At 40.4% G+C, this 60,948-nt stretch overlaps 3 protein-coding genes across 6 annotated transcripts in view; 1 reads left to right on the top strand and 2 right to left on the bottom strand.

Annotated features, from left to right (window-relative positions):
- Positions 1 to 1,048: 1,048 nt before the first annotated feature.
- Positions 1,049 to 36,218, bottom strand: phldb2b (pleckstrin homology-like domain, family B, member 2b). Of its 4 annotated transcripts, XM_054622862.1 has the most exons (23): positions 36,172 to 36,218; positions 35,837 to 35,960; positions 34,118 to 34,216; positions 33,316 to 33,399; positions 25,804 to 25,923; positions 23,466 to 23,650; positions 21,624 to 22,868; positions 17,687 to 18,067; positions 16,420 to 16,581; positions 16,040 to 16,177; positions 14,680 to 14,808; positions 12,704 to 12,859; positions 12,318 to 12,428; positions 12,093 to 12,167; positions 11,193 to 11,345; positions 10,168 to 10,311; positions 9,838 to 9,937; positions 8,298 to 8,448; positions 4,726 to 4,816; positions 4,365 to 4,511; positions 3,644 to 3,863; positions 3,336 to 3,421; positions 1,049 to 3,132 (listed from the first exon to the last, which is right to left on the bottom strand). In XM_054622862.1, exons 1-23 carry the CDS (start codon positions 36,214 to 36,216, stop codon positions 2,992 to 2,994), a joined length of 4,287 nt encoding a protein of 1,428 aa, XP_054478837.1. In that variant the 5' UTR covers positions 36,217 to 36,218; the 3' UTR covers positions 1,049 to 2,991. The 4 variants fall into 4 exon arrangements, with proteins under 4 accessions (XP_054478837.1, XP_054478833.1, XP_054478836.1 ...); XM_054622858.1 differs by lacking the exons at positions 33,316 to 33,399; positions 34,118 to 34,216; positions 35,837 to 35,960; positions 36,172 to 36,218 and adding an exon at positions 30,945 to 31,101; XM_054622861.1 differs by lacking the exons at positions 11,193 to 11,345; positions 33,316 to 33,399; positions 34,118 to 34,216; positions 35,837 to 35,960; positions 36,172 to 36,218 and adding an exon at positions 30,945 to 31,101.
- Positions 36,219 to 49,346: 13,128 nt separating this feature from the next.
- On the bottom strand, positions 49,347 to 54,767 carry plcxd2 (phosphatidylinositol-specific phospholipase C, X domain containing 2). Its single transcript, XM_054623269.1, has 8 exons — positions 54,587 to 54,767; positions 53,714 to 53,850; positions 53,410 to 53,529; positions 52,878 to 52,931; positions 52,598 to 52,753; positions 51,800 to 51,910; positions 51,402 to 51,532; positions 49,347 to 49,540 (listed from the first exon to the last, which is right to left on the bottom strand). Exons 1-8 carry the CDS (start codon positions 54,687 to 54,689, stop codon positions 49,381 to 49,383), a joined length of 972 nt encoding a protein of 323 aa, XP_054479244.1. The 5' UTR covers positions 54,690 to 54,767; the 3' UTR covers positions 49,347 to 49,380.
- A 3,655-nt stretch (positions 54,768 to 58,422) lies between these two features.
- Positions 58,423 to 60,948, top strand: part of mak (male germ cell-associated kinase) — a 10,388-nt gene continuing 7,862 nt past the window's right edge. Inside the window, exons 1-3 of the mRNA XM_054623294.1 lie at positions 58,423 to 58,526; positions 60,087 to 60,141; positions 60,585 to 60,706. Coding sequence (XP_054479269.1) covers positions 58,423 to 58,526; positions 60,087 to 60,141; positions 60,585 to 60,706 — 281 coding nt within the window. The remainder of the gene's footprint in view (positions 58,527 to 60,086; positions 60,142 to 60,584; positions 60,707 to 60,948) is intronic.

The raw sequence follows: 60,948 nt of genomic DNA, 5'->3' as shown, positions 1-60,948 counted from the left end.
TTAACGTGGAGGTTTGTCAGGTCTTGCAGCTGTGATGAGCACATTTCAGGATCAAATACAGACTCCTTATCATTTGTGCCTCTTTGCTAAGGACAATATCCTCAGCGTTGAGGTGGAACAATTCCAAATGGCTGCTTTCTGAGAATGAATTTCTTAAGCTGCGTTTCAGTCAGGCAAGAACTATACCAGGCACTAGAAATTTTTATTACATTCAAACCCATTTCCAGGACAATGTCATGCCTATGGATCTGAAGCAGCATTCACATGCTGAGAGCCCTTTTACATGACTTACTTTCCCAGGACATCCGGATCAACTCGGGGGTTTATGTGGACAATGTGCGGGCCAATTTTTCCAATCTTAAACTACAGGGCCAGTTACAGTAATCATGCTTCTACTTTGACAGGAGTTTTGTCTTGGTAAGCTATTGATTGTTGGTTAATACTGATCACGCCCGGAGGCGTCACCTAAAGGTTATAAAAGAGGAGTGCACGTGGGTGTTCAGCCTGGCAAATCGATGATAAACATAAACATTAACATTAAGGATAATACAATGATATTTTCTTGTGTAACCTGGTCATGATTCCTGGAAAGATACATTGGTGTGGAACTTATACTCAAATGTATTTTTTGGCGCTTATATTTGAAACACGGTAGACATTTTAACAGGTAATCTCTCCAAAAGATGCCAACTCACACTAAAACAATCTAGATTGATAAATAGCGCTACAGGTTATTGGAAAAATATTTTTAAAAATTGTCTGGGGTAAACTGTAAAATGCAACAAGCACCTCACATGGAGGTTTGTGGTTCAAGTATGTGGCAGCAAGCAGCGCTCAACAAGTCATTTTGGCATGTTTTCTTAATCTCCCATGTCATTCCTGCAATTGCCAATTACCATTTTGTTGCTGATGGCAACCTGATGTTGTCAAAGCTATAGTTTCATTCCTGCAAAAGTGGCATTGTAGTTTATTTTGGGGCACACTGGGCAGTGTGCTCTCAGAAACTAACATCTTAAAACTCATAAAAAAGGTAAAATATATAGTTTTTATTATTCATATGGAAATACAAAATTAAGAAACATGCATTGGTAATGGTATAAATACAGTAGGATCAACATAAAAAATAGTCATTAAAAAAAAAAAAAAAAAAAAAACAGCTCATGGAAGCCTCCACTGTAACAGTTCCTCTAGTTGGTGGAAAACAACCATGTGCTTGTATTGTAAAAACATAAATCATTTTGATCTTATTCTACTGAACAAAGAGAAGTCAAAGCAAAGTAACCACATATACATTATACCACATAAACATGTACTTTGGTCAATAGACAAAAAGAAATGGCAAGATGACAAATGCATCAAATCAGTGGACTGAATCATTCAGACATAGTATGGAGTATGATGTGAAATGTAAAAGCAGCTTTAGTAATCCATGTGGAATAGTCAATTTAACTTAAACATTGAAATAGTGGTAATAAAAGCAGTGTAATGAAAGCTAGTGGACCAAAGCAGCACAATAAACAATCAGTTTGGTTAACTCTTAAGTGTGTGTACCATAGATTCTTTAGATATACTTTCCTCCCCAGAGACAGGTTGGTGTTGAATATAGATACTTGTATCTCTTAAAAATATAGATAATATGCATGTAAAAAATACTGTTGCACAAAAATATGATTGAATGTTCTGAGTTGATAATGGTTCATTTCCTCACTATTGTCAACCAACTACAACTTAGAAACAAAATGTACAAATATCACAATTTTGTGGCTTAATAAAAGTAATTGTTCCTCATGCTCATTTACCCAACGCTTTACAATATAAAATAACAAGCTTGATCCTAACTATGGTTTAATAGAGCTTCTTTTCTGAGCCTGTGGTGAAAATATTGTAAACCCGGCACAACAATCCATTTAAAAAATGACTAACAATCACCATGTTGAATGCATAATTACACTCCAATTGAAATATTTTAATATGCTGGTGGTGGCTTGTAATATTAGTGTCATTCACCAGGTAAGAATAGCACCTTGGAGCTACACTAGAAGCTCGCAGTAAATATAAGCGTATGTAGAGTATGCACAAAAAACAGGCACTTCTTAGCATATATGTGTATAAATTCACACATGATCATGTGATGCATAAATGCACATCCAAGCACACAGTGAAGACCTGAGAATGCCACAGTAAGGATACATGAAATAAGATCTCAAGATGAAAAAACTTGAATATTTAAATACATTTCCTTAACTACTTTTACTAAATGAACATGCATTATCTATTCTGTAGACATGAAATTGTCTTAAATCGATTAAACCCATCTCAAAAGAACACAAGTTCTTCCATGACATGTTAAAATGGTTTAGGCTTTGTATGGCACTTAGCGTTTCCTAACCCATCTCCTGTTATGTAGTCCTAGCTCCAACTGGCTGACTCAGCATCACTTTTTCCAATAGTGTATCCACATTAAAAATATTTTATATATTTTAAGCTTCATCTAACTAAAAAGGAGCTGCTGAGTCACAGTGTGCTGTTCTCTGAAGGAAATGTGTTGTACAAATCTCATATATTTTTTATTTTTAACATGTATATCCTTCACGCTTAGGCAGAACCTTGAGGTACACCTGAACTAACTCTAAGGCACATTGGTGCACCAGAGCATATTTTAGATCTCCTGAAGTTTATAACATCTCTGGGATTGAACGCGACTGCAGGAAATTGTTCAAATTATTATCTTGTATCTGCTACAATTTCACATGAATGCTCAACATATTAATTTTAATCCCGCAAATGAGGCGGATAAAGCACAGCGAAATTATCTTGAGTAACTCAAGCCTGTTGTCTCTGCACAACAGAGACTGTGTTTATTCTTCAACAAATGATGAAATTAACGTCCATCTGAAAATTGAAAAAGGTCCAAGGTTAAAAAAAGGAATAGAAAACGTAGGCTTAAAAGCCACTAAGAGTCCTAGCCCATTGGCATAGCCCGCTCCTTCACTACACCATGAACTGGGTGTAACCCTCAGCGCCTGTGACGATCACATCCATCCAGATCCTCATGGCCTCAGGAGAGGGAGCGACCATGTAGTAGACTCTGTCATGGGTCTTTACACTGAAGGTCAGGGAGGGATTTGGGCTCTAAAAGGAGAGGATGAAACGAGGAACAGTGTCAGGAATAATGAGGGAGCGGAATTGGGGAGATGGGGAATGATGAATGGTAAGTGGGTGACAGATAGAGGAAGATGGAGACAAGAATTTTACAAGTAAAGATAATAAATAATACTTTTCAGGAGAGAAGTAATTTTCACGCATTGCTTCTGTAGCATTATATATTTACATACCTTATGTGCATTCTTCAAGTGGTCGTAATACACCTCTTCAATAGCTTGGAAGTAGATGACTCCTTTTAGTTTGGCTTCATGTTTGTCTGCAGAAACCAAAATGTGTGTTAATGTACTGAAGCGTGTTCACTTTTATTCATTCATTATTGGTCAATATTTCAAATGCATGTACAATATAAGAAATACAAAATATTAAATACATTCAAATATATCTGTAAATAACCTGTGTGTGTGCACCTATATCTATCTGGCTGCGCTGTACACACTTCTATGTGGTAGTGTTTGTGTACACTTCTGACCTACAGTACCTGAGTAGTAGGAGAGCGTGCGTCGGTTGCGGTCAAAGACGAACCAGCGCTTCTTCCAGGTTTTGATTTTGCCTCCCATTTTGATCAAGTAGCCACGGCAGGTCTTTTCAGAGATGGATAAGTGGAAGCATGTGTCTGGGCTGTGGCCCGCCGACTCAATGTGAGCCCGCAGGTCAAAATCGTCCTTACGCACCGGCAGGTACCGCGTGAGTGGCCTGGACTGGAGAGAAAAGAGGGAACGGGTTCATTGAAAAGGAGAGGGATTTGGTTCAAGTCCATATATAGCTTCTTTTGTGTTTATATAAATTATACAAGGCATGCAGGTGTATATCATGTGTTGGATGGATTAAAGTATAAGATTCTTTCTTCTGCTGCCAACAGTCGATGGTCCAGGCGAGAGAAAAAAAAAAAGATGATGGATGAGGCTTATGCTAAGAACTGTCAGCACAGACATGACTGAAGCCATAAAAGGAGACATCAAGATCAAAATGATCTTTTGTATAAAATTACAGCATTAAAAATATTTTGTACTGTTTAGAGAAAGCTTTAAATCATTTCCTTTTTCATAACGCTTCACTGGTTGCAATCAGGGTCATACAGTTACAGATGTGGGTCTACACGTGATTAAACACATCCAGTACCAAAGAATAAATCACATGTTGAGAAATATTTTCTCAAATGAACACATCTTAAACGCTCCGGTCTAGTTTCTCTTTCCTACCTGTGCCCTCTGTTTTTCTCGCAGTTTCACCTCCCGGTCGATGAGTTTCTGGCGTCTGCTGGTCTCCTCCTGTAGTCTTTTCTCCAGGTCCTCCCGTCTTTTCCTCTCCTCATCCAGTGCCTGCTTCCGCACTTCCATCTCTTGCTCCTGAGGAATAATTGAAATGTTAAATGGTATAAAGGCCAATTATGTCATTTCTGAAGAATTTTCTAGTTAAAGTACTGCCACTGTGTCTTTAAGTTTGGGTATTTATCACAAAGCCAAATAAAGTGACAACATGCATGCTTATATATACACATGGCCTGTCTCTACCAATAACAAACTGTATAACAGTGAAAGGATGATTTTATCTCGTAGTGACCTTGTATTCAATTAGGCGGCTCTTCTCTGCCTGGGCTTCTCTCAGCAGACGCTCCATCTCCTCTAGTTTGGCCATATTTGAAGTACTGGCACTGCAGCAAACAAGCACATACAACAAACATCAGGAAAGAAAGCAGGGGAAAAAAGTGTTCTTTTCCCCGTGTTATTCTCACCCTTTACCAAAGGAATTTATGATCAATGAGAAATATTTTAGATGATAGATGATAGATGCTGATATGCAGAAAACAGAACCATAAGGTCAAGCTTCCTATCTTGTCCACACGAGGGCCCTTCAAAACGCATTAGCCAGTTTGAATCCAATGTGGCAAAAACAAGAGAAGAATTATCTGCACAAAACAAGATCTAAACACAGAGACAGTTTCACTTGATGGCGAACATGTTGAAACATATTGAGACGCTCACAGAAAATGTATCTTCTTAGGAAACTAGGATGCCTTGGTGTTAGTCACCAGATTTTAGAACTATTGTACAAAACTTCACCTTCCTGCTTGGTAAGGACCACCAAACTGTAAGTCTAAGAATAAACTTTTTAGGAGTCTGTCAGCAGCGTGCAAAATAGTTGGCTAACCCCAGAAGTCTTTTTAAAGATAGGATGAGGAAGAAACCATTCTCCTTTAAGCCAGTTTGAGCCCCCAGAGGCACTATAGAGCACCTATACTCAATCACTGGGCCGGGGCTGACTGGTGGGCCTAAGAGCTCCATCTAGTGGGCTGCAGAGGAACTGCAGTGTGGTTAGATTAAACTAAAACATTTGGGGGGAATTTACAAAGCTATTGTTATTGTCCCAAGTTTTGTTTTGAATGCCAACACGAAACATCATCTGGTAGAGATGGGGTTTTTCCCCGTGTCTATGATGCTGCTTTTTATTATCTTGTTGTTTCTTACGTTGGGCTGAGCCAAAGAAAGATTTCCACCCAGATTGACAATAAATATGTATTCTATTCTTAAATAATCTTGTGAACGGCTCATTGCATGACTGGAATATGGACTCAAAAATATGAAGTGCAAATCTCCTTCATAAAAATAATCCAAGATAAAGTGTAGGGTTTGTGCCAATTTAAAATGGCTTTATAAAATATTTTAAATTACGTGTTTACCTCTGATGAAGACCTGTGTCGGTTCATCCCTGATAAAGCCCTGTGTTGGTCATTTTAAATTATTTTATCCATGTAGAATAAAGGCATTTTATTTTTACACAAACCAACACTCTGCCTTGGATTACTTTTTTGTATTTAAAGAGACTTGCATTCTATATTCCACCCACGCAATGAGCTGTTCACAAGATTGATTAAGCACAATACAACTGAAGGATCCAAAGAGCACCTGTATGTGATTACCACAAAGACCCACATATGTTCTATTCTATTCTGACTGCTTTCTGACTTTTCCATGTTTTCAAGGAGTTACATTTACAATTAGTCTGAAAAAAAGGCTACACTCCCCTGAGAATACTCTTGATTAGTCACTGTTTGTGTGAGCTGAATCAAAGAGGAAATCAATTAAGAAAGGAAGCTTGGATGTCAAGGCAGTCTAAGGATCTCTTTTTTCCCTCTCTTCGTCTCTGGAAGACGTTTTGACTCTGCTGTGACTCGGTCTTCGCTTTAGAGTCATATCTCTCAGACTGCAGATGGTCTACACATGACATGCATCCTTGACTGACATCACATGGAAGGGATTTGTGTATAGGTTTGTCAAGTTAGAAATTATTTTTCCCTCTCTAACCTTGATGCAAACACACATACACACTTTCTCTCTTATCCGGAGCCAGAATGAAAATGGATACCCAGTGTTGATCTGTGATGATGTCACAACATTGTTAAGATGAATGGTACACATTAGATTCAGTCTAAACAAATCAGGAAGGAAGGGAGGGTTAGAGAGAGAGGTAGGGTACCCCAAGTAACCCAAAAGAGAAAAAAAAAAGGATTTGGAGGGAAGGTATGAGAAACAATAAGAGAAAGCGGGGAAAAGAAAATGCTTTCCCTCTCTCATTTATATTTCAGATGCCAGTTTTACATAAAATTACCACAGCACTAGATTTTGCCATAATTTTAACTGAATACCACCAATATACATTCTAGTGAATGTTGGATTTGAACATTTCCCTATGTCTGTTGATTGTTAAACACTTTGCAGGTAGATAGCGTGTTCATTATGAATCACTTTCATTACAAAAACTACCTAGGCAGAGATGTACGTAAGAAAAGATAAGAAAAATATGACGGGTAGACTTAATAAAATCAGTATCTGTGATGCATTTAAATCAGTATCTGTGATGCATTTAAAATCAGTATCTGTGATGCATTTAAAATCAGTATCTGTGATGCATTTCGTGCCATATTTTAGGTTACTAATTGCATTTAGAAACAAACTAATCTTCCAGCACTTATCCCGTTTCCTTGTACTCACTTAAACATTAATCCAACCTCCCTGTAACATCCATCCTTTCCTCTCCTCCTCCCATCCCCTTGCCATTTTCTTACCTCAATCGATGAGAGGTAATCACACTCATAGTCATTATAGACCAGCTCGGTTCTATCTGTTCAAGTATTTGGATTACTTGAGAATAATTTTATTTCTCTTGCTCCAACAGTTGTATCTCCAGAAAACGGAACACATCACTGATTCCGGTTCTTCATAAAACTACTTTTTTTGTCCAGCACTGATCCAGGTTTCGACACATGCGTCTTCCAATCCAAACTAATCCTGTACAACACAATCCAACTGGAACCTCACTGAGGATATCAGAGGCAGCCTGTTCCAGGAAAAACTTGCAGAGAGGTCAATCTGCAAATGGTTTGGGGCTGTGCAAATTCTATCTACAGAAACAAGACCATACCATTCAGAGAAACAAGAGGAGGGGAGACAAAAGACAGATGCAACCACTGTAAAATGGCAAGAAGGAAAGCAAGCACACATGGTTTTAGTCCAGACGGGGGGTGGACCCCTAAATCTACCACACTCATACTGGTTTGCTCAGTTCATCTGGACCTGAGGGGGTTGACTGTGAACACACACACACACACACACCTCATGTTTTCCGTCTTCCGTAACCTGACCCAAAAAACACTAATCAAAAGTCGTCCTTAACTCATACAACACACTTAGTTCTACACATCTTATTCTCCAAGGAGGGACCATGAAAGGCGGGAAACCTTTGCAAAGCAGCTCCACACAATTTTTACATTAACTCCCTTTCTGCTCTCTTTGTTGCCCCCCCCCAGCCCATTCCAACAGTCAATGTTTCATATTATGAACACAAAGGGAACATTTTTGTGTTGTCAAATTTTAAATTGTTCGTTTGTCTCTTGTCATATTTCAACTTTCACTTCTATCTTTGTCTGTCAGATTTTTCAAATAATTTTAGGAGCAAAGAAAGTAGCAGTGAGCAATGTTCATCGGCACACACTTAACATAGAAATATCCAAGTACAAACACCTTAGTGAAGCTACTAAACCCTGACAGGCTTCATTGTTTAGTTTCTGTTCCATCTATTGATAGCCACAGACATACAAACACGTTTGTTCATACGCACAAGCTGAAGTCACCTACCTGGAGACATTATCAGGTGAGCAAGCAGAGATGCTGGTTTCAATGGAATCCGTGCTATCGACACTCATTGTGTCAAAGGCCTGGTTTTCGCGGAAGCCAAAGGCATCGAGGTAGACGTTGGTCTGGGAAGCTGCTCGTGAGCCAGGCTGACCTGGAGACACACACATAACACACACAGAGAAAGAGAAATAAACAACGTTATTAACATTAACAGTGACCAACGTTATTTGTTCTTCTTATGCACGTGTGCACTCTTCTGTTGTACCTGTCTCTGTCACTCCATCTGGGACAACCGTTTGCCCAGATGGCTTCAATTTTGGATCACAATCCCCCTCCACTGTGAAATGCTCTTATACGTTCAGTGAAAAATAAATCCACACCTTATTGGTGTAACTAATCTTGATAAAATGTGTCCAAAAGTGAAGTACAGCAGAGTCCTAAAAGTACTTAAGGCAGTCCAAAGATGTCTGGAAAGAAAATAAGATGTCCTCAGAAGTAGAAGGAGGAATGACGACCAAAATGATTGTGCAGATACTTTAAAAGATAGACTAACTCAGCCTCTGGGTACAGGAAGAAACACACAAAAAACCTGATACCATCTGCGCCATGCAGCAGACCCACCCCTCTGATGAGCCAGATCAAGGGACCAAAGGGACTCAGGGGCCACATAGACACGTAGCAGTGTTCGGGAAAAACTGCAGTACTCTAAAAATATTTCACAATACATTTATTTTTCCTGCATATCTGTCGTATAAAAGTGCGACGATGGAAGAGCTAACTAATACAAGATCAAAATTGGTTGATGCACTGAAGTAATTATTATTTCATTCAAAATAGAAAGACCATATTAACATCAAACTTGACATGGAAAAAAAGGCACAGGGTCATGGAGGTAGCAGACCATCCTTCTATCTTTCAGCAGTTTAATCTGCGTTCCAAACAACATGTCAGCATACATCCAAACAGAGGGCAAAGGGATTAGACTCTGTGGTAAATGAACAGCACATTTTCTTAATGATGGGAAATGGCTGGTTGACGTTTGTGGCAGGAAGTTGACTGAGAAGAAAATCTACTTCTATACAGTTTGTTTTGTAACAACCCTTTGACTAACTAATGCAATAACTATCAAAGTATTTTACTCAAACCGGTACCTCTGTTCTTCTCACTCACACACACAAAACAATACTCGAAACCACTTGATGGAGCAGCCCTCCTCTACTTACATTCCTGCACTATCTCCACTGACACATAAACAAATGAGAAACTTTGTGATCCAACTAAACAAAACGACATGCGCACACACATAAACATAACACACAACAAGGGTGGATGTTACCATATTAGGTGTGTTCTCATGTGACAACCCGGAGATGAGTGTTTGTTTGTGCGAGTGAAGGAGACACGAATATGAGAGGAAACTAACAGATAGTCTTTGTAAGAGAAGTTACATGTATTCTAATGTATCTGTACACTTACAAGTACTCTCTTTATCCTTATATATGGTTTTTCTAAGTAAGTGTGTATGCATATGTTTGTATACCTTTTTGCAGACGGCGAGATTCAGTTTCCTTGTTGGATAAGGAGAAAATTCTTGGGAGAATGCTGCCACAACTTGTGCTCTGTACCAAGGGATGATGGGCCTAAAAAAAAAAGAAAAAGAGACCAATCCTTTTTTACTAAAATGTTAATAACAGTAATTTTAAAAATACGGGTTTGCATCTTTAAATGACACAATACTTAACTATAATTATAATATACACAACACAACGAAATGGTGAATTTGTGAAAATAAGCAACAGATACACCAAGCAAATAATTTGTTTGAATTTATGTCATTTATGCGTACATGAACATCTATATTTATGTGTACCTTGGTTGGGTAGCTGCGTCCCAGTGTTGCACACATAAACTGGGGGGTCATGATGGGTGTGGTTTTCTTCCTGGGTAAGGTGTCACTTAGATGGGAACCCCCTTCTCTCTCAGACCTCTTCTTCTCTTCCAGAAAACGGAAATGCTGAACACACACACACACACACACACACACCATAAGAGAGGGGAAGGTATGTACACAGTTAATTGACAATCCATTGTTTGTCATTGTCGTTCAACCCAATTAAAATGAGTGAACAAAATGGATCAATTTAATTTTAGGTCATAGAACATTGTCCCACTGCTTCAAGGAAAAGAAAGTTGCCAAGTGTGGGATTTGAAATGTTGTACTTACACTTTTTTATTAAGAATATAAAAAAACACACCGTGGCAAACAACAATGCATACTCCAATTCTTAAATCCAGATTTATTCATTTCAGCCATATAAATACATTCTAATTTATTCATACGAGTATAAGATGGGATGGTGTAAGAAGATTAACTTTATTAATTGAGCACTATAACCAAAATTTTGAACTTGAACAATTATCAATTATTTACTATAATCTACAGCAATCAATCAAAGCAACTGTGTACACTGTGCTTCTGGTTTTGACACATTGTGTTTGTCAGGTAAAAACAGACAAATGTAAAGTTACTGATACTCTAACACACACACACGCATTACCTGCCTGTGTCGGTGGTGGTGTTTTTTGACAGGGAGGGGAGGTGGGGGAGAGTCAGGGAGGGGAGAGGGGTCTCTATATGACACCATGTTTTCTGGCCAATGCACAGAGGGCGTTTTGGGGAGGGGACGGGGATAAAGATGGGAAGAGGAAGAAGAGGAGGAAGAGGAGTGACAGTCGGCAGGTGAGGATGAAGGGTAGAGCTTCGAGAAGAAGAAAATAAATATTGTCAGAAAACTGAAATAGGGCAAAAGAATTGGGGAAAACACTTTCACTCACACTCACACACACTTTGTAAGCGTCTGTTTACTTAACTACCCTTAACACCACGACACACACCTCATCCTCCGGTGGTTTGGGAGTGTCCTCGTCGGGGGAGGAGTTTGCCTCGGACTCAGGGGAGGCATTGGCCAGAGTGCGCGCAAGGGTGGGTTTAGGGTCCGCCCCAAGATGTGAGTAAAGCTCATTGATTTCACTGACTGTGACATAGCCCTGGAAAGTGTCATGTGGAGAAAGGGGGGAGAAAGAAGGGGTGAGGCATAGCATGACGGGAATCAGCCATATTAATGACAAACTTTTATTAGTTTATTAGTTGTTAACATGATGCAGAATTTGGTGGCAATTTTAGTCATTTCAACTCAAAATAGGAACAAGTCTTGTCACTTGGAAGTAAGTTTCTTTGACAGTTAAGGGTAACATTCATTCAGTGGTTTATACAAGGCAATATGCATTATAAAAAGGTTACCTCGGTATTAATACATGTGTGTATAAGAAATGCATAGAATTAATGAAATAAGTCTCTGCTCAATTTCCTGTAACCTCTTTCCTCCCTACATTGAAGGGACTGGCTGTTACACCAAGAAACTGAATAAAGGACCAAAGGATAGGAAGGAAGGATGCGATTGATTAAAACTGACTGATCTAGACAGAGAGGATAAGAGAAAGGAAAATATTAATGAAACAAGACAAAAGTACCTCCGCATTCTTGAGAGAAGTAGCGGAGAGGAGGGAAGCGAGGGAGCACGGGTTTAGCAGAGGAGGAGAAATTGCGACAGAGGTGGTGTCACGGTAGGCATCACTCAAAGACTGACACACTTTAGCCAGAGAGGCTATATCCTAGCAGAGAAGGAAATCCCAACGATTAAAAAATGATGGAAGTCCTGCCCACCTAAAAAGTTGAGAGTTCAAAAAGGAGGAAAGTGTCAAATTTCTTGTCTGACGGCTATCTATCAATCTTACCTCCCTTAGAGTCAATCCTCTGCCACCAGTGAGGTCAGCATATTTCCTTTCCAGCATGTTGAGGTTTTCTTTCTCCTAATAGACAGAACAAGGAAACAAAGGAAATGAAAAAAAAATGTTAAAAACAAAATTAACCTCTTCTTGATTGCTTTTGCTTCTCATTCATACACAGAGGCCAGAAGGAGGGCCACACGCATACACATGCAAAGATAGATATCTTTGTACCCTTTGCAGCATTGCTTCAAGGGTGATCCTCTCCTTCAAGAAGCTCTCCTTCTCACGCTGAGCCTGCTGGGTAATCTGCGTTGCCTGCTTCTTCAGAGTTAACAGTCGTTCCTGAAAGAAAAAACGAAACCTGCTTGTTACTTGTTTTTATCTCACTTTTAAAGCATTACACTAACACAAGAGCCAAAGCTACAAAATGAAAGAAGTTTATATGCTTTTCAAACCAGTTCAGTCAGAGATTCAACTTGAGTAGTAGATCAAATCTTAGATACAACTTAGAAAATTTGAAAAAGGCTACACGTCAGTTAAAATGTTTATTTTTTTAATGTATTTGAACCCATGGATTTTCAAATCAAATCATAACATTATACACAGACAGCTGTTACCTTGCGAGTGACACTGCTCCGCTGGTAGTTTGCTATGTCGCGGAGATGTTGCTGCGTATGGGTCTCTTTCTCGTCGTCCTGCCTGCTCTCTCTCTCCAGTTGTTGAAACTCCAGGTCCTCAAAACGCTTCGACTCTGCATCGAGCACCTCGCAGTCCTGACACACAAACACACACAAGAAATAAAATAATGCACAGGTAAACAGACAAAGGCAAGACAAAGGAAAACATGTGTACAGGACAGACTTAACTAGATATTGCTTTATAGCACAAACACTTGATAAAACATGCGAGACGCAGGTTAACAAAAGGATACCAGTACACAAGACCAAATCACTTTTACTCACACATTCACAAGGGATGCATGGCAGTTAAATGCATGCAATACATCGACAACATGTAAAAACCTGAAACCCTTGTGCTAATTTTGACATTTGAAAGTTTTAGTGATGAGAATCAGGAATTCCCTGTATGAGTGACATGTGAATCATATTAACTATAAAAACTGTGTAAGATGAAACTGCTTTGATACAAACAGAAATATGCAGGCATTCATGAATCAGAAAGCACTTACTCTCGCAACAATAAACTGACACAGACAAAAGCAAACCAGACACAGATCCCATCAACACTAAACAGTCATGCAGAGTAATCCAAAGCATAACCGTTGTCTGAGTAAACATGCATCGTGTTACGTACAGTAAGCATTCCTACAAAAATACAGATGATTTCAAAGGATTGTGTCTTCAAGAAATCTTTTAACACAACATGTGGGAGGAAACTGCAGCCCCCCCGAGTAAACTGATCTAGTCAGGTAGAGTGGGAACTGTAAAATGCCCGTCAGTGTGAATGTGAGCATGATCTTTTTGTCTGTCTCCATGTGTCAGCAATGTGATTGACTGGAAGCCTGTGAAGGGTGAACCCTGCCTCTCACCCAATAAGAGCTGGGATGGATGAATGAAGGATGGGTGGATGTAGGTCTGCACAACTATGGCCAAAATGATAATCAAAGTTATTTTTTATCAATATTGAGATCATGATTTTTGGTACAAAATATTTATTTTGCTCTTTCACATTTAAATAAACAGAGCACTGCTTTCACTTACGTGTTGTACTACTATTCTACTAATTGCATATTTTTTTGCATTTAAATATAACTTAAAGGAAGTCAGGTCTTTGCCTGAATTAAGTGCATCTATATTTTGCTCATCAGCTCTCTGAAAGACAAAACAAGTAATATACTATACTAAATCATCACTCTTCTACTCTGAACTGAAGCTGCAACAGTCAAGGCTGCAGCTGTAGGGTTGCGCGCACAGCGTCATGTTGGATCCCCAATTGTGAAGCTATATATAAAAACATTGCATTGCCCCCCCTGGTGGATGGCTGTCTAGAAAGCACTTGATTTGATATGAGTTTATATGAGCACATTTAAAAAACACCCATACGGCAATTGATTATGTACATTTAATTGCGGAAAGCCAAATTGTAATCTGGATCAATATTAAATGAATTATGCAGCCTTGGATGGATTTTGTTATGCGTCAAACACTAAAGGGTGAAGCCTTAGACCGTATGCCCAAATGTAAGTGTATTTCTATAATAGCCAAACAGATCTTAAAGCTGTTGAGATAGTATATACACTAACAGGATCAACTCTTCTGGTGAAATGAGGAGATGTGTAGACATAGAAACCTGAAGAGTTAGATCGTGAGAAGCGAACAAGAACAAGCACATGCAGCAGGTAAAGATCAAAGGTGGCCGTGGGTTGGAGAGCAAGTTGGCTCGGGAAAGAAAAAGTGTGCTTATTCACATCCAAGTTCAAGTACGGGAGCATCACGTGTCTCTTTCTAGAATATGTTCATGTGAACACCTGTCTACAGATACTGTATGTTGTGAGTGTCAATATGCATATGCATACATACATTTGCCTTTGCCTTGTTAGGTGTGTGTGTATGTGTGTGTGTTTTGTACTGACCCTGGCCAGCTGCTCCTGCAGGGGCTCCTTGGTTGCCTCAGGGCAGCTGTCCAGCTGGGAGCGCTGCTCACACACAATCTGAGCCAACCTCTCTACTCTGCCCCTTTCTGCCTGTAGCAACTCGCACGCCTGGCATACACACATGTACATGACACATAGACGCACATACACGCCCGCACCAACACACAAGTACACATTTGTTTATGCGTACAAACAAACGAAGAAACAGAGACACATATGCACACGCGCACGCACACGCACACGCACACAGGACAGAGAGAGGATGGCAGCGTTAGTGGGACTGGGGAGCCACGGTTAGTCACTACGGCGACCAGGTCAGCAAGGTTAGCCTAGAGGGAGGGAGGGGAGGGAAAGCTGGAGAAAAAAAATCATCTACCAAAGAGATGGAGAACTGGGGAGGTATTGAGTAGAAATGAAGGTAACATGAATGGTGTCATGATCTCTTTCTCCTGCCTTTGTTTGAATGGAAAGGATTGATGGAATGAATGAGAAGGAATGGCTCAGTAGATTAACAGTCCTCTCTATAAATAACACAACATATACACACGCCCCAAAATCTGTACAAGCACTCAACTTAACCTGCCCTTCAACACTCATGTATCTGATCATTTTGTTTTTTTTTCATATAAAGTATTAACCAGCTGTGGGGTCCGAGGAAATTTGCCAATCAGGCCAGGACTCAATCTAACAGAGGAGAACATCTGTATGCTAAACCGAAGCATGTACTCAGAACACCGACATATAGACAACAAACTCTATCTTTATGCACTTACACTCCCCACCCTGTCAATGATACCATATACTGGTAAAAAAAAAAAAAAAAGACACACACACACACAGACAAAAAGACACACACACACACACACACACACACACATACGCCCACCCACACCCACGGTCGTCCCGCAGGAGTGTGTGTAAGACAGGATCACTGGGTGACAGCTATACCCTGGGCAGTATTAGCATGATATATATTTGGACCGGAGACAGCATGATAGGGATTAACGCCTACCAGTTGGACACATGACCCCTAAATGTATGAGAGTCTCAGAGTAGTGGGTGTATTTTTCATAACCAAACGCAGACAAACATCATAGGAAGGGAAATGTTGCTTGTTCCAAACCACGCTGTGTGTACAAAACTTATGTTTCTCCCCTTGGCACAATAATACAAAAATATCACTTTCCAGCCCTTCAGCAAAGAAATACAAACAATTTGCAGAAGATGCCTCATCAAACGCCTAGTCTGTTGATTAATGCTCTCTTCACTTGGTCTCTGTGTCAGCCATTGTGAATCGTGTCTCTTATTGTTTTACAATTAAGAATAGCCTGTTAAATACCTTTTCTTTTTCCTGCTGGGACTTGGTCTCGAGGTCAGCAATCTTGTTGTGAAGTGATTCCAGAGCTTCTTTCTCCTGCTGGAGAGCAGCTACCTCCGACTCCTGCTCAGCCTCCACCAGAGCTCGCTCCAGCTCCACCTTGGATAAATACACACCAGTAAGTAAGCCATTTGTAGTGACATTGGGTTAATCCTTACTTTTATTAAAACCTGTATGTAACACTACCTAATAATGTGTGAACATGTTACTGATTATGTGTTACTCATTTGAAAATAAAAAAAGGACTTTTAGACTTATTATTAAGCCATGAATTGTTAAGATGTTGCTGCTGAGGATGTCTACCCAGATTGCCATCACCCTTCACTCTGTCTTCTCTTTACCTCTTGGGCAGATTCATCGATTTGGTTGTCCAGCTCTTTGATCTTTTGCTCCAGCTCCTCCGTGTTGTTCAGCACCTGGATCCTCTCCTCTTCCACACGCCTCACTTCCTCCTCTGAAGGCCTCAGTTCCTGTCCGCGGCGACGAGCTGCATCATCTAGAGCCTGGTAACAACATCATAAACAGATTAAAAACTTGATGAGAGCCAATGTTGGGGTTTCATGGTAATTGGTTGTAATAATGATCGCTGACACCACCAATTAAATAATGTGTTGACATCAAGTGGAAATAGGGGTACCAACAGTATTTGTAACTTCAAGACAGAAATAATCTATATCTTATATTAAAGCTTTATAATGTTTGCATTTTGAGTACTGAACACTGGTTTGCCGTGGCGGAGCAGTACCTCCTTTGGGCCCTGAAAATGTCTGTTCTTGTGAAGCAAAAAACTGTGGGAAGACACAATCACACATACACCCACACATACAAACACCAGCTGTCAATTCTACATTGTAGCACTTAGCCTGCTCTAATCTAATAAATGGTCTGTAAATATCTCCCATCTGTGTAAGTGAAGGATGTGTATATTGATAGAGTCTCCAACTGTAAATCCATATGCTTTACTGCTTAACCACAGAATGACACCGAGCAACTATATAAAAATCGTATTCACCAACTTGTGCACTCCCACTCTCTTTTTTATTTACACTGTGCAGCATACAGGGGGAGCTATTGGCAGAAATGGAATACAATATTAAGAAGTAGTTTTCTGAAAAACTTGACAAAAAGAAACGCCGAAAGGGCCTGTGTTTCTTCAGTGGCCCAGAATGGACAAACCAAACTCTGGCTCTAGATAGGGCCCTTTGCATTTTTTTGTCAGTTGGTTTCTATCGGCAACGTCACTGCCTACACACTTAACCTATTGATGAGTCAGGTTGTCTGTTAAATTATTTAAATCACCAATGACATTAAATTACATTCCTAACCCCTAAAAAATGCCTGTTTGCCAGTGCTGTCCAGCATACAACCCATGTTCAGCCAAGGACAGGAGGAGGGTCATAAGGTTAGATTACCTTGTTTGAAAGTCTCATTGTTGAAGGTAGGTGGCGAGTGCTCTGCTCTAGACTTCAAATTCTTACTAAAATCAAGAGGGCACTGAATACATCTCTGTGCTTTTTAAAAAGTCAAGGTAATGGAGTCTGAAAATAATAAACCTGTTGTTATATTTGTATGAGAGCATGTAAATGTGTATAAACAAATCACTTGTACCTCATTGGTCCTGTGTGCACGTGGAGAAGGTGAGGGGGCGAAGCTTCGCAGACTGACAGAGGGGGATTCGGCCCTGTTGTCTCGGTGACCGCTGCTGCGCCTCCGTCGTACCGGTAGATCATCATCATAGTAACCATTCTCTGAACCAGGGGAGGCCATGTGTCCATTCCCCGTCGTTCCATTAACAGCTGAAGAGTCTGAAAAGACCGATGGCGTGTCGTCATCGTCGTCGTCGTTCAGTTGAAGCTTCTCAAGCTCCTGGTTGATCTTCTGGAGATCCGCCACAGCTGAAGTGGGACTTGTAGCTGTGCCTCCTTCATCCCTCGCAGACCGGCCCAGCTCCGTACAAAGAGACAAGATGGTCTCTAGCCGCTGTCGCTCCTGAGATGAGCACACATACACACACACAGACGTGTTAGTTACAGTACGTGTAAATTTAGCAAAGCATTACACTTGTTCTGTATGATGTTGTCTAGGGCAGGTTATTCAAAAAAGTGTAGTTATAAGTTTATAGGCCTGAATTTAAGGTGTGTGGTTATTTTATTTTTTTCAGGTTATGATAATTTTACTTCAAAAAGGGGTAAACCTTCATGTCAGCTAACTTCAGTAACAAACCCAAAAGGCCCCCACCATTTATTTATTTATTTTTTAATAAATCGACCGCATCTTAGAAACAAAGTTTTGTGGTGCTTTAAAAAAAACAAACACATTTTATATTAAGCCCTAATGGGTGCTTGATTACGAGGTGAGATATATCAAAGTAGAGCATACATTATTTCAGATCATAACTAAATTTAAGTTACATGTCTATTAGTCAGATGTTAACTCAATGCCAGTAAACAACACCTTGTTATATAGATTCTGACATTGTAACTCTTCATAAACATGCAAGTGTGTTTGCAAATTGGTTAAAAGAAAAAGCACAAATTGAACGTTCTGTTATGTTCCAAACTATAGAGAAGTCACAACAGCTCAGCTGGTATTATTTCTTTCCATCGTAAAAAACAGTTTACCTGTGGAAGCATCGCAGAAGTGTTTTGCTTCAATTAAAAAGTCCCTGTGAAGTCCAAAATACACTCAGAACCATCCTGTTTCGTTTGTAATTTACATGCTCTACTTTAGTATATAATTTGTACAGTCTAGAAAGAATATTTCCTCTCAATGTGAATCTCTGGAGCAAGAGATCCCTTTTCAACAGTTCTGTCTGCCCGACCACAGCTATATGGGGAGCTACGGAGGCTGCAGAGAGTCAAAATATACCCTCATAGGTTCAGCAGTAGCTTCTCTTGAGTGAGAAATATAAACCAACACAGCAAGCCTGTGGAAGTAATACTAGAGCCGGAAAGAGAAGAGACAGAGGTGTGTGAATGTGTTTGCATGTGTGAGTGAGCGATATAGAGAGAGAGAGAGAGAGAGAAGGCTAATGAGAAGGTGGACAGCTGTCAACTATGAACGGAAGTATGCACGAGAACAGGCCATGACTCCAAACACAGGAATGTGTCTGTGTGTACTGGCACGGAGGAAACAGAACACTTTCTAGGTTCTAGGGAAATGTGCTCTAGGAAGGAATCTGAACCAGGTGAAGCTTGGACCATTTTCTCTATTGAGACAGTCAGTCTGATTAGAAGGCTTGAAGAGAGACATCCTATTTAGAAAAAAAAACATACACTCTACACATACATTATACTGCTTATCATTTATCCCATTATTTTAGAAATTAAATATATAAAAAGTAATTTACTCTTAACAATAGAAATATGAATAATATGAATAAGTGATCACAGTACAAATTGTTTACCAGTGGAATAATCTTTTGTTTATACGTGTGTGTGTGTGTGTGTGTGTGTGTGTGTGTGTGTGTGTGTGTGTGTGTGTGTGTGTGTGTGTGTGTGTGTGTGTGAGTGGATACAAACAAACAAACATACACACCCCATATATAGTGTATAATGTGAACCAGGAGCTGAGGCAAAACAAGCCTGTGTCAGTTTGTCACCTTGTTCTATACTAATGGACTCAAGCCTCTGTGAAGCCCTTATTGTAATCAGCTGTCAACTAGAGAGACAGATGGAGAGGGAGACAAAGAGCAGGAGAGGAAGACAGACTGAAAGAGCAGTGTAGAGAAAAAGATGGAGAGAGAGTGTGAGGAAATAGAACAAGTGGAAACAAGTGGGTAAATAATAGCTGGTGCTTTGGCCTGACACATAGTGGACAAAAAGAGGAATGCTGGAATTTAAGTTTTCTGAGCTGGAATTTAAATTTTCTGGAATTAAAGATTAAAGAAAAATAAGACAGTTATCTCAGCATAGCCCTTAATCTCGCTTTCTCCTTTTCCCATTCTTCGTTTATTCCTCATGGTCACCTACCAGTGCTCTCTTATTAGAAGCATCCATTACAGTTCTGCACTTATTAATTCTGTCAATTCCAAACCTTTTACACTGACAAGAAAAGCCACTTTGTTAAATGCCAACTTGTAAATAAGGGCTGATGGAATATTATAATCTAATCTTACCTAAACCTAACCACATTTCTCACCAGCCATTTATGCACGCAACCTAATGACATATCATAATGGAAAGAACGCAGGTTTCCTGTTCTACCACTAGAGGGCAGACACGATTAAGAGCAGGCTTTCCTGAGCTCAGCATTGAACTCAAGAGATACTGCTATTGGCTTTCTTTCAATGCCTACTAGCAATTCTGATGAAAACTGCAAAAAAGTGCATTGTTTTATTATCAATTATTCAGTTATATTATTCAAAACATATATTAAAGTTACAGTGAGGAACTTTTAACTGATTATGAAACCGTCTCAGATTAATACTGTTCCCTCTGTATTGGCTAATTTCTATAAAGTTATTCAGCATACTCGTCATCGGGCCTGCTGGAGGGAAGAGAGCCAATGGTGAACCAGAACCAGGACTGAGTGGAGCAGACTGTAAAACCCCTGCTGTGGCAAAATAAGATCTTTTCTAAAAGGTTCTCTGGTGCTCAGAAACACTACCACTTTTGTCCACAGGGACCGCCAAAATCGACACAAAATGAAAGTCCCTTCTAGTAACTTTTAAATAACAATAATTGTGACACTAAAATATAGAAACTCATACCACTCTTGATTAAGAAAGTTTGAATGCATCATTTAACATGCCTAACAGGAGGCTGCTATCCATTACACTGGGGCACAAACAGCGCTGCTGGGTTTAATGTTCTATGTTGCAAATTTGGGTAGGTTAAAGCCACTGAGAAGCTTGTGCAACACAGTTTGGTTTGTACAGCATCCAGAAAACTATTTCTTACAGCTTAATGGACACCAGATCACTTAGCAGAATATGGCCATGTGAAAGAGAAAGACATTTAAGGAGGGAATGATAGTGGGATATGACATTGGTTGTCATTATATGTTGAGCATCTGTGTATTTATCCACCTGCTGCACTACAACTCTGCTCTCTAATCTTCTTGGTTTCTCTAACCAACATCTGACTGATGTGCTCTGTGGCTCTTCAGTGGTCCGACCGACCCAAGCACGAGGTTAAGAATAGTCCTGTTAGTGTGGGCTAACTGCCAGAGGCATCTGTGGAGTGGTGAACCTCACGCTCACGGTGTGTGTGCGTGTGTGTGTGTGTGTATGTGTGTGTTAAGCTCCCTGGGAGAGTATGTTAGAGCGGACAAGGAGGAGTTTGGTGTAAAGGCATGCATTTTCCTCGTTCCATTTGTTTGATTGCATGTTGTATGCAAAAAAAATAGCAACCTTACACTGCAAATTTAAACTTGATATCCCCATCTTCTTTCAGTGTCCGCAAGTGCAACAAACTGTTCACCTGTCAAAGCTCTGTAAGTCTGTTAGCAAATTTACACATTATGCCAGACACGGTCTGTATAAAAGGTTATAGCCACATATCTAGACAGTGTCATCTGCTCTCAATGACAACATGAGACTCACCAGTCTTTCCACCTCCTGCTCACGGAGCCTCTCCTCTTTTTGGTGCTGGTGGTAGTCGGTCAGTTCCTCCTTCCCGCTCAGTGAGCTGATACTCCCCCTTCTTTCCCTGAAACCTCCTGGTGGGGTCACTCCTGCCTTTCCAAACGACTGCCTCCTCTCACCCAGCCCCATCCCAGGTTCCAGCCCTGCCTTTCCAAATGAAGACCTCCTCTCTCCAAATCCAAGCCCCGGGGAACCAGTATGCTCTAGGCCTACCCCTCTCCTCTCCCTCTCCCCGAAAGACAGGCCCACTCCTGCGGAGACTCCACGGCTTGCCAGCCGTTCCAGTTCTGGAGGGCTGGAACTCGTGCAGCCTATGGAGCCCACAGAGCTAGTAGAAGTCAGGCTGAGTTTTTTGGCCACGCGAGGAGAAGAGGAGCCCCCTGTTTTGGATGGGATGGTCACATCAGGTGGGGTCGGTGGGGAAGAGATAGTGGCTGTTGTGGAGGGCAAGTTCTTCGGGGAGGAGAGGGAGATGGACACAACACTTTCTCCATGATTTGTGTTCTGAATTTGATTCCTGTTGGAGGAAAGCTGGCTGGAGTTACTAGAGTTGTGGTTGAGGTCAGGGCTGGCATTCTGACTGTTGTTGTAGTGGTCTTTGCTATATTTGTAACCGCCAGCAACATCGGATCGACGAGGGGGCAGCGTTGACAAGGTCATAGCTCCGTTGTTGTTGTCACGGGGAGATTGGGACGGGCAGAGGCGTGGCAGCGAGCGACTGTGCCCTCCTCCCATCAGCCCATTCAGTGAGCCAGCTGAGTATTTCCTGGTTCTACTGCTGGGCACTGGCTCTTGGTTGCCATAGCTACGGCGGCCAAGACGGGGGCTCGAGGGCATGCTGGCTGCACCTCCTGTTGATGGAGTGCGGGATGAGGAGGAGGAGGGGGGAGGAAGAGACAGGAGGAAGCTATTGCTAGCATCAACAGAGGTGGAGGAGCCTCCGCCATTCCATGTGGACAGTGAAGAAGAGGAGCCCGGGTTGTGCAGCCGTCGGCTTTCGCTAATGACGAGGTTGTCCTGGTTGCGATTGGCCGAGGTGCGGGAGGACAGAGAAGAAGAAGGGTCGGATCGTCGTCCAGGGGAAAAAGAGGGAGGAGACTTCAAAGACATGGGCGCACGGTCCGAGCCATAGAACCGCCTTGCCTGGTCCTGATATGCTGATGAGGATGTGGTAGGACTGGTGATAGGTGAGGTGGGGGGAGACTAAGAGACAGAATGGAGAAAATATATATTATAACTTAAAACACTTATCACATCAAAAGATCTAATGCATAGAAAATATGACAAGTGGTAAGATAATGGTGAGGCTTATGTACAGTACCAGTCAAAAGTTTGGACACACCTTCTCATTCAACTACTTTGAAGAATCTAAAATATAAAACATATTCTGGTTTGTTGAGCATTTGTTTGTTTACCACATAATTCCATAATGTGTTCCTTCATAGTTTGGATGTCTTCAATATTAATCTACAATGTAGAAAAGAATAAAAATAAAAATAAAGAAAAGCCATTGAATGAGAAGGTGTGTCCAAACTTTTGACTGGTACTGTATATAACAGACTTCCACTTTTCCTTTAGCTGTAACGTAATGAATGAATCTTGTTTTGCCAATTGAACAGTATAGTAAAGCCCAGGATAAAGCCCTGGTTATCCATGTTTGGTCTTGTAGATAATGAGTAAACCCTGGTTAGACCTGTTTAGTCCAAGACAAACATTCAGGTCCCACCATATAAACTCAACAAGCCTTGTTGGAGCATGACGGCATAATAAATCCTGGAGTGGAGCTAAATGATGTCTGACCTGTGTCACGCTGAAGTAGGAGGGGTTCGCATTCCCGTTGGCTCTCAGGCTGTTCTCCAGGGCAATCTTCTTGCGCTGCAGGGTGTCCATCAAGTCCCGGAGCTCGGAGGCTGATCGCATGCCCCGAGCACTGTTGGTGCCGCCCACAACCGCATGGCTATAGTCGCTGCTAAACTTCAAATAGTCTGAAGGTGGGAAAGAGATATAATGCAAAATAAATTGAATGAATAATAAGGGGAAGCATAGATACACAAGTACAGGTGAACATTCAGGAGTATGAGAAACAGAGATTTAAATAAATATATAAATGGGGAACCAGAGAGGAGCTGGAGAGAAATTGAGTTAAGGGAGAAAGAAAAACAAGAGTACAAATACAAAACAAGAGAAAAGCACTATGGCTGGGATAAGAAATAGGGAGTAACAGAAAAACAAGACGAGAGTAGAAGGAAAATGATGACAGAAAGAGAGAGAGAGAGAGAGAGGCTGTATAATGTACCTGAAGCTAAATCTATTCATAGGAGGGTGCTGACTGCAGAACAAACCCAACCAAAAACAATCTGCAACTGGCAGCGATTCCTCCAGAATAGGAGTCAACTCTCTCTCACACACACACACACACTCTTGCACAAAACCATCCATTAGATCCAAGACAAACATTTGAAATCTAACTCCACTTCTGTTCCCTAGAGTAGGATTTTGTGAAATGAAAAAGACCACAAAATATTCTGGAGTACCCTCAAGAGGCCCCCGCCCTTCCTAAAGCCTTTTATTTAAAGCAGCTTCAGCAGTGAGGGGGTCTTTTTTCCAAACCTCAACTGAGTCAGTGAAATTTTGCAGGAAGGTAGTAGTATTGCAGATTAATAGCACTATTTCTACTTTTCTGTGCAGACTTTAAAACCAAAGTACCTTCTTAGATATCATCAGAAATGCAGGTGAAACAATAGGAAGAGGGTAGTAGAAAGTAGCTCGTGAGAAACCTGCCGAGTGTTTTTAATTTATCTGTGGCTTTATGTGGAAAAGGAGCCGTTATAATGTTCAAGCTCAGACCACCCACTGTTTAACTGTCCCAAACACACACACACACAAAAAAGCTTTCCTACAACTCACAACTGTGGTTCCGCCTGACAGAAACGCACACATGTGTACTTCCCATGTGTACGTATGCTAAGAGTGTACATATGTGTTGAAGAATTTAGGCACAGTTGGGAATATTCAACTACTACGCCTACTCCTCTGTGAGAAAATGTCAAACCCTAAATGGTGGAGAGAAATGAGGCAGAAAATGAAAGGCATCATAAGATCTAGAGACACACACACGCAGGGTGTTTGTGTCCATACATGGTCAGATTTATACTGGAGGCCTGGCGTGCATCAAGTCCGTTCTATCGTGACTATTCTCCTCAGTGCCCAGCTCGTTTTGTGAGAGCCTTCGCTTTAGGTGCATGCGCAGAGTGTGAGTTTTGGCAATCATGAGGATAAAAGGTCAAGATTTTTTAGCTGCCTGTAAAAACAAGTTTCCAAAGTGTGTGTGTGAGAGATGTAAGTCATATCTACAAAAACATCAGAGAAGCAGGGGAGACAGGAGTGCATTCCTTATATCTAGGAGTTTAAAGAGCAAGGATTCCACTGATTACGGCACGCACACACACACACACCTTGCTCAAAGCCCGATCAATCACTAAGGAGACAGCGGAGTCCAGCTGTATCACCATGGAAATGGAGAGGCACCAGATGACAATAACATTCCTATATGCTTTGAATTTAAGTTTGAGCATGTGTGTGACAGTGAGAGTATATGTTTAGGAAACACTGGTAAGAGGGCTGAAAGAAGTAACTGCCCCCCCCCACTTTACCCTTTAGTCTGACTGACACACACACTCAAGATTAACATGCCAATGTCACACACACACACACACACACACACACACACACACACACACACACACACACACACACACACACACACACACACACACACACACACACACACACACACACACACACACACACACACACACACACACACACCTGTCTAGGTCGTGTGTACCTGTAACTTCACCCTGAGATCCTGGTCAGGAAATTGGAGCAAATATATTTGTGGGGACAGATGTTGCATGAGAAGAATAAGCTGATGAAGAGCTACAAGGGAAGAACAGGTGAAAAGCAGATGGAATAGATGAGTGATGTGAGGAAGGAGGAAGGGAGGTAGAAGAGGAGATGGTGATGTGGCAGAAAAAAGAGGGAGGAGAAACAAAGGGAAAGAACAGGGATCAAGTGCAGGTCATGGGTCAGTGAAGAGGTTTAGCCGCCCTCTGTGTGTGTTTGTGTTTGTGTGTACCTGTGTTATAGGCTAAAGCTGACACAGGGCTCTTTTGTGGAAGCATGCTCTTCATTCTGCTCGCCTCCTCTGGATGGTTGAACCGGAAGAAATAAGACTTACCCAGACACAGGGAATAGCCTGGAGATAAAAACACAGACACGTAAGTTAAAAATAGAGATACAACTCATATTTACAGAGACAGAAGTTGAGTACGCTACACTCAGAGTGTAGTATAAAGAAAGTAGTACAGACTTACTCCAGGATCAAAAAAACTAATTGTAAGCATGTGATTCATGGCATTTGTGTAAGTGTGGCACAAACATCCGAAACAAAGACTCTTGCGGAGCACAAAACTTACTAGACCATGGTGACATACAGTATATGAGGAATACATTAAAAGCTATTGTATGTATGAAGAGGCAGTTGAAAGTACAGTTTTTATTTTTTTGTATTCACAGCCAGAAACACACTTGCACACTTTCGTGCACAGCCAGCCATTCCGGACCACAGTGTTTGCTCTGGCAATCAATTAGCCGGAGAGGGCCAGGTATTAAACAAGATGTCAGGGTCACAACCTCTGTAATACACACAGACAGCCACAGCTGTCCAAATACCTCAGAACGGAAAGGGAGAGAGCCGACACACACACACACACACACACATACACACACACACACACACACACACACACACACACACACACACAAAAGATCCGATGCAGGACAAGTGAAAAAGTAGAAAGACAGCAAAGAGGAGAGAAGATCACAAGACTGGCTCGTAAACAAAGAGTTCCCCCTCTTTTGTCTTCTCACACACACACACACACTCTCTTTGCTCTCTCCATTCTTTCACCCTCCACCCCCGGGGGTAGAAGCTTCAGATAAGCATTACAGTAAACCCCCACAATGTTAGCATGTGTGTAAAAGGCTAAAAAAGCACCTCCTTAATAGCTCCATTACAGTTACATCAGATTCCTTGGACCTGAAGTCAGACACAGCCACTGAGGCGAGAAGGGGGGATAGCGAGAGGGCGAATGGAAAAAGACTGAATGGAAAAATGTCAATGTTGTTTTTACTTTTCTTTTCCCCTTCTCTCATTCTCATCTCTTTTTCATCTTGTTCTTTCTCACTCTCAGTCTTATGTCCAGTTTCACAAACACCTCCACTGAAAACTTGTGCTAATGGTCAAATTCGCGATTACAGGTTAGCTAGGTCATGTCTGTCTAGACGTTGCCTTAGCAGATTTTGCTGCCTTCAAAGCTGTAATTCCTCCACACAGGGGGGGACATGAGTGCTGTGGTGAGGTGGCGTTAACACACACACACACACACACACACACACACACACACACACACACACACACACACACACACACACACACACACACACACACACACACACACACACACACACACACACACACACAAAACAGTGTAAGAAATGTTTTAGTCTACACAGCTGGACTGTGAACTTCTCAAATACATACCCATGTAAACACAGTCTTGCAGGTCTGGGCGCAAACTGTGAAACTGTGGCTTCACAAAAGATGTGTGTTTTGTAAGTAAGATGAGAGAAAAACAGACACACACGTGTCATGTGTGGGAATGATCTAATGATATGCGTTTCTCATTACTGGACATGAGTAATGTTTGTGCATGTCTTCTTCAAAATGTTGTGCATGCTCATGTATCTGTGTGTGGAGACATGTCTCTTAACAGTGTCTGCCTAATGACTCACAGTAACTCTCAGTATTTAGCAGAGAAGCCACCAAACAGGAATACACACACACACACACACACACACACACACACACACACACACACACACACACACACACACACACACACACACACACACACACACACACACTGCCAGCTCTTGTAAAAATCTAATTTCCTAACCTCAATAGCCTCACCATGTTCCACCTTTAAAGTGGAGGATAAAGTGTGTCGCCATGATTTGTTCACAGCCCCCACTCCTCCCGTCTATCTAATTTCCTCTCAGTACTTCTTAGCTAACAAATAACAACTAGCTAATCCCGTCCTCCTTCAGCATAAACAAATACAAGCAGTATGTGTGCGTTTGAAAAAACAAAAACAAAGAATGGATTAGAAATTCAATAATTGTACATATATCTATATATAAACCCTGATGATTCAACCTTTTTATATCACTTCTTGCTTCTTTTTTTTTTAGACACAGAAAACTGGATTAGTATGAAAAAAAAAACCCCAACCTTTTCCTAACCCTTACTCCTAAAATCCATCTGTGGTAAGATTACAAGGGAACACAGAGCATCCGCCACATTCAATCAAAAAATGCTTATTTTAACTGCTTGCACACAAACTAAATTTAAGTCTGCTGTCCTAAATAAGTTGCACATGAACCCATGCAAAGTCCCTTTTACACACACACACACACACACACACACACACACACACACACACACACACACAGACACACACACACACACACACACACACACACAGACACACACACAGACACACACACACACACACACACACAGACACACACACAGACACACACGTTTAATCTCATTTACACGTTCACTTGTTTACCAGCAAATTGAGTTTGCCTCCCACAACAAAGCATTCATCCCCCGACACAAACATATGGACAGACCCTCTCCAACAACAAGAAAACTGGAAATTAGTCTGTACATACATTTATAGGATAATTTAAAGTTTGTGATCTACAAAGGGAGACCTCAGAGTCTTTGAGGGCACAGATGTAGGAGCAGTATCAAATCTGGAGCCAATTTTTGTTTCCATGTAGATCTGAGGGACCCAAACTACACTCTCACCACAGTGTTATGGAAGGGGAAACTCAAAGCTGTTTCTCTATTTGGTTAACATAAGTGGAAGAAATGCCAAATTGAGACCATTAGGTTAGAATGAAAGATAAACCAATGACAGAGAACCCAATGTAAAAACAACTTCTTGGATGAAACTCTCTTACCTTACCTACCTGCTAATTGGTTGTGGTTTGAAATGCAAAGTAATCACCAAAATCTAAAGTAATCATTGAAAATGTCCAAATGCACTCAATACATTTTTTTGAAAAACTGGTTGCCTTCAAAGTGTTGCTTTTGTCACTTAAATCTTAATGGAACTGAGCTTAAAACTTACTTTACTCATTCATGAAAAGATGCATACACACACACTACGTCCCAGTAGGAGTGATAATTGGCCTCAAAACCACAAATGAACCCTCTCTGGGGCACAAGGGTCCAGCAGTACCATCGTAAAAGAAACAGACTGGTCTTTCTCAGGGGAGTCGGTCTAGATTAGTTTAGACACTCAGTCACACTGCAGTCAGTCACACACACACACACACACACACACACACACACACACACACACACACACACACACACACACACACACACACACACACACACACACACAAACACACATATCTAGCTCTTCACCACAGGCTCAGTAGATATCTGAAATCAATCCATCGACCCACCCCACTTCTCCCAAGCAAAGGGAACAACAACAACCATAGAATATAATCTATAAACATACCTCTAATCTACCAGAAAGAAAAGGTAAACACAAACACCATGCAAACTGATAACAGATCATTTATTTCTTACTCATCTTGTTTATAGGTTACTATTTGTTTTATAAAAGTCCCCCAAAAATGTGCTGAAGGCAGGCAGTTGAAAGACCTGTGAACACAATACCATCCATGACAATGAGGCAGGTTTTGTTTTCAGGTGTCAGGTATCCTGACCACTGAGCCTGCCCTCACAGCCCCATGGGCTGCTTCTCTTTGTCACATACACTCAAACCACACCAAGTCTGTGAACTTGCCAGCTCATTTATGATCATTCAAAAGCTGCGGACAATATGCTCCAACCAACAGGTCGTGATGAAATGCCTCGGAAAGATGGTGAAAAGTTGTGAAAATAATTGTCTTCTTAAACAACACCATGTGAAGCTGGCTTTACAGTCTTATACCCTTTTTTAAAAAGCAAAAAGCAGTAGTAGTATTACCATTGCTCAATGGTGACAGATGGGACTCAACTTGTATCTGTGATGGCTTCTACTGCAGCCAATCAGAAGGGAGGAAGGAACATCAATAATATCAGCTGTTGAGCCCATGCATGGCCGGTAAAATGAGCCAACTCCGCTCATACGACAAGGTTCAAATAAACAAATGTATCGACTGATCGGGATAACAGAACCTTGCCTAACCTTTTCAGAGAGCACGAGAGGCTATATTTCAAAACACTGTGTTCATAAAACCCATGAGCGCGGTCAGCATTGCTGGTTTGTATATGAATGAGCCATCCTTTGCATAACTCTGTGCGTAGGAGAGTATAAGCCAAACCCAAGTCAAACACACTCACCAGACAGACAGACAGATGGATGGATAGCCTGCAACACACTAACCATTACATTACATTACATTACAGTCATTTAGCAGACGCTTTTATCCAAAGCGACTTACAGGAAGTGTATTCAACATAGGTATTCAAGAGAACTACTAGTCACCAGAAGTCATAAGTGCATCTCCTTTCTTAAACAAGCATCTTAAAGCATAAACCAGAGCAAAAGTACAGTGCAGAGGCAAATTACTACGAAAACAATAATTGCAACAGACTAATACGAATATAATAAGTGCTACAAACTACTACGAATAGGATAAGTGCAGTAAACTAATAGGAACAACCTTAGTCCGTTCATGAAAACATAGTGGGGGTATAGCCATAGACTGTATAGAAGGGCTTATAGCCTTAGTATGAAATAAGCCTAACTCAAAAAGATGCAGTGCACTGAAGTAGAGTAAATGCATTTACATGTCACATGATTGTGTTACATAAATAAAATAAAATAGATTTAAATAAAATAAAATAGTTTTTTTCTGTCTGTAAATATTATATTTCAGTTATTTTGTTTTTCTACTGTTTTTATTGCTTATTTATAATACTTGTTTTTTTATTTTTATTTTTTATTTTTTATTTTTATCTTGTCTTTCTTTACTATGTCTCTTGTGTGCACTTTAACTCTATGCTGCTGTAAGCCTGCAAATGTCCCCGCTGCGGGACTAATAAAGGATTATCTTATCTTATCTTATCTTATCTTACTTTTTTGTTGGAAGTTAACTAACAAAATAAAAGTCCGTTACCTTGCGAGTCCCATCCAGTGAGCAGGTTTCACGACAATAACAACTATTTTCTTTCTTTCAACGTGCTGAATGAATTAAAATGACAAGAGCTCAAATTAACTTTGTGTTCTAGAATATGTAAAACAAAGCTTAGCTAGACTCCTGAAGATGCCTGTGTTGTTGTTGTTGTCTCTCTCTCTCTCTCTCTCTCTCTCTCTCTCTCTCTCTCTCTCTCTCTCTCTCTCTCTCTCTCTCTCTCTCCTGCGTGCTGCCTTCTCAGCCGTCTTGACTCCGTGTGTAACAAAGTTCACTGGTTTACCATCCAGGAGGCTCAGTATGGGACTGTACCAACTCTCGGTGAAAAAGGGGTGAGAGGTTCAAGATTTACGAGAGCAAACTATTTAAAATACTGTCGAGGAACACAAGAGCAATGTTGAAGGTTCAGAGATTCAAAACGCAAAATAAAAGAGAATAAAACAGGATTCTAAGTGATGAAAAACATATTTAAACTATCAGCGTAATACCCCATCGCCCTAATCTAGATTTGGTAGGTTCAATGACTATTAGACAGAGAGGTATTTGGTGAACGCCCCCTAAGCTTTTCTTTGTCTACCTATTATTTTCTCTCTTTTCTTTGACATACCTTTGACCAGTGCAGCCCCAAAACAGCTGGACTGAAGCAGAAACCTGGTGGCTTGCTTCGATTATAATGACAAACCAATTTATTTAACAATTAATTAATTTAAATTGAGCCAAAGCAACAGTGGAGAACAGTTTGGGGGAATGCCAGACAGACTGACTGGCTACATAAAAAATGGAAGATTCTGGGAGGGAGTAAAGCAAGAAAGAAAAAAAAGAAAACTATTAAATTCTCCCCAAGCCTCAGTCAAGGGTAGTCTCTCCAACGATTTATTGCAGAAGAAGAAAGCCTGTAGTTATACAGCTTGTTTGTAACTGTTGTTATGCCGGACCATGATTTCTGGTGTCATCATTGGAAATCTACTATTATGCTCTATGAACATAAGTGACTTCCAGCTGTTTAAGTTAGTTAGGAGTGAAGCTGATGTGATTCCAGGTCAAGCTCCGAAGTCCCAAATACAGAACAGATCACTTCCTAAACATAGCTAATCATCTCCAGACAGCTCCACAGTGTGCATGTGTGTGTCAGTGTGTGTGGTTAGACTAACTGAGGCCAGAGGATATTCTTGAAATATGTTCTCTCTCTCTCTCTCTCTCCATCATTTTCCAAACCATGCCCTTTTGACTTTTTTTAACCCTTTTTTTCTCTTTCAGTCCTTCTCTCCACCCCTGCGACTTCACAAAGCCCTGTAGCCTCGTGTTTGTAAACACACCGAGATGATGTCAATATTTGAATCGGCCAGGCACAGCGGGAAGATAAATAGGCCTGTCAATATTTAACTTGAAATGGCCAGGCCACACAGGCTACAATGAAAAGGAGAAAGGGGTACACAGAAAGGACAGATACATGGAGAAGGAGAAGCCAGTGCGAATAAAACAGTCAAACAAGGAGTGCTCTGCTACTCAGTTAATCCATAAAAAGGTAATTTGGGGAAAGAGAGAAGAAGAGAGAGGGCATACAGACGAGAGATCAAGATACTGGGAGACAAAAAACAGACACAGCCACATGGGCAGGGGTGGACAGAATGATAAGAAAAGTTATGCGTTAGAGTTTGGGAGGATACTCTGTTTGTGTGTGTGTGTGTGTCTGCAAGTTTTCTGCAGTCTCCTATACCAGAATTTGATGTGCAGGGTATGCTCTGCCATTGCTGGAAGCTGTGACTCACTGTAGCAGCTAGCTGTTCCAAACCACAAGGCATTAAACCAAACCAGAGGTACATGCACATCCACTACATCATTTAAAACACATATACAAACACGTAGAAATGCTCACACACACACACACACACACACATAGGCCCATACATTTATGTGAAATACACAAACAGAAAAAACACACATACTGTACATAGTGCCGTTCATGCACATCAGCACAATGTTAACTGTGCGCATATTACTCATACACACACTGAAAGGAATCCAAGTTAACCAAACCACAAACTAACCACTCTTTCTCTCTGTCACACTCGGAGGAGTTATTACTGTAAAAAGGCACACTCAATGAAATTGAGTCAACTTTCACTCCACCTATTTCACTGACCAGTAGGTGGCAGTATATCAAACATGTACATGCGTTTGCCTGGTTTTGCGCAAGCAAATGAAACACCTGATGTTGAGTGCATGGGCCCTCTCTGAAATTGGTGTGAGCTATACTGTGTGTGTGTGTGTGTGTGTGTGTGTGTGTGTGTGTGTGTGTGTGTGTGTGTGTGTGTGTGTGTGTGTGTGTGTGTGTGTGTGTGTGTGTGTGTCTTACCCTGTGTGAGTGGTGTGGGCACAGTGACCTGTACTCCATCCAGACTGCAGAGGTGACCACAGGGGTCAAGGGTCACCACCCCTCCTGTTACAGGTAATGAATAGAAAGTAGGTGATCAGTATACATTCAGTTTTAATTAAAGTTACTGAAGTTTCTACATCATCCCTTACTCAGATTACTTAAATATAACAAACACACAAAGTGCTGCTATTTCTATCTTCCCTACAAGGCTTTGGTCTGAATGCTAAGCGTAGTAATTATATAGGATGTATCACACAGCAACAAAAAAAAGCATCAATGCAATCAATCACTCGGCCTCTCCCTGTTTCTTTAAAGATAATTGTCTGTCATTCACACAATACACTAACAAAGTATTGAAAGATATAAAGCTTAATAGTTCACTCAATGCTATATTTATCTATCCTTATTATTATTCAAACAAATTAAAGATTGTGCCAGTGTGATGTGGTAATTCTAACAGATTATGTTGCAGTTTTGTTAAAAAAGACAGAAGGCTCTTGCATGTTTTACTTACTATATTTAGCAGATTATCTCTTTACAGGTTTGACAAAATGTTTAAAAAAATTGTAATCTCACTTTTTAGGCAGATTTGTTTTTAGTAGATTCAGTATTTTCTATTCAGAAGCTTTGTTAAATAAATTAGTCATTGGTGAACACAATGTACAGCTGTAGACCGGGTAGAAATCTTAGTAAACACTTGCCGTCCCGAAATGACAACCATTTAATTCAGAGGCCTGGCAATTATATGAATTCATTTTGTGCTGAGTGAACTGACATCAACCTTCATTGAAGATGAGACAGTGCTCCGCCTCGATGCCAGGACCCTGGATAGTGATATCTTGAGGAATTGGAGCATCTTCTCGGCCAATACGGGTCACCCCTGGAACATCAATTAATATGCAAATATAAATGATAGAAAATATAGATCAGGTTGGATAAAACTCATTACTAGTAGACAACATCTTTATAAGTAAATAAAAAAATGAAACAAATGCAAATGTCTTTTTGAATTACATGGGTGGTCTGTGATCCACACTTTAAAGGGGCACTTTAGTATTATCAATTTCAATTTGTTATTCTTCTTCACTAGACACATTTTGGAGAAAAAGAAACCCTCAGTTCTCCTAAAATGGCTTGTTCACATTGTTGGCATTCCTCACTGAAATGGATTGGCACACCGAGCTGGGAGAATGTGAGGTTGGGGCAATGTTGTAGAGGTTACGAAAGACACATAATGACGTAAAATATGAAATGTCACAATGCTGACTTCCATCTAACACATTTTTAAACTGGACTGCTCTCATGGCTGAGGAGGCGAAACAAAAAGAGTCTGTCCCTCTGTATTAGGAATACAATGAGAGCTTTGTGATCCGCACAAGACATGTATACTCTAACAGTGTATGTGAAAGTCACGAGTGTTATCTAAGGACAGATATTCACTTAAGTTAAACACTTTTAATCTAATGTTAGTTTGTATTAGCTTTCCGTCTACTGTCTGCAGGTATTGAATTATAATAATTTGTACAAGCTTGTCTTTCATTATATCATGTTGTAGATCTAACTATCTTTGCTTCCATCTCTTCGCTGTCATGTGTTTGGCAAACTTGCTGGAATATTTATTAAGCTATGGCACCTGTGGCTTGCTGATTTATGTGTGTGTGTGTGTGTGTGTGTGTGTGTGTGTGTGTGTGTGTGTGTGTGTGTGTGTGTGTGTGTGTGTGTGTGTGTCTGTGTCTGTGCATGAGAGAAGGGGGAGAGTAATTGAGGGAGAATGAGGACACCTGTGGATGGCTGATGATAGAGAAACTATAAATACTGTAATCATCATGTGTATTTGGCTTTGCTAGAACTGATTTGAATACTTCTCTCAGGAATAGTGTGGATTTCAGTCTTTTTTGTTTAATTGCTGCCTTCTCTCTGTTATAGTAGACATTGTCATGGAACCATGTAGTTTGAGTCATCTCTGTTTTATGGCTCTTTGGATGGCAGTCTGTTAGCGCAGTGTTGTACTCAATTTTGTGGTTAAATGTGGGTTCAGTCTGCACACTAACATATAAGTGGGTTCCTTTTTTGTCCCCAATGACATAAAAATGAATAACCAGGGATGTGGATTTAGTAATTAGTTTAAATACGTGTTGTCAGTCTAAGGGAGCCCTGTGGTAGGAAGTAGTGTTGGCTCCACGTTCTCACTTTATTGTGACCCAGCATAGTATCACTTTCCCCTATCATAGTGTGCCCTCCACACACACACATACGCAAACTTCTCCAGTAACCATGGAAATGAAGCGATGGATGGGCAGGGAGAGGGCAAAAAGAGGGGAGAAGTAGAGTTTGAGTCAACTCTAAAACAACTCTTTAATCCTGGGCATTGGGTAGAAGAATGGCTACTGTATGACCTGATAATCCTAACCCATGGAGTATGTGTTTCTATTCTGTATGTGTGTGTGTGTGTGTGTGTGTGTGTGTGTGTGTGTGTGTGTGCGTGTGTGTGTGTGTTTACCTTCTTTTAGTGGCAGCAGGGTGATTGCCACACTGAGCCTTCCACTGCCCAGGCTCACCAGATGTGGGGTGGCTGTCTGGACCTTCAGCCCCTTCCCTGTGTCAATCAGGTCCAGAGGTGGAGACTACAAGCATCAGACAGATTAGAAAGATAATTTTCACTCACAGTGTATTTAGCATGATTATATTCTTCATTCAAAGACTAGAAAAACATGCACCACAATGTAACTTGACCTTAAAATCATACTGCAGAGTGCTATTTCTTTTATTTATTGAATTTACTTGTAAATTACATAAAATGCTTGTGTGTGTTTGCGTATATATATATTCTCTCACCTTGGGTTCGACTGGAGACATTTGATCTGACTCCGGTTGAAACATCATCTCCGAGTCCTGCAGAATGGATGAGAGAGGAGGGGAAATCAGCTCAGACCCCACACATAATTATCATTTATTCATGATAGTATTTTATGTTCTGCTTGTTTTTCATCTTCCTGTATTCAAATGTCCATTAATCCATCATCATTTCATTATACATGAAAGTAGTGTATGTGTATCCATACGTATACACTACACACACCAGGGTCACACAAGTACACAAAAGTTGTACACGTCTGCACAAATGGTTATGCCCATACGTAGATACACTCAAATACACACACACACACACACACACACACACACACACACACACACACACACACACACACACACACACACACACACACACACGCACACACACATAAAAAACAACAGGGCATTGCATAGCCAGCTGCTGCCACATGAGAGGAACTCTCCGTGTGAAAGTGTTCCAAGGGGAAAAAAACATTTGAGATGAAAAAATGCAAACACACACACACAGGCTGGTTTTCAGTTAAGAGAAATGGAAGAAATGTTCCATGAAAACAGAGTTCCCACAACTTGTTGGTACAGTCTGCCATTACTCCCTGGTGTGTGTTTCACACAACAAGCATCAAAGTCAAATGATAGCAATGATCAGTTGCATGACCTGTATGCCACAGTAGGGCAAAAATTTCAGAAAAACAATCAAACAAACAGATGTTGAGGAAATACACTGTGTTCATTCATGCTCCCCAGAAGTTTGACCATTTGGAGACTATAGACTTTTCCTTTTGACACTGGTCAAATCTCCAAATATGTCATAATCCGAAAGGCAGTGTGTGCTAAACAAACCTTGGAATAGCAAAAGCATCAGTATATTGTTTGTTTCTTCATTTTGGGGTGTAATATATATTTCAGCCTCTGGGGGCCACTAGTGGGACTTCAGTGTCATGGCTACACTTAGTTTGTATTAGTTTACAGTGGAGTCCAAGAAAAATAAACATTATTATGGCTAAGAATAAGAAGGAAGCCATGAGAGAACTCGGAAATTGCAGGGCAGGATTAGACTGGCATAAACTGAAGAGAATGGCAAACTATAAAAAAGGAATGAAAACAGAGCAGGAAAAATCACTCCAAAAATGTGTGTGTTTGATTAAATACGCTCTGATCCAGTGCCAAGGACAAGTCCTGCAGTACCCTACAATTCAATAAAGGAAAACAGTTTTGCTTCTATTTGTGCACGCAAACACACATATACACACACAAACACCCAGATGGATGAGTGAAATTCTTCTCACCAAAGCAGAGATGATTACAGCGTATGGGAAACCGCCCCAACCACATCTCCTTTTCCACCTTCTGTCATCTCCTGCCTCCCTTCCTCTTCTCCCTAATGTTTTCCTGTAATAATCCTATGATAATATGTATTATCGACCTCACACAGGTTTCTCCATTAGTATCTTATTTGTTTTCAAACGAACTCTCCAACCCTCTTGTCTTCTCTTCTTTTCTCCCTTCCTTCATTTCTACTTTCTATGTCCCATCCTTCTGTCTGTTCACTGTTCTCTCTTTTACATTCTATCCACCAATCACCAGCATAGGAAGCGCAAATCCAAGTCAGCTCCATACCGCTTCCTTTAATTCAGCGGCAACTTCCTCTCTGAGGTCACTCCTTTTGCTGCTTTGACACCCCTATTGCCTTTAAACACACACACACACAAACACAACACACACACACTTGCTATTCTTCGCAATTCAGTCGGGCTTGTAACCCCTATGCACACACACGTACAAACAACCACAGATAAAGTCCACATCAGCCCTTTTTTGTTATCGCATAAAGATATGGGGCCCCACTGTTTTCTTTTTCATTCCTGGTGTAGACAAAGCAAACACACGGTGTATGATGGCAAGAACATCAGCTGGACAAATACATGGATTAAATGCAGATTCAAAGTTTAACAGGAACTGTTTTGAGTATAATGACATCTGATATTTCCCTCTTCTTTTTTTATCTTTTCCTCCCACTTCCTTCCTGTATGTCCTTTCCTGCCTCCTTGACTCTCCCCTTTTGTGTTATATTCTTAACTCCATCATTTCACCTCAGTGTCTTTCTTTTGTTCCACATCTCCCCTTCTTCTTTCACCAGGTGAGCTCCAGTCTGGGCAGGTCAAGACACGCTTTTGTCCTTGTTTTGCTCCAGTCTAAGCAGAGCAGTGAGGTGTGTCAACCCCCCTTCTAGATTTTCAGATTTCAGCTCAGGGGTCTCTGCAATCTCCAATCACAAAAACCGATGCTATCTTGGCCGTTGGATTAGAGAGCTAAGAGATTACTGGATGGTGTAGGTATTTGGAGGTTTGTAGAGAAGCATGTTAACACACAATATAATGATGAATACTTGTTAAGACCTTTGCTGTTATTTCCCTATCCTTTAAAGCTGCTCTAGTCAATACTATTGAAAGTGAATGACTATAATGTGATAGCCATTGCTTGTGGCTAACCCACAGACTCGACTGTTCCTCTCAGCTCTATTGAGCTTTTTATCGTTTTTCAGCTCTTTTGGTGCAACGGCCCAACGCTCTCATGAACCTTATTTTCTGCCACATAAGGCAATTCTCTCGATTTTTGCTGTTTTTTAAGCAAAAAGGCTCTGATAAACTCACCTGCCCAGCATCAAAGAGCATATATAAGAATATAGCAACTACCTAGTGTAAATACTGGAGCATTTAGCTGCTAAAGAGACAGATCATTTTAAGGAGTTGGTGGAGACCCAAACAAAGCTAAAAGGTGGTAATGGTAATGGTGGCCTAACATTCATCAGGTGGCCAGAAACAGGACTCCAAATGAATGCCAATGCTGCTCCGTTTACTTAGACATGTTTGCTAGCATGGTCACCATAATAACTGTAAAAGATAATATGATAATATGTCAAGGTTGTGTAGCTTGTTGCACTGCCCCCTGAGCATGGAAGATGAGGACTAATGGCATATGAAACACATAATGATAGTATATCATCCTTAAAGGGACAGTGTGTAACATTTAGGGGGGCTTATTGTCAGATATTGAATATAATATTTATAGCTATGTTTTTATCAGTGTATATTCGATATGCTACAGATCCCATTTGCTCTGTTCTTTCTGTGGGGCTGAGCTCCTCCAACTACACACACCCATAGACACAAACACAAACACGTGAAGCGCGAGCAGAGAGTGAGATATTTATAACTTTATATAGTGACTGTTGCTGCCCTAGAAACAATATTTAGCTTTGTCTAAATGATAAATAACTTCATATTCTGCTCTGAATTTATTTGTTTTGAAAATCTTAAAAAGGTGCTTGGAAAGGGAGGGGCTTAAGTGAGGGTTATTAAGTTTATTAACAAAATCCTACTTTACATGACAAATGATAATATTACAGTGTTTAAGTGTTCTAACAATTTTTCAGCTGTATACAACTTGTGTAAACTGTACAGTTACGTCTTTGGCCCGACATTAATTTGACAGAATGTCACATTTCCATGCAGTTACAATGGAGTTTGATGGCAGAGTAATGTTTCCTAATCTATGTGAATAATTTCAGTATATATTACTTCAACAATTCGTCACAAACTCACACCTTGAATGGAATGAAAGACTTGGGAAGTTTTCAAATGTTTTTTCTTTTCTTTTATGGCCCACTTTTAATACTAACTTTAATCCAAAATCTGTTAGACACCTGAACTAGCCCTTTAAAGAATTGCAAACCATCTTATGCAACTTCATACATCTTTTTTTTTTTTAAATCACAAAGACATAAGTAAAAAAGTACATGCATTCACAATCTCTCTTTGAGCCCATCTGTAGGAAAGCTGAGTCTCCCCAAATGCCTAGTATGCCCTGCAGCTGGAGACAGAAACATTTGGGTGAAGGAAAAAGCAAGAGTGGTAGAAGAAAGAAAGAGTACTCATAAAACCAGAAGGACATTCTCTGTTTCAATATGTTCTTCATCATCTGCTTTTATCCCTCTGTCCAGTCCCTCTGTTTGTATTTCCTCTACATCTGTTTTTTCTTTCTCTGTTTCAAATACCTTCTTCATTGTTGTTGCTGTCTGTTTCTGTGGCATACTGAATTCTCATAGCCACATTTCAGGACATCTCAGCGTGTTTTTAATAACACTGATTTTAAACAGACTTTTTAGTGGATTAGTTATGATTGATTAGTTACTTGCATGTGTGGGTCTGTCAAGAACAGCAAGCTCATGATCTTGGGTTAAATTGTAAATATGGCAGTTACTAAAATACTTTTACTGCAGATATTCCATGCTGGCCATCTGCTTCTTCAGGGCGTGTGGCTGCTTTATTTAAGTAGCTTACATTGGCCTAAGGTTAGAATGTGTTTCAAGGTAGGCAGCTCCACAGGATGATATATAGACCAACTAATGGAGATGAAAGGGGGAATAACGACGCATCTAGCTGCAGTCAAGGTGACTGTTAAGCTTGCACATGGCTTCATGCGAAAAAAGACACTTTTGCAAAGAGACCACATGAGTTCCGGGTACTTTACTCATTTGGTCAAGTCAACTTCTTTGCAAACCCCTTTGCATGACTATGACAGGCTGGAATCATCACATATGTTGCTCTGCTTCCTGTTTGCATCTTTTTAACATCCATATGCAACCTGGTCTACTACTTACAAAACGTCTCCATGAGCATTAACACAACCAATCATTTACAAAATGCTGGTTTTGGAAATGTTTTCTGTGTCTTTGTAGAGCATAGATTGAGTTATTGTGCCTAATATCTGTGTACTGTACAGTGTTCATGTGTGTGCATGCTTGAGTGTCATATATATGGTGCATGTCAGTACTCCCATTTCCCAATCTGTTTAGAATAACACATATTCTATCTTCTCATGTGCTCTCAGTCCCATCTCCGTCCATTCATTTTGGAATACTACTTATACCTCATTTTGTTGAAAAATGCTGTCTTCCCACCTAGCTTCCTCTCCCCATGCACTTGACGTGTTTCATCTGCCGTTTAAGCGTTAAATGCTGTCAGTACCCCTGCTTTACTCCCCACTCTGTCTTTATCTCTCTCTTTCTCCATCCCTCTGTGTCTCACTAACATCCCCTCCCCTTGCATTCCAGCATTGCCCTCTCCTCAACCCACCTGACAAAGCCAGCATTGTATCACAGATGCTGTTTAATATGGAGTCCCTCTCTCTGTGTCCCTCTCATAGTGCAAATCAGAGAGCCAAACAGGGTTATCTTCCGCCCTTCTCCTCACTACACTCTGTGTTCTGTGCGCAATGTTTTCTTCAACAAAACTTTAAGTATGCATTACGCATGCATACACACCATAGACGTCAACATACCCACACACACAACAAACACATGCATCCTTTTGGACATAAAATACTGCTCTCCTCTGTCACTTGTCCAGTTAAAATTACTTTATTGTGTGTTGGTGAGTGTGTTTGTGTCTTTGATTGAGTGTGTGTGTGTGTGTGTGTGTGTGTGTGTGTGTGTGTGTGTGTGTGTGTGTGTGTGTGTGTGTGTGTGTGTGTGTGTGTGTGTGTGTTTTCAGTGAAAGCAAGCTGATCAACACAATTTAGCCTTGAACCCCTGCTATAACACAACAAACATTCAGCGTCATTGTTCTCCAACTAGAACTTTCTCACACTCAAATGAGCGGTTTTTTTCTCTCTATCATTTACCCAAATGCAAGATCCTCACAGGAAAGAAAGTCCATTGTTATTGCAGCTGACTCAACGTTGGAGGAAACTTGAATTTCTGTGGAGGGTGTGTGCGTCTTTGGAAAAGCCCAGATTACCTTTAGTGCCATATGGAGGGGATCAACTGATGTTTGGGTTTCTGAGGGGCCGGATATGACAGAGGGACGAGGAGGGACAGTGAACTAGTAGTAGGGACATAACCCACATTTAACATAGCTCATATGGTGAAATCAACTGTGAGTGCTGAATAACAAGTAAAGAAGAAGGCAGAAAACAAACCGACTCTGAAAGAGAAACGAAATATAATAAGGAATAAAAACACAGACTAAAGAATGCAGAGAGGAAGGAAAAGAGATTAATGGTGGCCCAAAAAAAAGAATTGCACCACTGGCCTCCAAACAAAACATGATCCCATTCTGCACTGACCAAAATCCCAAGCACATACCTGGTAAAGACATAAACAGTACATACTGTGGAGGGAATCTTAATCAATACACAGTACAAAAAATACATAGTACAAAAATGAGTTGCTTCAGCACACAAATTATCCTTACAAGTGCTGTATGTGCAAGTACATTATTGGTATGTTGAGTCCGTGTGACAGAACAGCTGTATCCTCCTGGTTTTCCACATCATGGCCTGAGCCAAGCTTATAATTCTATATGTTACAATTGAATGTTGTTTTAGTACCTTAAACACAGATGTGTTGCTGTGGTTGGACAAATCCACAACCTAATAATTACACTGGGATCCAGAGCCATATATACAACTTGTTCCAAACAAACATGACAAGACCAACTCAACATGACCCAAGCATAACATTATATATAATTTCCTCACTTTGAAGTCGTCAAGAGTAATACGGTTTCAGATCAATGTAGATACACACGGCCCAATTTAAAAGCACCCTTTTACACACTTACATACCACAGACATGCTCTTCATTCATTCTTAATAATCATAAAATATGTCTGATGTTAAAGAGGTATGTGCTAATAACCACTTGGTTTGGTTTCTTAAAGTTCCTGGTTGATTTCCAAGATAGGCCACATGATGCCGGCTGCATTAGAGGGGGAGCAACATGAAGTGTTTCAATGAACTCATTGCAGCTATAGAACAAGTGAGTCATGGAATAATACTAGCTTGTGCCATGGACTGATCCACAAAGATATTCTTTAGGTTTGTTTGTGTCAAAAGTGGGATATATGCTCATATACTCACACACTAACAATAGCCTACAAACCATTCATGAGCAGTCAAAGCAGTCATTGCTCTGAGTTGTCCTCTTACAGGCCTCATTATTTATATATCTGTAATATTCCAATATGAACGTCTAGGCCATCAGAAATCATGCACTGTAATATCTGACAAGTTGATCTAACTTTTAAAAAATCTAGAAAAATGTTTGCCTCGAAAAAGGTAAGTAAATATAGTGTTTATTTTATATCTACTTGTTAAGTTTAATAAACTGTTGTTTTATTTACCTAATTTTGTGAGGCGGCTCCAACTTAAAAATGGCAAGAGGAATCAACCTGTTCATTCTAATGGTGTGTCTTTATTGGTCTTTATCTTCAACTAAGTAACTTATAATAAGCCCACATTTCTAAGGGGGGGCTTTTAATCAGTGACCCGTAAACAAACAAAACTTTCCCTGTATTGTATTTGCCCAAAACAAAATCTGGAATTAAAGTGGGATAAGATAAAGCTTATCTTTACACAGCTCAGAAAAGAAACAAACACTGCTAAGAGCCCCCTGAGCCGTGGATCAAACACAGGTGGTTGTTGAAACACCATGAAAGAGATTGAATAAACCTAAGGCACACACATTTAAATCATAAAAACATACGCATTCTGTAATTATCCCTCTGTGGAAAAATGTGGCTCACCATTATTGAAACAGGACTGGCCACTTCTGTCATCGTGCAGAAACGGAACTGCTCCAAAGATCCCGAAGAGATGTCCCTGTGCAGCATGAGCAACCAGCGGACGTCCCGGAGAAACTCTGGATCTCTGTCACAGTCACACAGACACCCGAACACACGCTCCAAACGTACACAAACGTGTGTTGCGACGTGTGGAGGAATGCAGCAACAGCTGGAAGTGAAGCTGAAAGGCAGCAAGGGGAGGGAGTCTCTCTCTCTCTCTCTCTCTCTCTCTCTCTCTCTCTCTCTCTCTCTCTCTCACACACACACACACACACACACACACACACACACACACACACACACACACACACACACACTGACACAGAGCATAATGTGCAGGTGTTAACAGACCACCTTCCCTTGACCTCTCATTCTCACTTGCTCAAAGAGAGATGCCTTTTGGCTGACAAAGAGAGGGAGAAAGGGGGGAGAGAGGGAGAAAAAGAGAGAGAGAGATATATATAGAGAGAGCACCATTTCATACCTTCTTGGCAGAAGTGATAGAAGTCAGAGATAAGAAGTATGGGGCTGTGGCGTAGTGGAGAGCAAGGTAGTTCTCCAATCAGAGGGTCGGTGGTTCGATACCCGGCTTCGGCAGTCGATGTGTCCTTGGGCAAGACACTTAACCCCAAGTTGCTCCTGAAGGCTTGCCATCGGTGTGGACTGGATGTTGCATGAATGTTAGTTAGAGTCTGATGGTGGCACCTTGCATGGTAGCCTGTCATCAGTGTGTGAATGGGTGAATGATATGTAATATACTACTGACTGTAAGTCGCTTTGGATAAAAGCGTCTGCTAAATGACTGTAATGTATGTTTAGGTTATGATATTACAACAGGAATGCAGTCCAGTCTCCATTCACATGACACAATGCAGTCCCAATACTGATGGTTTTAAAACATTCAGTCTGTGGAGACAGACCCAGACTGCTGCACAAAGAAAACTGGCAATACTCACATCATGCAGCAGGTCAATAAAAGTTAATAAAATGTAATACCTGCCTTTTTTTGTGAAGTAAAACAACCTATAACCCTTTTCAAATGATATGCAAAACACATCTGTATGAGCACACTATGCGTTAATGGAATGAAGATACAACAACATACACATGAAACACACAAAAAAGAAAACAAAGACACTTTAAATGAATTACAATTTCTCCGGCTAGCATTAAAAACAACCTAAATCCTGATTCTGATCCAACATAATTTTAGTTGTAAAGATGTTTATTTTATTTTTTTTATTCCTTTTTTTTAATTATTATTATCACCAACATATGAAAACACACAGTACAATGTGTTTTGGTCAATTAATCCTTATCCTTGGACCGTCGAATGCTACACATGTGGAAATGTGGGTATTTAAGTAGTGGCTGGCAGCTCCTTCCATAAGTTATGTGCATTATCTGAAAAATCTCAGCTACATGTACGGTCATGCATCGGTCTGAAGACATCATGGAGGCGGCACTTCTGTATCAAAGGTAGGTAATTTAATCTGGCAGAGGTTCATGCATTGTCTACAGTTCACAACAGAGGTTACATAACAACAACTATGCATTATGCAGAACTATAATAGGACCTAAGTCATGCAGAATTTTGTTTAGACTATGCACACGGATCACGACTGAAGCGTAATGCTCGGTGTTTTCTTATGGTTGGAAAATTATAAATGTAGTCTTGAAAGTGGTCAACTGGAAAGGAAAGAGGCCAAGGAGGGTTTGCTCAAGAAGGACACACACACGCGCACACACACACACATGCACAGGATTATCTTAGCTCTCAGGCACCGCATGGATCTCTTTGTGGATAAACAGGAAGAGTGCTCGTGCACCCGGCCCTGCTCCACTTTCTCCACTGCTCCTCAGCTGATCACAGATATACTGGCCAAGAGAAAGTCAATAAAGGTTTTGAACCCACAGAATTACATATCCCTCAGAGTGTGAATCTGCAAATTACAGGTTCACAAGTTCACAAACCCAACTGTGTTTACTCTGTTATCACAAAGATAAAGGAGGGAAAAATGTGGCAAAAAGTGGAATACATTTATTGGAAAAATGAATGCTGTCTATAATGATACATTAACTCTTTTCTGTCAACCAAAGCAACCAACACCAGACTTTTCTAAAGTCTGCTTCCATAAGGCGACATTTCATGGCTTTTTGGTAATTTTAGGTCCAGACTCAACATTAACTGATGCATCTTTAAAAAGCCTTAAAAAGGGAACAGCTAAATGTTACTGAAACAGAAAATGGTCTTGCAGTTCCTTTTGGCTTCATCTCTTGTCAAGTGTTTCCAGAAGCTATAAAGCTACTACGCCTCCATGATTGCTTTGCTAGCATTAAAGCCCATAAGCTTTCCCACTGACATCATCCCGGAGCCAACTGAACGTATGACAGCATTCCCGAGTGAATTCCACAACTCCCATGTGATCCCAGGAGGCTGAGCAGGAACTCTGGAGTTGTTTGCATAGGGATTCCAACCGGTGTTTCGGAGACCCTGCAGTGGGGAGACACAGTTTCATTAAGACAAATGCATCTTACTTTTTTTTAACAGCCATCACTCAATTCGTCCAGTCTACTGTACATAAAAGCCTGTGAAACAGTATCTGAACCATTTAACACTAATACTCTGACAGCTCATTTAATATCTTGGAAATCCCCAGTATCATCATTGATGTGGGGCTTTGAGGGTTTGTGTGGGTAAAACTATTCAACCCATATGTTGTTTTTTTTAATATCATCTTAATGACAGATGATCCCATGACATTGACACCGCTTGTGGCTTAAGGGTAAGTGTGGTGTGTTTACAGTCGCCTGGTGGTGCATCTCTACACGTCTTGTCAAGTCTCTCTCTTTCTTTACTCACCCCACACTCTGTCAGTGGCAGGATCATCATTAGATACAGCGTCATGTGTTTTTACAGCTGGTTCATAATTGTCGTCATCATGGTCTAAAAGAGAACACTAACAAATCTGTATGTAATTGATGTCACAGACCTGGTCCACTCGGGTCACTGACATCACTTAACACCAGGGATATAGCAGTGGTTAAATTAACTAAAACTTGGTTTACTCACTAGTGTATTTGCAGAGTACCCTTTTTTATGGTGGCATAAATGGCTTTCTAAGAATAGTTGTGCATCTTTATTTAATGCAAACACACCACTCAGCCAAAGCATGAGTGTGACGTTATAAATGCCACTAAACTGCCAAACAAAATCTTATTTACTGGCTGGAAACTGCCCCTGTATTTGGCTGTGATCAAGCCAAGTGACAACTGTTTGCTATAACTTGTGGTGCAGTAGTGGAGGGGGCTGAAGTGTTGAAATAGAGGGGAGAGGGAAATGATGTTGTGGGACCAATCCAAAACTACTTTTGGAGAATGTGTGTGCCAATGTTTGCACCACTTTTGGGCAAAGACTGTTTGTGGAATAACAGAATCTTGGTCGGCAAACACACGCACACATGCACAAATTTATTATAGGACTTTATTGGGAGATCATGCTTGAGTTGTCATCTTTTCCTTTGAAACCTGGGAAGCCAGCAGGGATACAGAGGAGTGAGAGAGGGAGAGAGAGAACGAGACGGAGAGAGAGAGAGGACCAATCCAAACAACAAAGGAATGCTCTCCATCAGTTAGAGCTGCTGCTCTCTGCTCTCCCACTTGCCTGCCATGGTATGTGTAATTACTCCACAATTAAAGTGCCTGCGTATGTGACTGTGTGTGTGTTGGTGTGACGACCAACCATGTCAGCAATGTGGCCTGGACAGAGCAGGCCATTTCACACAAGTGAGTCAGGGAGTGGAAAAAGAAGGGCAGAGTTGATATGAAAACAAAACATTTTACTTTCCTATTAAATGATACTGCTGCTAAAGAAAAGAAATAACAGCTGTTCAGATATCTCTCTCCGCATCCTCCATTTTTTCTGTTTCTAGCTGAACTTTCTCTTACTTTCCTCTCTGCCGTCGTACTGCCTCTGCTTTGTAAATCACTGTGCGTCTTCTTCTGCAGTCTGTCTCTCCTCCTCTCCTTCCCTGCTCTGACCTCAGGAATGCAGGGCGACTGTCACTGCAGTACTATCCATCTCATGAATAGTAATCACACACACAAACACCTACAGTAACACACACAGGGGCATTTCAGACAATAAAACATTGGCCATTTTCCCCCTCGCTATTTCTACATGTAGTATACATGTTTGTCTTATGGAGCCCGATGCAGACTGGGTCATATATTGTAAACTGTAAGTGCTCTTCTATGCATTTCCCCTCCATACTTTTACTGTCATAGAAAATTGCTACCATTCCTGCATCTCTAGTGTTGGAGGTGAAAAAGAAATACTGAGCAAAAATACTATAAACAATTAAAGCTGTGTAATATGTATGGATGCACATTTTATGAGTGTTGTGGGCACAAGTTCCACACATATTTGGCTTTTGCATCTGCAATCCCACTGCTTAAAGGTGTCACTGTTTACATAAACTTTATAGCCCAACAATATATGTTCTAAGACAGTGTTGGCACAGTGGGCTCCTGTTTCACAACACATTGCATTGCTCAACAAAAATAGCGCACTTTTCAGTATTGGAAAAACACCAACTGCATAGTTTTAAACCCAACTTTAAAATACTGGTCAAGTGTTTACAACAGTGAACGCAATATATAAATAGATCTACTGCCATAATGTTGAGAATTTACCTTTACAATCCTCTAACATAATGCTGGAAGTATTAGTAGTCTGCAAACAAAATGTTTTCCCTGTCGGTTTTAATTTCAATACCTAATTTGTACATAAGTTCCGATGCAGTCGTTAACTTAAATACCTATATCTGCAGTATTTCAAAAAGCAAAATAAATATGCAAAATAGGATCCTGGTTTTCACCATAATAAAAATAATATGTAATGTGAACAGAAAATGTAAAAAACTAAAGGAAAAGGATTGTAATATTTGAGAATTTAAACTGTATAAGTGAATCACTGAGTCTTTTGATCACTGTCCAGGTCAAAGGTAGCTGAGAGTCTGTTCCTTCATGGTGACCTGTGCAGTATTGCCTTTAAATAGTACCAATGTGGTATGTGTCCAGTTTTTCCCCAAAAAGGGAATGTAGAGGAATGAACCAAGAGGCTAAAGCTGTAGTATGACAAAATTAGGTTGACAGTATGATGATGGTTATCTGATCTCCAGCTTCTTTCCCTCTTTGGACTTGATGATGTTGGGGGTGAGAAAGTGGTTCTGCAAACCAAACTGTAATGTTTCAAAGGTTTTCTGTTGTTCAAAGATCTAAAGGGTCCCTGTCTCATATAGTATCCCTGGGTAACTTAGTGCTGAAGTGTCCTTGAGCAAGGGCAATGATACCTTGTTGGCTAAAGAAGCACCTATTTGCTTGCCGATGGTAAAAAAAAATTTCTATCAAAGCAATATAACACCTTATTATTATTGAAAATAACTTCATATGGACTCCAGCAGTATAGAACAACTATATATCCAACAATGATGGAGGAATCTTCCATCCGACCTCCACCACACGGGGGGGTCAGCACACATTTTTCCTGTTGTGCAGACATGTGTCATCTCTGTTTGCCGTCCTGTTCAGACAACAGCAGGTTGTTGAGTTTGATGACAATGTTGGCAAAGTCGGTGAGCTCCACAAAGTCAGAGGTGATGATGTTGACCCCCTCCGACCCCGGCCTCTGAGCCTCAACCCAGGACATGATGGTTGGCAGGTTTCTAGAACCACCAAAAAAAGAGTTTGTAATTAGAAGCCAACAAAAATGACAACCTTTTTTGTTATACTGAACATTCTGTCTTTTGAAATGTAAAATGATTCACTGGCCTTGCAAACATACTCAAAATATCTAGAGCCAAGTTTCCGTCTCTAAGGGTTATAGTTATGGCTATAACGTTGCCAGAATCAAATCAGTTGTTCCTTTGCTGAATGTCGGTCTGTCCACCAAATTATATGAAAAGCTGCTGATAAGGTTTTGAGATACAGTATCTTGATGCGGGAGAAAATGGCACAGATGGAAAAAGGGTGAAAGGGAGTAATGTTTGTGTCTGTCGGTCAGTGAGGGATTTCTTTACCACCATTGTCTCAATATCATTGCTTTGCATTCAAATACTTTCTGTTATAGTTATTGGCATAGAGGCACCACACAAACACATAGACACAAACACATGCCATGACTCTGTAGCTGTAACACTTCCAACACCCTTAAATTCACCACCGTGTTGGAGCCGCCAGCAGAACAAAACCAGGAAGTCAGAATGTTTATCTAGCAGTTGATAAACAATCCCGTTTCCTTGGAAGTGCAAAATTAGGCCACCTCCTGTCTCGCCAGAGAGTCCGTCCAGGAGTTTTATACCCCAGCATTACTGACTGTTTCTCAAATTTTTAAGGGTGGGTATGTACTCTAAGTCAGGATTTCCTCTGTCATTTCCACTCAAAGCTTTGGCTCAACGAAACTAGATGACTGTGAAAGTTGTGCGGATAATTTAGTCCTTGTTTAGGAAGTAAGATCTCTTATCTGAGAGATGAACTGTGTTTCTGTTTGATCCTCTATAGTTTGGAAATGGATTAAAAGGATTATAGCTAATCCTTAGTGAAATAAACCAGTGAAGTGACGGAATTTTGTAACAGAGACGTCAAACCTAAAGATGCATGCTTTGACAGACTGTTTTTTGCGGTATATCTGTTATAAGAAGAAAAATACATCCACGTTGGTTTTACTACTACACTGCATCCTCCATCAGAGGGTGTGGTGAGTAGTAAATACACTCTCAGCCAGTCACATCAACTCTCATAGGTCTGAAACAGCTGTGCCAATCACAGGGTAGCATGGGTAACAATAGCTCTACAGATGTACAGAGGCTCCTTCAGGAAATCTAATTGTCTGGATGTTGCAGCACGGCACGATGTGAACACACAGCCCCACAAATCTGCAGCCAGACACAGACTGCGTTTTATCTATTTAATTTGTACAATGATGATATAAATAAAGAAATGTCGAGGAAGCCACCACATCTATTTCAGTTTAACTTCTGATGTATCTCATGCAGCATCATATTTTTTTATGTGACACAACAGTGTTTACACTGTCATGCATTTCAAGAATATAACATGAACTGCCACTTTTGGTAAAAAAAAAAAAGAATGTTGTAAAGGAGTTATTGGTTGGAAAGTGATTTCTTAAAATGACTTAATTACATTTTTGCATTATTCTCTTATTACTGTGCATTTACTCAAAGTGTTTAGTTTGCTCTTGTTGATAATGAATGCCCTTTTTCAAGGACATGCCCAAAGAGGACAATCCTATTTACTGCAGGCATTTGTAGCACTTACTGTACTGCCCTCTACTGGCCACATAACAAAGTAATTCAATGGAGTTGAGCAAAAGAGAAGCAGACAAGGTCCAAAGGTGCATGAGCATATATACATGCTCACACATGATTAGACACATGATTAATAGTATAATTATAATAAGGTATATGTAAAGCTAATGTATCCAAACCACACAAGATGATGACTTTCTTATGTATGTATACACACATCCCCAACCTTCATAAAACACCCCCAAACGTAGTGACTGACCTTTCCACCAGGTAGCTGCGTAGCCCCCAGACCAGCCCCTTGGCCACGGTGTTAACCTTTGGTGTGAGGATGGCCTGAGACACGTGGAAGGAGCCCTTCTTGGCCCTTTCCTTCAGTGTAGTCTCCAGGAACTAGACAGGAGAATGTCAAACACAAAGAGTTGAAACACAGCAAATGTAATCTATAGGACCCCTTGATGTGAGATGTGTTGGGGGGTGTGGACATAGCTTGTGTTATTAATGTCTAAACTGCAGATTTGTTTTAGCTTGAATCCTACATCGTGTTGATAGAATGAATCACAGATATTTGTTTTGATTTTCCCCTTCATGGGATGAAAGAAGTATACATGGGGCCTTCATGCTGGTGAGTAGTTTTCACCGCCAGTGTTGTTGTCTGACCTGTGTGAGCTTGTTGGGCTGGGTGGTGTTCGCCCAGGGAGCAGGGATCTTGTTTCCCGGCCACATGACAGGAATGCCCTGAGCTGATTGATGATGGTAGAACACAATCACCTGAGGAGAAAGGTAAATGAAAGATGGTGAATAGATACGTATAAAAGACTGCAAAACTGACTGGGTGTATCTTCCAATTAAACTTTCAACTCGACAGCTAGCTGCCCTTTGGAGCTGGTAATTGTGCTAATCTGTCTTCCTCTACTGTCTCTCCTCTCTCTGATCTGAACACACTCTCTCTCCTTCTCCTTTGCCAACTAAGCCAGTCACAGATTAGGGTCATAGGAGCAGGAGTTAAACTGATAGCATCTGAATGAGACACGGACATGCACATAGAACCATGAGATGGATGTGTACGTGGAGCTTCTCGTGTCCACTTGTGTAAGTATTTATATATTTAAAAAAGAAGAGAATGAAAAGACAGACTAAAAAGAAGACAGTGTGAGATGAGGATAATAAGGAAGAAATGAAGGGAACGCAGGTTGGATGATGGAAGCAGTGTTAATGGGATGATGTCACAACTAATTCCTGTCCAGGAGAGTCACAAGCGCAAAGGATTACCTGTCCACGGGGTTAAGTGGGCCACCCAACCAACACACAACTCCATGACGCTTTTACTTGCGCGTGTTTATGAGCTTTAAATGGTCTGAGATCACTGGAGTCAATACACGAAAAAATCTGGTTGGAAGTGAAAAATATTGGCTGGAACGTTGCACGTCCACTTTCAATGATTAATTCTGCTCTCACCTGGTATTTATTTTGCCAGAGGTAATCCAGAGTGACGCTCTCCACTGCACAGTTGTTACAGAGTTTGTTGCCAAACACTTCCTTGAGCATGTTGATGAGGTACACATGATGCTCTGCTCCCATCGCATAGTAGTGGTTGAAGTCTAGAAACACCACCTAAATCAATCAAACATCAAAATCACATAACTGTGCCAACTCCATATATCCATAGTCATGCTTATTTATCTGAGCTTTCTTAAAATTGTATTTCATAAAGAACACTACTGAAAGTGCTTCACACCTCTTTCCGGTGTCGGTTTAAAAAGGAGTTGATTTCTAACAAGCCATCGCACACCTGTGGGGGAGAACAGAGGGAGAGGTCGGAGGTCATTTACTGCATCAAATGTAAAAGGTCTCCCTGTGTCACATGGGGGGACAACCACATGTCAGCATCACCCGTTTCTGAAGAGGGATGCTTACAACTAAACTCACAACCTTTAATCCTGTTAAAGGCCATCTCCATCCCTCTACTGAAAACATCAGCTGGAAACTAGAACACAGCACTAACAGAACACATTCACTGCTCATGCTGTTGTGTGAGACAGAATAAAGAACAAACATCTGGACAAGCTGAAATATTTGAAACAACATTAAAATCAAAATGTGATCATTTATGACAGAAGACATCTGATATAGAGAGACAAAAACGTTAACCATTTACGGATAATACTGGACTGTGACTGATTAGATCAAATATGTATAAAAACAATAAGAAAGAGGAGGAGCATTGTAGCCTATATGAAGTGTTTAAATGTCAGTACTCCACTGCTCACCTTGTGGCCAAACAGGCCGTGGATGAAGTAGATTTCATTCCCAGGCTCTCCTGGTTTGGAGGAGACCCGGAGATCAAAGTAGCGAATTCCTGCCTCTAGCTGCTCTTTAAATGTCAGGTTCTAGGAATAGAAGCATTATATATATATCATTATAACATCTGGCTAGGAAACCCAACACATCTGTTACGCTGTAAAATATACATTTTTTTTTCTGGCCAAAATAGATAATTTAACATGTCATCTGCAAGCTACCTGGTTTCAGAGATGTTCAGGTGTGTACATGTCACTGATCTGAGCTCAGTACCTGGGTCATGGACCACTTCACCATGACTTTCTTGGCTAAGACGCTGAACATGGTGGCGATGTACTTCACATATACCTTCTGGTCTGGTCCCACAGGAGCATGCACATCCACCCAGTAGGTAAACGAGTCATGAGACCCTGGAAGAGATGTGATGATGATGATGATGAGTATAGACAATCGAGAGGGAAATTAAACAGATCACATTCCTGCAGCTTTATTGTCATCAGTGGTGTATAAAGTACCCAAAAGCCATACTTGAGTAAAAGTAAAGATACCTTACTGGAAAATGACTCCAGTAAAAGTGAAAGTCACCTATTAGAATACTACTTGAGTAAAAGTCTTAAAGTATCTAATATTTACTGTACTTAAGTATCAAAAGTAATTTTCTGATATTAATGGTACTTAAGTATTGAAAGTAAAAGTACAAGTAAATGCTGTTAATAAAAAAGCAAAGGGTTAGAATTTTGAGAATTATGAAGTTTATTATTTTAAGTGCTGTGGCCACCATGACCAAGGACAAGGAGGTACAAACAGAGACAGCAGCCTAACATACACCATGTGTAGCTAAACTAGAAGATCAGACACCTGTCTCTCTTTGATTTTGTAGCGAATAACGAAGGTTTCAGGGGAAATGTATCGGAGTCAAAGTATCAGTTTTCTTTGCAAAATGTAGTGAAGTAAAAGTGAAAGTCAACAGAAATATAAATAGTAAAGTAAAGTACAGATATCCAAAAAAAACGACTTAAGTACAGCAACGAAGTATTTCTACTTCGTTACTGTACACCACTGATTGTCATCTTCCCAAAGTGTACAGAGATGGACAGGTGAAAAGACGCAGAGGAGAACCCAAACCTCTTTAGGCAGCACCCTCACCTGGCACAGCGAGGTGTTTGAGCGGCATGGCACTGAGCTTGGAGGGGAGTGAACCCATCCAGTCGGCATTGACACTGCCGATCCCTGCAGGTCGGGTCTTCATATAAGAAACAGCCTGTCAGCACCAACCCGCCTCAGGAAACCGCTTTTCGGTGCACATGCAATCCAGGGGACGGATTCCCGTGCGCTACCAACATGCACAAACTATCGCAGATCATCTTGCAATGTCTCAGTTAATCTAAGCAACATGTAGAACCGTCTCAAGACATCCTCTGACTCGCAGCAGATCGAGTATGACCCGTTTCCTGGCCCGGTTTTCGGCAGGTTATTGCCTGGCGTCGTGGTGCGGCTGCTCTCCAACCGGTGAACCAGGCATCCGGGCTAACGACCGTGATAATCCTCTTAGAGCAAGATTCTCCTTGTTATCCCCTGCTCCTGCTTCTTGGCTTTACCTGCCACATGTGTGTGTGTGTGTGTGTGTGTGTGTGTGTGTGTGTGTGTGTGTGTGGAGACCACTGCCTGGACACACGCAAACTTAGGCCTAAATTCAGAAAAGCGACATATTGGGGAAAGTTTTTTCAATTGTAGGCTAATTTATTGTGGTTCAGAGTCATGAATGCACATAAAGCATAAATCAGCACATAATGATCATTATCTGCGACCACCGGTGACGACATAACTAGGCTAAAGTCAGGGCTGACGTCATAACGTGTGTGTTATAATTCTGTTTCATTATATCCACTGGATACATTAGTTTTAACGCTCCAGTTGGACATGGCATGTAGGCTTTGTTTAGCCTTATTATAGGGCTATACTGGGCTACAAAAAAAAACAAAGGCCAATTTAAAAAGCCATGTATGAACTACTAAAACGTGTCTTAAAAACACAGCCCGACAGCTCCCTCTGCTGGTGCAGCACTTGAATTACAACTGTGTTCAGAGAGGTGGAGGAGTGAAGAGCTCTCACACTTGTCACATTTATTTTGTCATCTCAAACATTAGTGTTGTGATTGCTCTGGAATAAAAGGGCCTTTTTTTTCTCAGTTCAAGAAGCTATGTTTTTGGAACAAATTATTCATTCTTGTATTTTCGGTCTGAAGGTTGCTGTATAAATAGCATATAATTAATATATATATATATATATATATATATATATATATATATATATATATATATATAATAAAATATATCTGGGCCTTTTTTTCTCAGTTCAAGAAGCTATGTTTTTGGAACAAATTATTCATTCTTGTATTTTCGGTCTGAAGGTTGCTGTATAAATAGCATATAATTAATATATATATATATGTATATATATATATATATATATATATATATATATATATATATATATATTTTTTCTCTGAAGTTCTGTAAGGCTATGCTGTATAAATAGCATATAATTATGTATGTATGTATGTATGTATGTATGTATGTATGTATGTATATATGTATATATATATGTATGTATATATATATATATATATATATATATATATGTATATATCAAATATTTTTGTCAGACTGATAGGAGTCGCAAGATTATAAGACTGTAAATATCACACACAAAACGACTACATGGAATATAACTATCAATCCAACTCAAACTTTATTTAATTCTCAATTTCGTTGTGAGCAGGGTTTGACATCTCCGCCTTCCCACAAAGCATTGCGCCCGCAGAGCCGGTCGTCACCTAGCAACTCAAACACTCGTCGCGTTTGTGTGTGCGTTTCCATGGGGAGCAGACACGCAACCTTATCTTCAGAGCGAGGTTGCGGTAACTGCGTGAAGTTTAACTGAAGACACGTCGTGGTTATCAGCTGGCCCAGACAACGGCCGAGGGAAGAAACTCCACCTCCAAATGGTGAGTTCAAAAGAAAGAAGGAAAAAGAAGTATAGAGGGGGTCACAGCTTACATGTCAATACCAAATATGTCTCCAGTTCTGATGTTATCCTATCAAAGCTGCTATGTTTAGACTCAGACTGACCTCTTGGTTTTTGGACATCCTGCTGTGTGTTAAGTGGATTGTGATGCATGACAGCAGTATAGGAAGCAATAAAGTACACAATCATTTTACCAAGAAGGCCTAACTAGACCTTAATACACATTAAAGGTTATGATCAAATCAACCCTGTTTCCTTCCCACTGGCAGGTTTGTTGTTAACAATATAATTGACCTTGAATAGCCTCCTAATGCTCTGTGGCCTGGATAGGCTACATCTTAATTCCCTTTAAATCCCTCTACAACAGATTGCCTTATGTGGAAGCTGAGCACAAGCCCACAGTCCTCTGGTTGACATCCTCACTTATCTTATTGTGTGTTGTTTCAGTTAGACTGGAATATCAAGCAGCGTTCTGTTTAGATATAAATCATTTCTACTTTGCAAAAAATGTGACAAATATTTAAACATTCCTAGACAGAGTCAGAGAGCAGTTTGGTCGTTCTCTTCGGATGGGGAAATCCTGGCCCAATACAATGAAATAAACACATATCTCATTTTTGTTTAGCTGCGCTTGGCTTGTCTGCAACAGCATTTCCTTTAACCTAATACAGCAGGTCAGTTAGGAGACACGTTCTAACACACTTGTTTAAGTGTTCAAATCCTTACACCCAAATGCTCACAATCATTATAGGCTTTTATTGCTCAGAATGTGGTTATGCTTTTCATTATTTACAACCAGGATATCCATTGAAAATACAGTACCAGTCAAAAGTTTGGACACACCTTCTCATTTAACTACTTTGAAGAATCTAAAATATAAAACATATTCTGGTTTGTTGAGCATTTGTTTGTTTACCACATAATTCCATAATGTGTTCCTTCATAGTTTGGATGTCTTCAATATTAATCTACAAAAATAAAAAATAAAGAAAAACCATTGAATGAGAAGGTGTGTCCAAACTTTTGACTAGTACTGTATGTTTCACTAAAAATACCTGGGTTTCATTTCACTATCCATATTATGTCTTTTTCAGTCATGTCTTGTAGTTACACCCAGGGTGACTGCTGTTTAACCAGCATTTAGAGCAGCATGTTGCTACCTAACACAGAACGGGGACCAGCTATGCATTTAAAGGAAAATAAAGCATATATTATGTCACCAAAGTCTGAAAACCACTGTTTGTGTTTTCCTCTGTCATTTTTAAAAAGTCATTTGGCTGAATATACACCGTAAGTGTGATCACTGTGGCGTCAATCAAATCCTCTTGCCATGCAGGGAGCTTGGGGAAGGTAGTGGATGCCGGTAAGCGCGATGGTGATGTAACATCCTATTTACATCCCTGTTGGCCTAATCTGCCTCGGGCTGGCTTTGTCATCTCCCTTGGGTGGTGATGTTGGAGCCTCCGACTAGTGAGACACACACCTAATCCTCCTCACTGAGGGAAAAACAAGAAATGGGTGTCGCTTTTCTTTGTGCTCAGATCTATTAAAAATCCTGTTTTGTTGGGATTATCCAGGAGTGAGTAAGGCTTCTAACTATTGTGCAATTTACTGTATTTGTAGTTGATTGGTGTCCACCCGCTGCTGCTGATGTTTTTGTTTTTTTACTGTCACCAAAGGATCCCAAAGGCATGGTGTCAACTCTTGGCTGATCCCCAGAATCCAACCTCTCTAACAGCGGATCAGTTACTGCAAGATGAGTTTGGATCTTCAAGAATTGGTGAGCGTTGTGACATACTGGCCGACTAAAACTCCTTCCTCCTGGGAAAAGAACGAGTGAACTCTTCTCAATAAGAGGTCGGCGGAAGACATTTGATCAATGAGACTGCAGTGTGTTTCTTCCACTTATTATATGCAGAAGGAAAGTTAACAAGCTGATGACACCGTCTTGAGAAATGATGAATCGCTACACCACCCTGAAGCAGCTGGGTGATGGCACCTATGGCAGCGTGCTGATGGGAAGAAGCAACGAGTCTGGAGAACTGGTGGCTATCAAGAGGTGAGGATGTTGATATTTTTCTAACTGTAAATACAATTTGTCACTGTTAAAGCAGGGCAATATATTGATATATGAATATTGTGTGGGAGTTTTGGTTATTTTGATATAGTGACATAGCTTAGATCTTGTCTTTCTCTAGTGGTAAAGGCTGCTTTACATATTAGTAAAGTTATACAATGGGCTGTTTTCACAGCGGCCATGTTGACATGTCATAACAGGGTAAACACAGATGTCATTGGTAAAATTAATTAAGGTCACACCCTAATTTTGTGTGTCAAAGCTTTTCCAATGAACCAACATGAACAATACCAGGGCGTAAAGGAAATAGGCCCATAATTAATGTTATTAAATACACCTGTATTTACCTGCAATTACATGTCAAATTGGCTGCTGTGAAAAAAGGGCCTTTTCAGTATTTAATTCATATAATTACAATGTCATGTAAAAGCACCACTAATCAGCCCCAAAATATAATTATTGATAGCAATAAATTAAATAGAGGATACTGTTTTATTTGAATTTGACAACATGAGAGTAGAGTAGAGAGCATATGATGTATTTGTTACAAGTTTTCCATGTACACATTTGTACAAGTATGTTCACTATACACACAAGTGTATTTTAGATTTTAAACGGAGAAAGTAAACTCTGGCCTAAAACCTTTTTTAATAATTGATCTCTAATGTTAACCCACCTAAATACTTTTAAAAAGCATATGTACTTCATATACTACGAGTGGTATAATTAGTAGTACTAAATATTCAAAAACTAGAACTGTTACTTGCTTTGGATAAATGTCATACCAAAAATTATTCAAAGTGAAGACCTACTGGTTTCTTGCCATCACCAGGCCAAACAAACCAGCTTACATGCATTTGTTTCAGCAGCATGGCAGCAGGATTCAATAATAGATGAGAAACCGGGGAGACGCGTCCACCGGTTGATCATTTGGTTACCATGCAAGACAATACATGTGGTGACGGTGAAAGGGAGTGAAAGTAGAGGGAGTGTGTCAGGTTGCATTGTGAAAGGGACCAACGGAACTGGCAGGTGCCCAGAGAAGAGGAAAAGAAGATATCTGCACGTTCTGTATTCTTACATAACTCCAGTTAGAGGGAGCGGTAACGTTGATCGGAGATGATAAGCTATCGTACAGGTGTCCTGTATAACAGCTGCCGTGGGGTTTGTTATGTACATAGTGACGCGTACTCGATAGAACTGATGACACATCCATTCAAAAAGATGTATTTCACACTTAATTCAAGTAGATAAGAAAAACAATAATAAAGCCTATACGGTCCAGAATGGCAAATAATATCAGTTAACATTCTCGAGCATTTGCTGGTTTTGTTCTTGAAATTAAATGAGCTGAAATTAGAGACATCTAAAAAAAGCTGAATTATTAATGGAGACACACAATAGAATTTTGCAAAGACAGGGACTCTACTGTACGTTGGGTGTAAGTTATATGCCCCAAAATGTGATGCCCTCTATTCTTTAGTTGATGTATGTCTGATCTGTACTCCAAACTTAATGTCTGGTTTTGACCTTCTCTCACAGAATGAAGAGAAAGTTTTATTCATGGGAAGAATGTATGAACCTAAGAGAGGTCAAGGTAAGGATGGTGATACTTTGGACAGGATATGGGACAGTTTTTGGCAGCTTCCGGATATGAAAATATATTTTTCTTGGCATGATAAAGCTGTGCGATTTAAGCAATAATACACGACATCTCCTTGAACACAGCTAACAGTTGCCTTTATTTGTGTATCTTCACATTGAGAATATTGCAAATCAACTTTGACACTTGCTTTATAATGTCACACACTGAAATGATGATCGGGAGCAGTAAAATATGTTCTAAACATTACAAAATCTGCAGTTCATTTTGCACTTAAAGTTCTACACACACTAACTACCTTACGTTGACCTCGTCTATCTTCTGGCATTTTCTGATTCACAATTGCAAACATTTAATGCATTTCTCAAACAAACCAGTGTGATTACAAGAGTGCCATTAATTCTTACCTTTTTTTCCACGATTTTTTGTCAAACCAGTCACTGAAGAAGCTTAACCATGCGAATGTGGTGAAACTGAAGGAGGTAATCAGAGAGAACGATCACCTCTACTTTGTCTTTGAGTACATGAAGGAGAACCTCTACCAGCTTATGAAGGACAGGTAAGAAGAGAAATGCCACACTTTACCATGCAAATGTTTTTCATCAGATGTATAACATAGTGGTCTAGTTTGATTTTATTACTAGAACACAGAGTTTCCAAAAGTCAGCATCTGGTCAGATTGGACTCTAGAGCACAAGCCATGCCAATTTGTCAATACATGGTTTTGACACTTGACACTAGTAAGGTGTGGTTTAATATAAGAATCTGATGGGATCCAGTGGAATATTTCCTACTTCTGTC

This window comes from Anoplopoma fimbria, chromosome 21 (assembly GCF_027596085.1).
Source record: "Anoplopoma fimbria isolate UVic2021 breed Golden Eagle Sablefish chromosome 21, Afim_UVic_2022, whole genome shotgun sequence".
NCBI classification, from domain to species: domain Eukaryota; kingdom Metazoa; phylum Chordata; class Actinopteri; order Perciformes; family Anoplopomatidae; genus Anoplopoma; species Anoplopoma fimbria.
This window is presented reverse-complemented; position numbering and strand designations above follow the sequence as displayed.

Excerpts from the sequence above, each read along its gene's own strand:
- phldb2b (XM_054622862.1), bottom strand. The coding sequence starts at position 36,216 with ATGTTTCAACCGGAGTCAGATCAAATGTCTCCAGTCGAACCCAAG. Across the intron at positions 33,400-34,117 it reads CTGTCTCATCTTCAATGAAG|GAGGGGTGGTGACCCTTGAC; the intron begins GTTGATGTCAGT and ends TACCTGTAACAG. Across the intron at positions 3,422-3,643 it reads CACGCTCTCCTACTACTCAG|ACAAACATGAAGCCAAACTA; the intron begins GTACTGTAGGTC and ends TGGTTTCTGCAG.
- plcxd2 (XM_054623269.1), bottom strand. The coding sequence starts at position 54,689 with ATGAAGACCCGACCTGCAGGGATCGGCAGTGTCAATGCCGACTGGATG. Across the intron at positions 51,533-51,799 it reads AGCCCAACAAGCTCACACAG|TTCCTGGAGACTACACTGAA; the intron begins GTCAGACAACAA and ends TCTCCTGTCTAG. Across the intron at positions 49,541-51,401 it reads CGCAGCTACCTGGTGGAAAG|AAACCTGCCAACCATCATGT; the intron begins GTCAGTCACTAC and ends TGGTGGTTCTAG.